The sequence below is a fragment of the Corvus kubaryi genome, unplaced genomic scaffold (assembly GCF_017639235.1).
Source record: "Corvus kubaryi isolate FWS band 111438036 unplaced genomic scaffold, C.kubaryi_AGA036_p1.0 65455, whole genome shotgun sequence".
In the NCBI taxonomy this organism is placed as follows: Eukaryota; Metazoa; Chordata; class Aves; order Passeriformes; family Corvidae; genus Corvus; species Corvus kubaryi.
Genome location: NW_024582013.1, coordinates 1 through 70789, shown reverse-complemented (window position 1 = coordinate 70789; position 70789 = coordinate 1). Strand labels below are relative to the sequence as shown.

General features: G+C 42.3%; 4 protein-coding genes across 10 annotated transcripts in view; 1 reads left to right on the top strand and 3 right to left on the bottom strand.

Annotated features, from left to right (window-relative positions):
* LOC121673484 (glucose-fructose oxidoreductase domain-containing protein 1) overlaps positions 1–11207 on the bottom strand; it is a 68281-nt gene extending 57074 nt beyond the window's left edge. The window contains exon 1 of one of the 2 annotated variants that reach the window (XM_042046814.1): positions 10635–11207. In XM_042046814.1, coding sequence (XP_041902748.1) covers positions 10635–10887 — 253 coding nt within the window. In that variant the 5' untranslated portion in view covers positions 10888–11207. Of the gene's footprint in view, positions 34–10634 lie in introns of those variants that run through there. The other variant, XM_042046815.1, reaches the window with a different exon arrangement.
* A 26672-nt stretch (positions 11208–37879) lies between these two features.
* Positions 37880–43426, bottom strand: LOC121673483 (transmembrane protein 14C-like). The gene is made up of 5 exons (XM_042046813.1): positions 43319–43426; positions 43032–43115; positions 40511–40612; positions 38648–38735; positions 37880–38457 (listed from the first exon to the last, which is right to left on the bottom strand). The coding sequence occupies exons 2-5, from the start codon at positions 43105–43107 to the stop codon at positions 38400–38402; spliced, it is 324 nt and encodes a 107-aa protein (XP_041902747.1). The 5' UTR covers positions 43108–43115; positions 43319–43426; the 3' UTR covers positions 37880–38399.
* A 3002-nt stretch (positions 43427–46428) lies between these two features.
* On the bottom strand, positions 46429–55726 carry LOC121673481 (p21-activated protein kinase-interacting protein 1-like). Its single transcript, XM_042046805.1, has 10 exons — positions 55605–55726; positions 54087–54249; positions 51374–51494; positions 51209–51283; positions 50481–50533; positions 49906–50051; positions 49717–49814; positions 48898–48997; positions 47575–47701; positions 46429–46955 (listed from the first exon to the last, which is right to left on the bottom strand). Exons 1-10 carry the CDS (start codon positions 55665–55667, stop codon positions 46795–46797), a joined length of 1107 nt encoding a protein of 368 aa, XP_041902739.1. The 5' UTR covers positions 55668–55726; the 3' UTR covers positions 46429–46794.
* LOC121673482 (tRNA selenocysteine 1-associated protein 1-like) lies at positions 55236–68771 on the top strand. Of its 6 annotated transcripts, XM_042046808.1 has the most exons (11): positions 55268–55391; positions 56781–56933; positions 58341–58421; positions 59437–59513; positions 59613–59746; positions 60323–60454; positions 61386–61505; positions 63643–63838; positions 64522–64567; positions 65130–65298; positions 68465–68771. In XM_042046808.1, exons 4-10 carry the CDS (start codon positions 59484–59486, stop codon positions 65264–65266), a joined length of 795 nt encoding a protein of 264 aa, XP_041902742.1. In that variant the 5' UTR covers positions 55268–55391; positions 56781–56933; positions 58341–58421; positions 59437–59483; the 3' UTR covers positions 65267–65298; positions 68465–68771. The 6 variants fall into 6 exon arrangements, with proteins under 6 accessions (XP_041902746.1, XP_041902742.1, XP_041902741.1 ...); XM_042046807.1 differs by having other exon boundaries at positions 55269–55391; positions 65130–68771; XM_042046809.1 differs by lacking the exon at positions 55268–55391 and adding an exon at positions 55870–55936 and having other exon boundaries at positions 65130–68771.
* Positions 68772–70789: the final 2018 nt, after the last annotated feature.

Below are 70789 nucleotides of genomic sequence, written 5' to 3'. Positions count from 1 at the left end.
TGTGAAGGATCACCTTCGCCTATGTGAACAAATCTGTAATTTCAAACAACGACAACCACAGTACCATCACAATTAAATTTATATGACAAGCTGTGAGATAGCACTATAATCAAAGGCATAAATAACTCTGCTAGACAGCATCACATCTCACAAGCAAACAGAACAGCATTCATGAGACAGAAGCAAGATGGCTTGTGAACACAATTTCCTCATTTTAGGCATCCAATGCATCACAGTATTTTTTCCTAATGGCTATGTGGTGGAGTGAAAATTATATTCAGAATTACATTTCAGGTCCATGGTTTTCTCAAGCTATGCTAATAGTCACAGGCCATGTCCACACATACTTTGGCTAGTTTAACAAAGATGTCACCCCTGCAAACCAAACATCTCATGACACAGATCTTTAAACAGAATTCTTCAGCAACATGAATTTAAAATTCAGGACACCATCTCATGCATTTGGATAACGCTACAGCCACAAACTAGTCTCAGGGAGTGCTGCTTAGCACTCTGCCTGAGAAGAAAGTCTTTATCAAAGCATCTCATACTGTTTAACCACAAAGCGTCTTTCCCAGCACTAAACTGTCAAGTTCCTTCAAGGCAAGCAGCAAGTCACAAGAGTTCTGCAAGCTCTGTTATTTAGTGATAGATTTTTGCAGGCTATGGCTAAGGTATCTATGCACCTCTGCTCCAAATATTTTCCCTCTTATTTTTCATTCCTGCAGACATGCTGCCATAACATGTTATAGAAACACTACTGTATTGAGCTATGGAATTGTACAGATGTAGCTACATCTTCAGATTTTTGATGAACTAGTACAAAAGCCATTTGCAAGCAAATTCCTACTTACATGAATTACTGTGCTTTACAAATATTCTCTATAAGGAATCAGTGATTTTTGTCTTCAAGGAGACTACTTGTAAGCAAAGGTTTGCAGAACTGTGTCCCAAGACTCCCACCAATCATTTCCTGAATTGACAGAAATGCCTTTGCTGAGAGGACACAGATCTGCGAGTCCAGGCCCCTCTCCCTGAGGCACAGTTAGTTTTTCTTTTGGGCCACAATCCATTCTCAGTAACATCATCACAGATTTCAACTATTTCCTTTGATCCAGTAGAGCTTTAATTGCATTTACAGTGTAACAAGCAGGATCAGAATCAAAGCTTTTACATACAACTTTCAGGCACATTTCTGGATTTTATTTTGATGCACACAAACTTAGCTGCAATTGTTTCAGATGTTCTCCCAGCTATTTTCTCTCCCCTTTCCTACCCCCACATGAAACACTAACAGTTGCATTGTCTTTTATGGGCTGAGGAAGTGAAGGAAGGGAAGGAATTTCCAGGAATTTTTAATTTATCTATTTTTCACCCTGGTGGTTTTTTTAGATTTTTATACATATATGAAACTATATGTCCAGACACCAAGAGAAAGAATTGGGAGTGCTCAGTCTAGCCCTTGGTTTCACATTTTTAAGCAACATCACTCCAGCATAGCAAGGATAATTACTATTTTATAGTTCTCTCTCCTTGCTTGACTCCATTTGGATTTTGAAAAGCTCTCTATATTAAGGCTTCTCATTAGCCATGTGAAGCCCAGTACCCTAGAAACAGTATTTAATTCAACCATAACCTCCCTTCTGGGCATTTCCTGGCAAAAAAAATTTCCAGATGGAATAGCTGAAGACAGCCAAACATTCACTGCAAAGAAGTGCCAAAACAAGGGTCTTTATTGCTGATAAAAGCCATGGAAACATCAGAATGCAAAACAAAGGTGCTGCCTTTTTTTCACTTCCATCTGCTTCACTAAAGTTGTGATTGCTGCTGTGATGGAATTGAAGGCACCAGTTTTCACCCTGAGATAAACTCTAGCACAGTATCAAATGACAAAAGCAATTTTACTCCCTGTGTTAAATCACTATGTTTACTCTTACATTACTACCAAGCAAGTTCCTCACACCATGTTCTCATTTTCCATGCTCTTCACCATGCTCATAGTTAGGAGTTAGGCCCAATAAAAAAAAAACCTTTCATCATTAGCCCTGGCTACGCTAAAACAAAGGATGCTGTGGTCTCTTTCTAAAGGGCAAGAGAGGGTAAACTCTCAGCCTCCGTAACTCCCGTTACTCTGCCAGTCAAACCTGTGTATTCATAAGATCTGGTGTTTATGTTCCTGGATGCCAGTTCCACCATCTGGAGGTGCAGCTATCCCAGGCATCCACAGTGCTCAAGGATAATTATGCTTACACTTGCCAGGTGGATGAGTCTTGTCTGACACGGGTGGTCGGTGGCAGCTGTGCAGGGCAGCAAGGTTCATCCTCCTCTGCTCTTCACCACATTTTTAGCATAACCAACTCCTGAACAAGCACGGAAGTTTGGAGACCTTTTGGAGACTTTTGTTCAAAGGTCACCAAACTGACAGTGACTCAATAGCCAAACCAAATTCCTCACAGTGTCCACAACCATGAACCACTGGAATGAATAAATGGACCATCTTTGTGCAGAGCACAGCTATACCAATACACCTAGAGCTGGACTGTAACACAGATACATCTGTGCCAGCTGAATGCTCCAAAGATGTATGCAACTGACCACTCATGTCTGCACAGGAGCAGGAATAACCTGTACCACATACAGGTGCCATTGTGCTGGCAGAAAAATGTTCATGCCAAGTCACACCAGCTGGACTTCCAATGACCACAGAGCAATTATTGCATTACAGAAATCACACCCCTTGCAGTCATAATTATACTGGTACAAAAATCTATGTGCAAGCCAGGCCTTAAATCAATTTAGGAAACCTACACAAGAGATTGTCCCTCTTTAATTACATAGCCATTTAAATAAATTTGTTTATATCAAGACTTAAGACCCAAAATAACTTTTTTTAAGGAGTGTGGTTTTGTTACTGGCATGCATGCTGACCTTGCAAATGAAGTCACTGACTTTGACAGCTTACTCTTAGGAGCTCAGAGTTTGCTACATGGATAATAAAAAGCAGTAGGGTAAACATTTCTGCTTCAGTGGTTTGAAGCAACCAGAACAATTCATAGCCACTTGAAAAAGTACTGTGGCAAACAGATATTAACAGTGAAGGGGGCTGTTGCATTGCAGTGGCCTGTGAAAAATGCCCATCTTGGCTATCCTGAAAATTTAACTCCATTTTCATCCTTGGTGCTCTGCCATCACTATTGCACAATGGGCAAAATCTGCTACACATACAAAGAAAAGGACAGTAAGCTGCAATATGCTTCAACACAGTTTACCTGGTTTTCAAACAAAAGCAGATAGAACAACGTATTTAGGGTTTTGCAGAGCTTTCACCCTGCCTCCATCAGGGGTTGTGCTCAACTACCCATGTCAGGAGCATACAGCAAACCTCTGTCATGTACTGTCAATCTCAGGCATGAGAGGGCTTTAAGAAAAAAAACAAAAAAACAAAAAAGGGAAAAAAAAAAGAGAGAAAAGAGGTAACTATGGGAAGCTTGGAAATCTAGTCTTTTTATTTGCTCAACATATTTTCCCTTCTCCACATTTACCTACATATTCTCCCTGAATTTATTATTTAATATTCTTTCAAAATCTGGAACAGAAGTAGCTTGCAAGTCCTTCCTTTACCTATACCACTGATCACTTGGCAACTCAAGTCCCTAAAACCAAGCAACAAGACAAAGTCACAGAGGGAAGGTCTACTGAAGATGGTTCAGACAGCTCAGGCATCACAGTGTCAAGAATGAAGGCACAAAGCTACGCAAGAAATAATAATAACAACAATAACAAAAATAAAATATCTGTCTTCTGATGTTTCCCATGTTACAGGAGCACAATATTCTATTCTAGAAGTTAAATAATTACAATACATAGCCTGGGCACAGCTCTAACACTATAAACACACCTTTTATCAATACCTTCTCTCATCTTCTCATAGAATCAAGCTATGCTGCACATTTTCTGTTTGTGCAACAGCACAGCTGTGCCATTTTAACAAAAAAAAAAAATAGCCACACAAGATGTTGTCTGTGTGGTACTCACTGTACGAACTGTGCCATCAAGTGAAACACAGAAGGAGATCCTCACTAGCACAGCCACAAGGCTAGACATGCATGCCTGCATCTTTAGCACCAATGCCTCCTTTGCTCATGGGAGATATTTTACTACTTCCAGCTCTATTTTAGTTAACTCACACTAGTCAAATCTTCCTCAGCCACACCAGAAGCCATGCCTCAGAGAGCTGCTTACCTCTTCCATCCATTTGCAATGCCAAATCAAGGTATTACTGCACTGCTAATGCTGGTTTGTCTCTGTTTGCACTGACAAGGGTGCCCTGGGAGGACCTGTGCTGGAAACAGCCCTGGCGTGCACCAGTCTTGGAACAGATGAGTTTTTCCAGCACCACAGACAGTAAAAAAAAATAGCTGTATTTGCCACCATTGCTAACATGATGTAAGAGCAGAATAGCGCAACAATAGTGTTCAAAGCACAGTGAAATGATAAATGTCGTAAGGACTTGCATATGGACTTTACCAAAACAAACAAACAAACAAAAAAAAAAAGACAACAACAGCACCCCAACACATATATTAATAGGAAGACTTCTCTTCAAAGTATCACCCCTGACTATGGGCTCTGACTAACAAAGCATGACAGATCAAATGAAACACTGGCAGAGGTCAGCAACGCTCTCGTTTTCTTCACCATGCCAAAGGTCCAACCCCCAGCAGTCAAGCAGATGGAAGGAGGGTGTCTGTGCTCCGGCACGTTTTGCCATTTAAATCACAGGGAGAATTGGGGCTGCTGCGGGCTTGGGCTGCCATATGTTTCAACCAACTCACCTACAGAGCACAGTAAAATCTGATAGCGGACAGTAACCTACCAAACTTGAGAGATGCTGCTTTCCACATCTCCCCTCCTCCAGCTGAGTAGGCCTAGGCTACTCCTGCAGCCAACCTGAGGAGAGTCAGCCCAACCCACTTCAGTTGCCCACAATGGTCTGGAGACAGCATTTTGGGATCACCAAGGCCAAGCACTCTGTTTAAAAACAGTAGGGAAGAAACTGCAGCAACACAAACTGATCTGACTGGACACAGGATCACGGTAAGATCTTCATGTCTAACACTGTTTAAAACAACCACTTCCATCACAATTGGCTGTTTCTTAGGCTAGGAAAATTTGGGTGTGTCATCACAGCATGAGCTCAGTGTCACAGTATTCCAAGTCTGGTCCATACTGGGCTCCCAACCCACCTACCACTGCAACAACAGAACTGGTGACTACTTTTACACAGAAGAGAGCAATTGGGAAAAATGAAAACACACCTTTGATTTGAAGGTCAGAAAGGAAACAAGAGGTGGGGGGGGGTTCTGTTGGTTTTTTATTATTATTTTTATTAGTTTGAGTTTTAAACCTGATCAGTGGTCTTTACCTGAACTGTCTCGGAGGCCAAATATCTCTGTAGGAATTTTACAGGAATAATACTGGCATTAAAGGTCTGCCGTACTGAGAGAAAAAGGTCAATGGAAGAGTTAGATGCCATTTCCTGTGGTATACCTTCATCACTCAAGTAGAAAGACGACATGCAGCCGATTGCCAGCAGGCTCTCTGGACTGCCTTTCCAATAAATGTAAAAAAAAAAAAAGGCATCACAGCCTTTGCTAGCTCTGCTGATTAAAGATAGACAGCACTTCATCTGACTTCTTTCACAATAAGATGACCATAATTCACATTTAATATGCCGCAAAGTCATCTGCCTTCCAAGTATAGGAGCGTGTTCTGCTGAAAGCCACTGCTGTTAGGTCAAATTTAAACTCAGTATTACAGGACAGGAATTACATTGCTATTAATAATATACAGTCATGATAATGTTTTCCCTTAATAGGGCATCTCTTCCCCAAGAATCCTAATGCTTTATAAACTATGGACTGAGTTTTATCCCCTGCTACAACCTAACTTCTGCCTGATTTGCATGGGTGCAGAGGAATGTAGAAATTAATTAGAGATTGCATCAGATCTGTAAATTATGTCATTGCAGCTGGATGTTCCTCCCACCTCAGAGATAGATCCAGCAATAATATTGTCAGTGCTTTAACACAGAGTTCTCACAAACACATTTTGGACAGCAGGCCTATATTGCACACCTGTGTGGAGCCAGTGCTTCCTATGAAGTGATGGGAAGGTAAGGATCTGGGCAGTACTATTTATGTTCCTCTCTAAATAAAGATGCTCCCTCATGACCACAATCAAGCATAGAAGAACCACCAATCAGCAAAAAACTTTAAGTGCTCCTTAAGAGGAGCAGCTTCTGGAGTCCTGGTAAAGTCGTACTTCATGTAGTCCCCAGGCAGAATGGACTCCTATCATGCACTTCTACAACATAAACATTTCAAAAACTCATACTACGTAGACATGGCTGTGAACACGTGCAGTAAATATTCAACACACAGCTCAGTGTTCCTGTCCTCAACTTGGGATGAAAGAGTAAGCAAAACAACTGTAAATAGAATCAAGGATAACATCTCCAGAGATATGCTAAACATCTGGTACTTGAGTCTTCTCAAAAACAGAACATTTGCTCCCCAGAAACACTTATGTGGAACTCAGGAATAAGCTCTCTTTAGCAAAGTCGACTTTACGCAAACACCAACAGGACCAGGCACATAGAAACATCTGTGCCTTCAAGATGAAATGTCACCAAGGTCTTCTCAGAACCATACACAGTAAATCATTTCACCTGATATGGCAGCTACTCAGTCACACAAAGCAAGTGTTTCAGTCAAGATCTGAAGAATGTCATATCTAATTGACTGAGGAGTGATTACACTGGCAAGAGTCATGTGCTGACAGTTTTGAACTAGGTGGAGGGTCATATCATGTTGTCTGTACTAGCAGCTCTTCTGATGCTGGGCACAAATAGGCACTCAATAGGTGACATATTTCATCCCTGTAAGCAAACACACCACCCCTGCCTGATCAGGCCTGGGATACAACTGCACTGCTGAAGCATGCAGGCAGAGGAAAAGAGGACAATTTCTAGCAAACACACTGAATGTTTCAGTTCAGTGAGAATGGAAACCGCCCCTATTCAACAGCAGGACTGTTCTCAGTGCTTACCTAAATATTCATCCATTGATCTTTCTTGACCACCAAGCAACAAGTCAGTCAGGACATTAGTTTTATATTATGCTCCAGGGAGAGAATTCAAAGCAATAACAAAAAGAGCTCCTAAATTTAAATTCTGAGCAGGACAGACCAGCAGCAAGAAAGGGAAAGAGTCAATCAGGTCCATTTTATAGAAGCAAACAAGGAATTTGATTCCTTTTATCCAGAAGTGACAGAGGCCATCAGCATATTTCACATGAAACACCATGTGTTCTATTTGTGCTTCTGGTCACTGTTCAAACCAGCCTGGTTTCCAATTCTCTCTTGATTTCAGTCTGTTCCAAAGACTTGCCCAACATTGATCCTACTCCTAAGAATACCACCATAGAGTCAGATGCAGCTCAGGAACCTATTTCTAACAGAGACAGGCAGTAGAGGTTTAGAGGAAAAGCTAACAGGGCGAGTTTGAAGCTTTTTTCTCCCATTTTCTCCCTTCAAAAGCTGCCAGAAAGCCACAGTTTGGGGACTTCCTCAGCTGGGGCATACATTCATTTCAGTTTCAACAGCAGTTGATAGGCCACTAAGCCAAAAACACATTTCAAGCAGCAACACATCTACATGTCAGGTGCATCAGTGAAAACAAAACAACTGAGTCCTTCCCACTGAGTGGCCAGAGTTAAACACAGCTGCAGGGACACCTGTTTCACCCCACCTTCACCTCTGGAGTCTGCATCAGAAACAGCCCAGAGTGGACTTAACGTGCTGCAAATCCACAGTGTAAACTCAGCTCTAGATGGGTGACGGAAACACCTGCAACTGCTTCCTTGGGCTTCTACTTCTTAATAATGAAACTTTTAACAAATGAGAACACAGCTTTGGGAAACAAGACCATTTAAAATAAAACACAGGTATCAAAGAAAAGTTGGTCCCTGCCTCCTCCCAGGCCAGATACACATCCTGTAATAGAGAAGCCAGACGTATGTGTTATTAAGAAGTAACTCATGTCTTCTTCAGCCTCTTCTACTGCAATGCAGGACGCCATGTTTAGACATCCTGAAGTCTCCACCTGTAAAACTTCTGGTACCCCCATCTATGTCCTATCACTAGCTGCTACATAGTATTTCTTGTGTGAAATTTCAAGAGTAAGGAATGTTTTTCCATCTTTTGCTTTCCTCAGCCTATATAACATTGCCCCTGTTTACCAGAGCCTTCTGAACCTCCCACTTGAATTGCACTCTCTCCAACAAACCAGAAAATGCATTGATTAAAGCAAAATAATCACTCCAGGGCACAGCAGTTCCCAAGTCATGAAGGACAAGCAGAACTAGGAGATGGAGCTGCCAGAAGAGAGATAATCCTCTCAGCAGTTTGGAAACTGCTGCTCTAGCTCCCTGTTTGAACCTATAAGAACATGCAAGAACTTTCACTGTTATAGACCCAATGTCCATATTAAAAAAAAAAAAAATTAGGAAAATTTACCTCTGAAGTAACTGTGAGAAGAATTATTTGTAGTCCAAGATACATTTCTGTAATAATCTTTTATATAAAACCCCCCAAAAAAATTATCAGATGTTGCACATTATCACCTTGTAACCTGTTTAATCCCTGTTTAATGACCATTCCATGCACTTTTACACAAACATCGTTACCCCTACAACATATAAATAATGACCACTGGGGAAAGGGAGGAAACCCTTTAACTAGAGGTGAAAGGGAACCAAGAATAGTGCTGTTCTAATAAACAGAGAGAAAACACCTTTTTTTCCTGCTCTGGTCTGTTGCTAGCAGATTGCATCAGCAAGTTACCATGAACATCTCAGCTACATCAATTCATAGAACCATTCATAAATTCAGCTCATGTCTGAGAACAGACTTTTTTTTTTCTTTATCTGCAAATATTCAGAGAAGGACAAAACATTATTACTTTATTATGCTCGACATGTGTCCGGCCCTCTGAGAAAAAGCACACCAATTTTGTTTCTTTATTATTTCAGAATTTTTATTCTTCTACCAGCTGCCTTGTGTCCGCCTGAAACCTCATGGGACTCTACCTCTAAGATCCCAGGCAAGCTGGGACACTTCCATGAGCAACACCTGCAGGAAGATAGTGTCACAGGAAAACTGACATAATTGTCGCCAAATGAATGCGTGTCAAACGTGAAACCTTGTTACCTTATACTGTCCTTTATATACGTTTTCTGGGATATATACTTCTACATTACAAATTTATTCACGCATCATTCTGGCAAGCAAGTCAGGCTTCTGGTGCAAGTGTAGCATCTTCAGGAAAAAGTCAAAAGTGTATTATAAAAGAAAAGCAAATGTTCTGACTAAAAGAACAAGCATTTCCGAGTACAGAAAGTAACACTGAGCAAAGATTCCAGACAAATGCCTACACTGTACTTGAGGCAGGATTTGTTCTTTAGGTACTGACTTAATTTCCTTAATTGCTTAATTTTAAATGTTGAAAACACTAGCTGGCTGCGATATTAGCAGCATTTGAATGGTGACTAATGAGTGTGCTAGTAGCAATGTAACACTACGACATGCCACACACATTTATGAGGCCGAGAGTGATAGCAATCAGCCTACTTAGCCAAAGCCCGAGAGCCGGACCAGCCATGCCGGCTCATAAACCTCCACACTCTCTGCGACGACACCTCGTTTTCCTCTCATTTTCACCTTTTGTCACCTATATTTGCGGGGACAAATTAAGACTTCCTTACTGCAGAAAGTGCTTCCACTAAAATCCATCGGAAAGCCAGTGTCCGAGGACCAGTGATCACGAAGCTGAAAGAGTAAAGCCCAGACTTGCGCTCACACAGGAGAAAGCGAGATGCGGCCCGCTTCTGCACGCCTGAAACCAGAGCAGCTCACCACAGTGCATGCCTACTTTTTCAGTCCCTCCTTCCCTTTGTACGTGAGCTTCGCTAAGCCTCGGCAGTAACAGCGTTTCCTCTGCTGTCACCGCTTCCTGCCTCCCACTCTGGCTCGCAGCTGGGGTCCGGGGGCCGGGGCAGTGCGGACACCCGCACCCCCCGAGCAGCGCGGGTGCCCCAGGGCGGGCGCGACGCTCGGATCCTCGCTCCCTTGCCAGCCACGGACGGGAACCGGCGGGCGGGATGATTATTTCCTCCCTTCTACCGCGACTTTCTCCTTTTTACCACGACACGGATGACACCTGCTCCCTCCTCCCGCACCCTTGGGTGTCAGGCCCGGCCCTGCCCAGGCTTGCCCGAGCATCCCGGAGGGGCGGGTCCCCGGTGCCGAGGGACCACGCCGGCGGGGACCGGGGATACGGGATGTCACACCGAGCTGCCGCAGCGCCATCCCCCGCGCCCCGCCGGTCCTCGGCCTGCACCCGCGGCTCGGCCAGCCCCTCTCTGGGGACACGGGGAATAGGGAAGCGGGGTGAAGAGTAAAGCAAACGGAAAACTCCGCGCTGAGCGGGAGGGGGGGCTCAATTCCATTCAGCCCGGGGCGAGCGCGAATCCCGAGCCCGAGGCGGGGTCGCCCCCCTGGCCGCCCGCACTCACCCAGGGTCTTGACGGCGACCTGCCGGGTGAGCGGCGGCGGCAGGTTGACACAGACCAGGTCGACGTCCTGGTGCAGCAGCACCTCGTCGATGCGGCTGGTGTAGAAGGGGACGCTCATCTCCTTGGCCAGCTCCTCCGCCTCCTCGGGCGTGCGGCCCCACAGCGCCTTCACGGCGAAGCCCTCCGCCTTCAGCAGCGGCACGATCACCCGCGCCGTCAGCCCAGTGCCGAACACCCCCACCCCGGGCAGCATGGCGGCGGCGAGGCGAGTGGCACGGCGAAGCCAGGCGCTCCCTCCTTCTCTCAGCGGGGAGAGGGAGGCAGCCTCCGCTCGATACCGCTGCTGCTGCTGCCGGGGCCGGGACCAGCCGCCCCCCGCCTCAGCAGCGCCGCGGCCGCCGGCTGCCCCGCCATGCCCGCACCATCACACACAGCCCCGAGGAGGAGCCGGCGCTGCGCTCCCTCCGCTGGGCGCGCAGGGGCAACCGCCCTTCCCCGGGCGGCGGCGCGGGCTCAACGCCGCTCCTCTGCCATGTTCGCCGGCGCCCGCTCGCCGCCGGGAGGGCGGCGCGTCGCTGTCACCTCCCGGGTGTTCCTGCACCGCCCGCACCGCCCCCGCCGCACCATTGGCGGCCGCCCGCCCCGGCACCGCCCCGCCGCCGGCACCGGCGCCGCAGGGCGCCCCTGGGAGCACCCGCCCGGCCGCGCGGCGCGTCCCGGGATGCGGGGGCACGGTGCAGGCATCGCCTGCAGGTGCGCTCCGCGGCACCGCGAGGGTTTGCCGTCCGCCTGGCGGGTCGGTATCGGGGCATCCCCGGGGACTTGCCTCGCTCTCCCGCCTCTTCCCCAACGGGAGGACCTCTGAGGGGTCGTGGTGATGGGGAGTCGTCGGAGTCACGCCCCAGTGAAGGCACAGGAGAGCTGGGAGAGCCACAGCGGCCGACTGGCGTGAGCTGGTCGTGTCCATCGCCCTGCGGTCCGTCTCGCCCTAGGACTGTCCTCCAGAACAGAGATGTCCCAGAGCACGAGGGGAGCTGCCCTGAACCCCGACCGCTGCCGTGCGCGGGGTCGCATTCCAGCTCCACCACCTGCGCTTCCTACCACATCCACTCGCCTGCCGTGCCCAGTACCCACCCATCCCACACCGGACTGTTGTTCATTCACTCCCCTTACAAATATCAAGACTCTTCAGCTTTACTGGGACATTGGTTCTCCCTTTTTTTCCCAGCAAAGCATCAATATGACAATCCCTTTCTCCATGGGTCTACTTACATAGTTCAAAAACCACAGATTTGCTAAGGCGGCTTATGAAGCTTTAGCTACTGTTGCTCAGTCCATGGAATTTGTCCAGGGTCTCTGGAGGCCTGGAAGAAGCCCAGGCAGGGCAGTAAACAGCCAAGGCACAGAAAGTTAAATTTCTTGTGGGCAGGAATCTTGCCTCCTCTGCAGACCCAGTACCTGGTGCTGTGCTCTAGGTCTGTCTCAGGAGTGGCTGGTTTGCTGAAGGCACGTCAGGGATTTCATAAGCAGGTGCGTAGCATGCAACACATCAAATAATAGAATCATAAAATCATAGAATGGCTTCGGTTGGAAAGGACCTTAAAGAGCATCTTGTTCCAGCCCCCCCGCCATGGGCAGGGACACCTTCCATTACATCAGGTTGCTCAAACCCCCATCCAACCCGTCCTTGAACACCTTCAGAGATGGGACAGCCACAACCTCTCTGGGCAACCTGTTTCAGTGTCTCACCACTCTCATAGTGAAGAATTTCTTCCTAATGTCTGATCTAAACCCACCTTTGCCCCTTGTCCTATGACTACATGCCCTTGTAAAAACTCCCTTTCCAGGAGACGAAACCTTCCAGCACCACTGCAGTGCCCCGTGCCCGCTCCTGCTCATCCCACCTTTGCCCCTGTCTGGGCCAAACGCTGGGCCCCCAGAGCCACTCTCCTGCCGACCTGGAGGCCGCTAGGTGGGAGCAGGAGAGGAGAGCACTGCAGTGCCCATTGGCCTCACACAGGTCCGTGCAGACCTCGTTCCCACAGGTGAATCTCTGCCCTGGCTCTGCGCACAGATCAGCTGGTGTGAGAGCAGAGTAGTTCCTGTGAGTGCCCACAGTTACCTCACTGCCTATCTGACTCTTTAAAAGAAAAATTACAAAACATCCTGCTTCCAATTGGAATATAAGATGTTTTGCCACATATTGTCTTCTTTACTAGTTCCTAGGAGAAAGGAAGAGAAAGGTAAGGAAGGAAAGGGAGGAAGGAATTAGAAGAAAGTAAAGGGAAAAGGAAAGTATAAGAAAATACAAAAGAAATTAAAAACCTTTCCTATATAAGACTCCTGGAAGTGTGCCAGGGACAATGTTGGAAACATAATCCACCAGTGTTCAAAAAAATAAGGCTTGGAAGCCAGTACTCTTCTCTCATACTCTGTAAAGAGGTGGGGTGGGGTTTTTTTTCTGCCACCATCTCACAGCAAACACTTCTTTTTTACAAAAAGCAGAGACACTGAAAGGCTTGATGCAAGTTAAACATGTTTTGCTTTCCATGCACTATTAGCACTGCAGTGAAGGAGATGGACAGTCTTTGGCTTCTGACAATTGAAATACAATCCAGATCTATTTGTCAGAGAACCACAGGGATATTACCTTTCTTTAAAATACAAAGATTGCTTTTGGGCTCTCCATCAGACATTCAAACCTGCTGACAGGGGTTGTTCCCATGATGAGAATTTAGAATATCTGTCTTGTCTTAATTGCTTGTCTGTGCATAATAAAAAAACCTGGAAAAGTAGCCAGGTTACAGGAACAGGCTAAATACATGAAGGTTGAAGAGAAGTAGATGCTATGTGCCTATTCAATCAATATATAGCTTTTATTATTTTAGTAGGCACAAGCCACTTTATGAAGTTCTATGTAAGGTCCCTGTTTTAGGAAATACTCAGTAAAGCATTCAAACTGGGAATTGAGCACTAGGCAATGAAATTATTACATTCTGCTCTGTTCACTGTTTCCTAAAAAGAATTTTTCCTTGCTTTACTTTTTAATTTCTTTTCTCCAGTTAGGTTAACATAACTTTACGAAGTTAAATTGGGCAGATGGCACCTAGCCCTCAGCACTCCAGCAGCCAACTCAACTTCTGAGCAACCTGAATTATCACACTGCAGCAGCCCTGTGTTCCCTCTCATTTGTTGCAGGGACTTCTGGGGACACACTGCAGACTGTTTGTATTGGAGCAGGGTCAAATCTTTCTCAATTAATTGTGTGAAATAGGACCACCTATTGCTATGCCTGCCTGTCCTCATGAGCACCCAGAAGGACTGAAGGAAGCCAGTGAAGGATAATTGGCCTTTCAGGAATACAGACCATGTCCTCACTACGCTGTAGGCAACTGCAAACGTGAGTGAACGCAGAATCTTTGCTCAAGTCCACATCACTAATGCTGCCAGTTACCTCTGACTTGAAATCAGAAATCTAGGGAAGATTTTTTTTGTGCAAAACAATGGAGATTAGGACAACAACTAAGTGCCTCACATTGAAGGATGTGTCTGACGAGGACCAAGGTTCCCTGGGTTGAGTGTATTGAACTACAAAGCCTCTTGTACTCTGTATATTATACCTTTACACTTCTAAACATGTCAGTCTTGTCAAGACAGCCAGCATTTTGTTCTTAAAGTTGCTAAAGTTTCCTTCAAGGAAGACATGCACCCAGAGATTTCTCTCACAGAGACAGTGATTTTGTTCTTTCTTGACTTTTTTTCTGAAAACAGAACTAAGTTATTAGAATAAAGTTGCACATAGAAAAAACAAACAAAACCATAAACGTCTCATACATCCTTTTTCTGTTTCTATACTAAGTTCTGTAATGAATTCTGCGGGAAACTGATGAAAGTGTTGCAGTCACAGTTCTACTCCTTTTACTTACTTCAGCCGAGTTTTGTGGCTCCAAGTCATTATACTGGGCAATGGATATAACAGGTATATTACCAACTTTTTGTGAGAAATCCCAGCTCAGTAGCAGTTCTACGTAATTCTCATACAATTGTTTGCAAAAATTTGAAACTCCCTTACTTAACTACCAAAAAATGTTTTATTTAGCTTTTGTATTTAGTTTTATTATTATTAAAGTAGCTATTAGGTTGAAAGTACTAAATATAAGAGGATAAATAAAATCAATCAAGCATACATGACATGGAAATAAGCATTATCTGTTAGCATAAGTAAAATGCAGAAAGTTGGTGGTCTCCCACATACAGATAGCACTTAGTCAATACACATCCCCAATTTACTTTCCAAATGTGTGAAGGCATCTTCCCACGTATTGCAGAACTTTCAGTTCTAGAGCCTGCTCAACTCAACACAAAGATAAGATCCACCTGATGGAGTACCAGGATCCCACACTGCTTCTTTTTTACTTCTCTGTACTTAAAAGAAAATCTGCTCTTTCTCAGATTTTAAACATTTATCCAGTCAGACTCTTCAGCTGTATTTCTCAAACCTCTCATACATCCTTCTGAAAAAGAAGGGAAAGAGCTGAGTAAGACATAGCTTCAGAGAAACCCTGAAATGGAGCTTGCTCTCTCTCCAGATTCTTCTCAATTTCCAGGATTTTAAGATTAATTAGCTCATTTCCTTTTACATAGATCAGTGTCTTTAAACATGAAACAGCTGACAATTTTCATTAACCAGTCAATTCCTTCTGGGGTATGAGGTTAGTGTTCACCACTATTGGGCTTCTTTTATAACTCTGAGGTTGAAATTATTTGCATGGAAATAGTGTTGCTTCAGAGATGGGGAAAAAGTGGTGATTCAAACCTGTCTGGTTCTCCTACTCAGCTGTACTGACTCATCCACAGCTTTAAAGTGCAGCACAAGAAAGGATGTCTGAAATGAGTTGCTCAAGTCTTTTTTTACGTCTAATGCCACACAACTGGCAGTTTCCCAAGCTGACAGGAATTTGTTCTTGTGAAGAGCAAGTTTGTTTTAGTGTCTCTTTGAATGCATTTCCACTGAGACAATCCACAGAAGTTCTTGCTCTGAGTTCTGAAGGCAGAAATTGCTTTAACATTTGTAGTATTAAATGGTCCAACGTGCATCAGAGAAAACTAGAGTAGACCACGTTGCTAGCAAAGGGTTCATAATACATTCAGCCCTCTTCTGTTCTGATCAATGGGAATTGTGACCATGCCTGGGGTCTCTGAGCCTGTTCAGTACAATTTCTATGTTTATTCCTTCCCACTTCCAGAACCTTTCTTTAGAAGAATGCCCAGTGTACGCCCAGTGTGGTTGGACTGTGAGAAAGCTACCAAAGCTTCAAGAAACGAAATCACTAACAAGATAGTTGTGAATGCATTGCTGCTCTGTTCACTAAGGCACAGAGGAGCACCTAAACAAGTACAATTTCCACTCTCTGATAATCTGTGACATCCTATGAAGACAAGTGCGTGTATTCTCACTGTACATGTGGAGAAACTAAGGCTCAGAGAAAATGAGCACAATGTTCTCTGTTGTTCTCTGTTGGGTCTTTTTGGGACAACTAGGACAACTAGGCACCCAAAGTAGGACACTCAGATGGCATACACTTACAATTCTGGTCTGGCTGGCTTTCCTAAGCTCCTGTTGATCACAGTTCAATAACATGAGAAAGCAAGTGGAGAACTTGTTAGTAGAGATGTACCTGTGTTATAAACATATATTATAATATTGGCTTCTCGCAAAGTATAAAGGTAGATATTATATAATGTTAGAAATGCTTTTTGCTGTGTGGATGTAGTTTTCTCTCGTTTTAGCAAGAATGTTAGCAAGTGTGAGCAAGTAAGATAACCTCCAAGCGAGCAGAGGATGAGGCCCAAGGAGCTGCTAATCAACACTTTGTCCGGGGAACAAAAGGGCCCAAAGGCTGCTCCGCTGGAGAACGGGCGGCCAGGAGGGTCCGAGAGCCGCTATCACCACTCTGCCCGGGGGCAAAGAGGCCAAAGCTGCAATCAGCCCTGACTGCCTGGAGAATTAAGAGATCCACCCTACCATCGACCCTTACCTAGCGGGCCCAACCCCAAGAATCAAAAGAAATAAAACCACAAGGCCGAAGACTACGCATGCTCTGAAAAGGCGGAACCAAGGAGTGGCCATGCAGAACAGCTCCAGGAAAAGTTTTAATATGAATAGAGAACAGACAGTAAAAATGGTATAAAAAGGACTCACCTCGGGCATCAGGTGTGCTCTTGGCAGAGCGCCAAGGCACCCGGCCGTTATCCCTTTGCTTTATTTTATGTGTCTCTTATTGTCTTTATATTAAACTCTTTAAATTCTAACAGGAGAGTGAACCTCGTTTTTCACACCTGGGATCACCTAATGAAAGCAGGGAATAGCCACACAGCTACATGGGTGCAACCACGACCCATGATGGTGTAATATGTGCTTAAAGCTCACGTCAGGCATTCCCTCCTGACAGGAACATGGGCATATGCAGCAGGCAGCAAACATGCAAGCACTGCATCATCAGATGTGTTGCATGCACCTGCTTATGAAATCCCTGACGTGCCTTCAGCAAACCAGCCACTCCTGAGACAGACCTAGAGCACAGCACCAGGTACTGGGTCTGCAGAGGAGGCAGGATTCCTGCCCACAAGAAATTTAACTTTCTGTGCCTTGGCTGTTTACTGCCCTGCCTGGGCTTCTTCCAGGCCTCCAGAGACCCTGGACAAATTCCATGGACTGGGCAGCAGTAGCTAAAGCTTCGTAAGCCGCCTTAGCAAATCTGTGGTTTTTGAACTATGTAAGTAGACCCATGGAGAAGGGAATTGTCATATTAGTACTTCACTGGGAGAAAAAAAACAACAGTGGGAATGAGTCATATAGAAATTCTTAATTCTGAAAAACGGTTTTGAGCCTAAGCAGTAGTTTGTGTCATATCACACTTGTTAAGTGCTGTGCAAATAGCTGTAATATGCAGCTGAAGTGGTTATTATTTTAGCAATATTGCATTGCACGTTGCTTGCAGGGCATCCAAGATGTTACTTTGGAATGAAAATAGCAGAGAATCATCACTTTTTAAGTCATGCAGGAGTGGATGAAAGTGAGCATGTGTTGTGATTTCTAGACTTCTAAGCCTGGCCATGCAGGGTGGGATTTGAAAGGGTTCAGTTTCTCAGAAAGCCCCCTTTTATTGTAAAGTCATAGAATTATAAAATGGTTTGGGTTGGAAGGCACCTTAAAGGTCATCTAATTCCAACCCCCCTGCCATGGGCAGGGACACCTTCCACTAGATCAGGTTGCTCAAACCCCTATCTAGCCCAGCCTCAAACACTTCCAGGAATGGGGCAGCCACAGCTTCTCTGGGCAACCTCTTCCAGTGCTTCACCATCCTAATAGTAAAGAATGTCTTCCTGATATCTAATCTAAACCTGCTCTCTTTAAATTTAAAACCATTGTCCCTTGTGCTGTCACTGTCTTCCCATACAAAAAGTCCCTCTCCCTCCCTTTTATAAACCCCCATAGCGCAACAGAAGGCTGCAAAGAGGTCTCACTGAAGCCTTCTCTTCTCCAGGCTGAACAACCCCAGCTCTCTCAGTCTGTCTTCACAGGAGAGGTGCTCTCATCATCTTTATGGCCTCCTCTGGACCCACACCACATGCCTTAATCTATCTTCCAGGAGAATCCACTCCTTGGTCTTCCAATGCACAGGGGTGAGGGTTACCACTCTGTCATTTACTAGCTCTTCCTTTCTCACTTTTTTAAAAATGGGAGTGATGTTTCCCTTTTCCAGTTACCAGGAACTTCTTCTGACTGCTGTGACCTTTCAGATATGATGGAGAGTGACAGCAGTCAGTTCCCTCAGGACCCTGGGATGCATTTCATCCAATACCATAAACTTGTGATTATTCAGCTTCATCAAGTGATCCTGAATCTGCTCTTTGCTTATAGTGGAAGGGACTTCACTTCCCCCACACCCACCCAGAGGATCAGGGACTTGAGAGAAGAGGGAAGTGTGACTGCCAGTGAAGGCTGAGGTAAAGAATTCATGGAGTACCTCAGCCTTCTCCATATCACTTGCTACCAGTTCACCCCTCTTGCTTCTAAGGGAGAGGTACCCTCTCTTCAGCTTTTATTTTCTGACCTAAGTACTTATAGAATTGCGTCTTGTTATTCTTCACATCCCTTGCCAACTCCTGTTCTAGCTTTGCCTTGGTTTTCCTGACTCCATCCCTACTCATTCAAACCATATCCCTGTACTCTTCTGCCAGGTCACCTGTCACTGCTTCCACTGCCTGTGCATTTCTTTTGTACTCCTGTTTGAGGAGCAGATCTGTGCTCAGCCATGCCATTTTACAGCCTGCCTTGCTCAATTTCCTACACACCAGGATAAAGAGCTCTTGCACTCTAAGAAAAGTGGTCAAGGAGTGTAACTCAAGACTGTTCCATGCTGGAATCAGTCACCTCCCTCCTCAAATGTCCTCTCTCAGAAAGCAGTTGGGATTTCAATGTGACTTGCAAGAAACCTTAATGGAGATAGGTATGGAACAGGTTTTAAAGAAAAATATGTCTATTGCATGAATAATTTTAAATTGTCGGATATGCTAAATACCGCAGACTTTGACAGCCTTCCGCGATACTGCAAATCAGTTCCATTTCACAGTGGAAAAGCTGCTGCTGTTTAACAAAGGCTCAGTGATTCAGGCAGAGAAGGAAGGAATGTCTGTCTACCTGTTGAAACAAGCCCATATCCTGTGCACACTAGAAAGATACTGAATCCCAGGTGCATCTCTTTCTTGGAAATAGATGAACCCAGCTAATTGTCTCTGGAGGGTGCTCTCATCTCATGCAGGCTTGTGTCCTGCTGCTGGTCTTTACATATATGTATTTTAATGATATTCAGTACAGAAACTTGCACTTTTCCTCTAATCTGTCCAAAGGTCTGGATTTGTTAGCTTCCTGGACACAATGAAATGCCAGCCTTCTCTTTCCCTGCTAGGAAGGGAAATGTTCTGACGCAGTGGTATTTACTGCATTATCTACTGAGCTCCCTGCCAGCCTAAAGTATGATCCTATGATCATAGTCAGCCTTCCTCCTTTGCTTCCATTTCAATTTTGAATTTATGGCACAAACAATTGGAGCTGTGGATTGGTACTGTGATTATTTTTAATCTGAAAAAAATAGATGCAAGTTAATGAGTCTTTCTTTTTTATGCGTTGGGGAAAAAAAATAGAGAAAAACCATTAGCTAGGTTCATGCTAGCGCTGTAGCACAAGCAAGGTTAGTGCAGTTTGCTTTCAGACATTACAGCTATTGCTCCCTTAAAATCATGCTCTTTAAGACTGTAACCCTGTTAAATCTCAGGCCTTAGATTTGCCAGCTGTACTGATGTGATTGTGTTGAAGTCTGGCCTGCGTTACCTGCTCTGTGACCTTGTTTCATTAAATCAATAATAGTCAATCATGTCTTGTTTAATTACACAGAGGGTAAATTCAGTCCAGTCCAGTTTCTAGGCTTCTGGCTCCTTATGATTTCGCCTTTATCTGCAATAGTAAATCCATTATTTTTGGTTGTTTCTGGAGGTTCTTTCTTCAATCCAGGCAAATACTGAACCTTTGCAATGTCTGCAGTGAAGAAGTTGAGTGTTGCTATCCTCAGGAATGCAGCAATGTCTGCTGGTCAGAGGAGGAAAGCCTGTCCATTCCTAGGGTCCCTCAGGTCCCCATCCACAACGGGGTGAGGAGAGTGTGCTGTTAAGTGTTTCAGGGGATCAGAAACTTGGAGCACCGGTTTCCTGATAACAAAGAAACCATCAGATTTTTTTAAAATTCTCTCCCTCCTAAGAGCCAAAGGTATTTCTTGGCTTTTTCGAAGCTGGAGACTTCCTTCTTGAAATCAGGCTTAATTGCTTCCCCTTCCTCTTTCTGCCTTGCCCTGTGTCAGCAATTATTCAGAACAGGTCCTGCCCTGGTATGCCCAAACAAACACAGTAAAATGATTTCTGATACCCAGGCCTGAATCATCACCATCAAAATGAATAGGAGAGAGTGACTCCCATGAAATCTGCAAACTGAGGCAGGCAACCAGGCACCAATTTTAATGAGGTTATACTTTTGAGGTGGTCTTTGAAATCATAACTGCTAGAGACTGACTCCAACTCAAGATAAACAGATAAAATTTCCACACCAGAATTCCCTGTTAATATTTAAGCAAGGCTTAATCTTCTTGAAATTAAAAGACATCCTTCAAAGGAACTTTATTTAAGAGAAGAATGTTTCTTCAAAAGTATTTTAATACCTCAGATAACTATATATATCATCATCAGGCTTCAGGCATTAATCATTAGGAATAAAATGGATACTTAGCATTTTAGAAACTGGTGCAGCAACTGTGGTTTATTAAATAAACCCTCATGAAAGGACTTCATAATTTCTCATCCAAGAGAAGGCTATGACAGGGAACTTCCAGTTGACCCATTCCTCACCTATAATGCAAAGGATAGTGTTCCAGCTGTGTACACGCCTTTCTAGTGCTTAAGGACGCACCACCTTTCAGTGTAGGACAAATGACCAAAAGTGGATGAATGAGGATCACCCAGTAATAGGAGAATATTTTTTTTAATATTAATAAGGCTACGTGATCGCACTCAGCACTTCTAATATTAGAAAAGCATAGCAACAAGGAAAGTAGGGCAGCTTTATTAAGGACAGTATGGAATCACGAATCTAATGCAGTACACATTGGGCTGTGTCCCACATATGCCCTATGTGGGACACTGTCAAATGTATGACTGTGCTCCTGTTGTTCTAACAAAAGAGAAAGGAGGGTGCTGAATACAGCAATGCAATCACTGGCAGTGCTCAGGTTAATATCTCTGTCAGATGCATCATTTTCATAATTCACCATGAAAAGCTAGGCTGGTTTTAATCCCATTTGCAAATCATTTTACAAATCCAGATAGAACATTTACCCTCAGACTTCAGGCTTAACCAGATTTGATTGCACAGAGAAATAGTTTCCAGTGTAGTGAACTTTGTGATTGGGCAAGGCTCAAAGGCAAGTCAAAAATATGCATGAAGCACTTGCCATGAAATCATGCGCATCTCAAAAGGAGAGATGTTCACGTTTTCTTTCATTAATTTCACACTTGAAAAAATGCAGACATTTCAGATACCAACTGAGGGAAGGAGAATCTCTGATTTGAGCACTGAAATTTGATGTTCTCATCCTTGCATTGTTTTTATCATTTCAGGTATCTGAACAAAGAATCACTGTGCTGTTCTCATCTGGCATAGAAAATGGTCCAGCATTAAGTTGTGACTCATTTTCATGACAATTAAGGAAGAGGAAATATCAACTCTTTTCTCACAGAAAATGCCCTAAGCCTGGATTCAAAGCAGTTTCACGTGGGTGCAAATCCTGCTCTTCTCTGCATTAAACTCCCAAAATATGCACAGTCACAAGGCTTTACAATCAGGCAGTTATGCCTTTCAGTCAAGGCAGACAAACCTGCCTTGAGCCAGTTCTCTGCCTTCAGACTTGCAGTGGAGCTAAGCAGTAGATAAGTTTTAACAGCACCCAATGTCATCTCCTGTCTCTCTTTATCCCCTGGGCAGTGCATCACACAGTGATCTTTGATCTGAATATTGATGGCTGCCAGCATGCTACACTCAGCATGCTTATTTTGAAAAAAAACCAAAGCCAACACAAAACCAAACCAAAACAGCAGAACAAAAAAGCAATGGCAAACAGTCTTGGAATAATTCAGAGGCAACAGCTGGCATCAGGGAATTTGGTAACCTGCATGCACAGCAACATACCAGCAGAAGGACGTGGCTGCCCTTGGAAATGCCCCAGAGCCCACGTCCTATTCCTGGAAGGAGGTATGATTGCAGTGAGAGGTTTGGTGGGATTTTGAAACTCTCCCAACAGGTATCCAGGGGAGTTATGCTGCATTTGGGCTGGGCTGGTTTAGTACAAAATGTGGGCAGGATGTGCAATGATGGAGTGACTCTGAGTCAGGCAGAAAGGAGGGAAGAAGTGGATAAGTCCCAGGTAAGAAGCAGCATAGTAAACAGCCTCTCTTTTCCTGGGGAGAACCAATGCATCAAGGCTGCTTTGCTTTTCATCTTCTGACTTCCCAGGATGCCCATCTCTCTGCTTTTCTCCCTTCAGAGGAGAAAAGGTAGGTCTGAGTTTCCTGCATGTCCTAGAAGTCTGACCTGTTGCGACTTGCCACTCCATGGAAATCTTCAAGCATTTCTAGTCAGATCTATCTGATCGTTTCAGAGGTACCTCTCCATCACCAGACGTCTGTGGGGAACATAAGTGGGACAAGGGCAGAGAGATGTATGTTTGGAAGGTGAAAGGCCAGGCAGAAAACACAGGTGCCTTGCTCCTGGGAAAGGCAATAGAGAGCAAGGTGAGAGAAGTGCATTTGCTGGAAGCTGTTTGCAAGGGAGGGCCGGGAGTGAGCGGAGGTGAAGCGAAACAGCAGCCAGCAGTGACAGGGTTAGCAGCCTGCCTCCTTCCTCCTCCCTTTCAACCGCAGAGGCACAAAAACTCGCTACCTCCTGTTGTGAAAAATGAGCTTGGGTGGAGTGATTCATATGTGTGGGATTTAAACAATCTATTTTAACTGTCACTTAAAGGAGAAAGCAAGTGACCTTGGCTAATGTTATCAGATTTTATTCCTGTTTTGAATTTGTATTTAATCATTTTTCCAAAGAGCAGTTGATGCTTAGTAGTTGGTAACCACTGAGATTTCTTCCATAGCGACTGAAGACTTTTGCCGTATTTCATACTTTCTTGTTTTGCTAACTCAGAATGTGATATATATATGTTCAAATACTGAAACAACAGACATTTTTATTCAAATGCTTATGCTTTTACCTTTTAAGTGTTTAATATTTACCTTTTATTATATTAGAAAAGGGCAAATTATATTTTGTACTTACTAGGTAATTCAGGTTTTTTTCTTAGTAGCTATGCTGAATTGCCTTTGGGTAGAAATTGGGCTATAATAACATACCAAAAGGCAGCATTGCTTTCCATTATCAAATAAAGTCATATGAAATGATTTGGATATGAAAGAAGAAGATGTCAAAACACGTTTTGTATTTAAAATTGACTGTATTATTATACAAAGAAAACCGACGCTCATTAAATAACTGCTAACTAGTGCTTGAACAGCCTGGAATGAGTAGATCCTAATCCTGATGTCTCAGTTGATTCATAGACTGGTGGGTAGGAGAAGGAAATTTACAGATCTTTTAAGCTGTCATTACTTTCTCAGTTCTAATGAACAAGTGGTTGACCAAGCTAAAATGAAGAAACTGAAATGCAGGAAATATACTTTCTTCACTTGCAATAGAGGCTCCAAGTGAAAAATGCTTGTTTATGACTTCAATAAGTGTTTGTCCCAGCTCACTTCATGCCTTGGCTCCCCATTTCAGTGCTCTGTTTTTCTTTAGAGCCTTGTTAGCAAACATGTTACTAAAATGCTGAGCTTTTAATTTGAGCAAACACTGAACCTGACCTGTCCCCACCTCTTCACAAGCAAGGGCCTTCTCTTGTGAGCTGCAAGGTCACAGCTGTCTTAGGAAGGATGGAAATACTCCATAGGAAGTGGGAGGGAGAGGCTGAGAACTGCTGGGAGCCTGAATGCAAGAACAACCTTCCAAAAGGTCAGAGATGGGTTTTCACATTCCCTCAGGGAAGGTGGTGAGTTTGAATTTGATTCTTCTACATCTTGAACTAATGCCTTAACTACAGAGTTCATGCATAAAACGGAATATACTGTCACTTTCAGATTTGCTGTTGGGGGAGGTGAGATGAACTTTGACTCCAAATGCAGAACAGGCTGAGAAACACCAGTTTGGGCACCATGGTGACAGAGCCATGCATTGAAAGCAATGGTCCTATCCAGAGTAACTTACATCTTTTAGGAAACAAATCAAAGTGTCTGCACAGAACAGACTTATCACAGCAGCTTTTCTTTGCAGCCAAGTACAATTAGGCATGTTCAGTATCTGTGTTTTCCCCATTCCGACTGTTCATGATGCCTTTGGCAATAATTAATTTTGTTTTTAAATTATGGCACTTCCCACAAATCACCTGGTGATCTCTTGCAGACTGTTAGTAGCTTCCAGACTGGAGGGTAAAAAGCTTTGACCCTGGAGACTCAACAATTGGAAAACTAACTGCACAGAAAGGTTGGGAGCACAGAAGGATAAAACTGGATTTGTGACTGCCAAAAGTGTTAAACTTTCCTAAATCTAGCAAAAAGTATTTTTCCATGTCACAATCAGCACATCCCAAAACAGAAACCAGATCTTCTGAGTTTCAGCCTACAGCCTCTCCACTGGGTCATGGTTACTGCACCTGCATTAATTTTGCATTCCCACATCTGATAAAAAAGCAGTTTTAAAGTCTTTAATTTCCAGTGAAACCTTCATTAACGCCAAGAAACTTCCAAGGCATCCTTAACAATACTGACTGACTCCCAATTTACTGCTCTTGAGTTAGACTTGTCACACAAATGGCATATGTTGATCATTTTCAGGAAAGAGGTTTCTCTGGTTTTTTTGTAACACGTTGATTAGAACCATCCTGTTTCCACCAGGGAAAGCAGATGATTCATACCATGGGACCTTCTCTTCCACATCGTTCATATGCATTGGCTACCTTCCTACTGCTGGAGGGAACTAAGATTCATTCTGGCCAGGCAGCCTGACCTCCAGAGAGATCCCTCTCAAGGGAGGGCAAGGAGATTTCCAGAGATGTCAGTCAGGCCATGTTCAGTGCTTGACACTGTGGAGTGCTTCTAAATTAGACCTCAGCTCTGGATAAAGCAAGATACATGATTGCAGATTTGGACTATGCAAACCAAGATGCTGAGGACTATATTTCCAGAAACCACATTTTCTGGTCTGTTATCACATGAAGATTGAGCCCCACCTCCCCTGGAAGATTTTCAGTCTTTCTGCTGTGCTAGCTTGCTTGCTTTATTAAATACAGAAGTTGCTGCAGGCTCATAAACCTCCAGGGGAGGAGAAGTACTGCTGAGTTTTAAAGAGTTTTAAAAGCAAAAAATTTCCTGATTTTCTCTCATGACTCTCAAAACTCTCTTCTAATTTCTAGTCGAACAGCTGCCAAATTAATTAAATTTCAGCTTGCATGGCAAAACAGTGATCTTGCCAGTTTCTTGCCTATAACTGTTTAGTGTTCCTTCAACTGACTTCTGAAAGTCTGGTTCAAATGGATAATTGTTTTTACATTCATTTCGTGTTCATGACTGGAAGAACTTTGCCCTGCCCAATATATTGGTATAAAAAAATCTTCTTAGTAGAAAGAGATACAAGCCACATACAGGCATTACCTTTTAATCACACAAGATTGATGGATTGCCTGAGACAAAACAAAAATTACTGGTGCGGGAATGTCTGTTTATTATGTGGAAGAAATTTCTGTACTTTTCACAGAAGACGCAAGGGAAGGAGAGAGACAAAATAGAACAGAGAAGCAGAATTTGTTGCCTTACAAAAGGAATATGAAGATGTTCTAAAGAAATGTCAAGTTACACAGGGAAAGAAAAGGACTTGAAAAAACCCTCTGTTTAGAAGAGGTGCCCAAAAGCGGTGGCATAAAACAAGCACTGAACTGTACATTTACTTGGATGACTGGTTTGGCATTTTCTCACTTTTTGTTTGTAGGGAGCAAAACTTAGAACAGTTTGGTCAGGAACAAAATGTTTGGAGCATCTTGTCTCTCTCCAGGAATTTACTGTTGCTTCAGAATTTCACAAGTAGCTCTTCCAGTTACCCAAATAGTAATGGAAAAAATGCTAAAAGAATCTGCCTGCCCTTACCCCTTTTTAATTGCTCCCTGGAAACTTTTCACAGTATCCATCACATGAGTCCTGTCAAACCTCCCTTCCAAACAAAGCTGGACTCCCTGCAACTCCCCCAGGAAAGAGGTGAGTATAATGTTTGCTGTCAGTGAGTTGGACTGCAGAGTACTTGGTAAGCTCCCCTCCCTGATGTATCCCTCTTCTTTTGATCTGCAAGGAGCTCCCTGGAGCACTTACATGCCAAGGAACTGGAGATAACCTCACACTCGGTAATTGCTCTCCTTCCTTCCCTCCCCCTGAAATCAAAACCCAACTCTTTGCCATGACAGGGGCTCCTGAGAGGCAAAGAGGGGACCAGGGTTCATGCCTTCCATGAGCGGGTTGGGTGCTGGTGGCAATGTCCTGACAGTGGTGCCAAAGGGCTGTGTGAGATCTGGGTCACCTGCCTAGGGGCAACTGTGAGCCCACACAGCCATGGCCCTGCCTATAATGCTTTCTGCCTGCCCATCTGAGGAAAAGCTCGTGAAGAATAGAAGTCTCCCAAACTCCAGCAGAGGTTTAGCCATGCAGCTCTTCCCTTGACTGTGAAGCCCAAAACAGCATGTTTTTTTCAAGTGGGCAACTCATACACACATAACAAAACCTTCCTTGGGGAGAAGTAAGCCCAGAAGGTACCAACAACCAAGTAAGTGCAGGAGAAGTGGAGCCACAGATAAGGTGCCTGGATATCTCCCTGTTGCCTTTGCATGGACACTATGCCAAGCCAGCATTTGATTTTTAGGTCTTTACTTTTATCCAGGATCATCTTCTTGGTTGTCTGGCAGACCAGATGGTGTTTCTGCATGGGAACTATATCTGGAAATTTTGGGCTTCCCTGAAGGGAAAGAGCTGACCAGGCATCCACTGGATGCTCAGTAAGCACTGCCTCTCGCACGTGTGGGCACAGCATCACCACAGGTTTGAAATTTGTTGGTGCCCAGCACGCAAAACCATCTGTACAGCACATGCCCACGGCCTTCCAGAAACTGGGGGGCTGCTGAGGAGGCATTTTGTCACACATGTGGGCATCTTTGTACCCAGAATCTCCTAGGGAAAAACTTGACAGCCCTCAACATGGATCTTCTTTTATCTGCAGATATCAGCAGGCTTCTCTGTCCCTGTTGAAAGACCCCTCTGCACATCCCTGTATCCATAACCCATCTTGTGTGCAGGCTGTGCTCCAACAGGCTGCATGTGATGCCTCTTTTCAGCCAAGATAGTGGGAGCTCTGTGGTTCTTTACTTACTGCCTTTTCACCTACTTGTTACATATATATTAGTGCCTTTTCATCCCACAGAAATTATTTTTATGTGCCCATAGGGCACATGACGACAAATGATGCTTTTCATCAGCAGGTTCCAAAGCACTTTATAAAGGAGCCTGGCATTTTTATCTCTGGTTCCTGTATGGGGACACTGAGGCACAGGAAGGTGGAAGTCTAGAGTCAGTCTCAGCTCAGCAGTGAATCCAGGGATAGAAACAATTTCTATTCCATTCAAGTCCAATACGATATAAAAAGAGGCCCCTGGGTTTGGTTGGTGTTTTAAGCTCCTAATTACCACTTTCTTTTATGTAACACTTGTATCTCATACCTTTTCTCTCCTCAGCTGCAGAAGTCCCGTGTTGTGCACCTCACCCTTCCCTCCATGGCAAAACAGACGGGAGCCAGCTGACAGGAATCCACTGCTTCTTTCTGGAACACATGTGATAAAAAGCCAGCAGCTTGGTTGGCAGGAAAAGACTGAAAAATATCATTGCAATTAATGTGGAGAAACTTGAAGCTACAACAACATCAGCAATTCTGCAGAATGAAGCATAACAGTGCAAAAAGACTAAGTGATGCTTTGCAAGCCATATGGGTGGGGTTTTTTCAGGGAATGCTGGCTAACTTTTAATAGATCAGCTGGATGGGCAAATTCATGAGTTTTTATGGCGGGGAATGGAATGAAAGCAAGTCTGTTGGATGGGCATCTGGTATTTCAGAAGGTGGGTATGAGAACCTCTGAGGGTTTAATACTGCTGGTTTAATGCAGAAAAAACTCTTTAATGGCAACCTGCCTGAGCTGGGGTTACAGAATCTCAGTCAAATTCAGAAGCAGAAGAGCGAGATCAGTACAGAGCAGAGTACCAATTAACAGCCTTGGTTTTCAAGAGCATCCTTCATTTGTCCTCTGAAATTTCCTATGTCTCTGTCACAGCTCAGTAGACAGCATTGAAATTTCCCCTATAAGTTATGAAGCAGATTGCAGCAAGCTGGAGAAGTGACACCGTATACATTAGAAATCAGTGTTAATCATACATAGATAAACAGCTTCCAAGTTTAAATATGTATGGTTCCTTGCCTTAGATCAGAGACTTACTTGAGAAACAAACATGATTTGTTAGGTAAATGCTTTTTTAACCCTCCTCAGAGATATGTTTCCTTAAAATAGAGTGTATATCCTTGTATATATAATACAGTGACACTAGGGAAAATACAAACAAACTACATTGAATATGCTTAGATGAGTATTTTCCTCTAGAGCCAGACAGTGGCAGCTCCAGGATCTCTCTTTGTTCCCCTTCCCCCAAGCACCCCAGCAAACACTGAAAAAGCAACTCAGTGTGGACTTAGAATTTCACAATTTTGGTTGGCTGGGTTTTGCTGGTTCCTTTTTCAGGGCAGGTCTCTACAGAGAACTGACCAGCCAGGGTGGGTTTTATCCCTTGCTCCCTTATCTCCCCCTTCCTTCCATTTTTATGAAATTGAATTTTTGCTCCCTGAGGGGAAGACGGGCAAAACAATTCAAACCAACAAGTGGAGCTGGCAGTGTCCGGCCCACAGTCAGGGCAGGAAGCCCATCTGCACCACAAACAGGTGCCACACGCTTGCGGTCACTGAGGTCCACTTGCTGTTCCCTCGCGGGGCAAGTGTCCCATAGCAGCCACATTCACCAGCCTGGAGAGTGTGACACAGCCAGCCCCAGCCTGGGGCGAGCCAGCAGCCCCTTCCTACCTGTGCACAGCTCTGCCCTGCCTCACCGGGGTGGCTGCCTTGAACTGCACAAGTGATGCACATTCACACTGATAGCAAAAGTAATGAGGGGTAACACCCAGGAGCATTTAACAACCTGTTAGCTGCCAGAAGCACTGCAGGAAGTTCACTGTGCACCGGGACTGGATGTTTTAGAGTTCTTTAGGTAGCCTACCAGAGTGATTTCACCTAAGCACTGGCCTCCTCGAAATAATCCCCTTCCTCTCACCTAATAAGCACATCAGTTCAGGTCACTGGCAGGGGAAATGCATTCCCAGGCACTATTTTCCCAAGGGAAGTGGAGAGCATCCCAGCCATGGACAGGTCACACAACAGCCGGCTTCAGGAAGATGGTAATGCTAATTGATCTGTATTCATTTATTTAATTTTAGTCAATTACCCTGGAAAGAACAGGCTGCTGTCAGCTCTACCACCTCCCTGTGGGGGGCTAAACCCACAGCGTTTGCTCTGAGCAGGGACCGAAAAAATCCATTGTCTTGAGCAGGGGGTGGCTGAGGTGGCTGGGGTGACAGCAGGGCTAGTGGTGCACCCCAGGAAGCTGCATGATAAAGGTGGCCAGGGGTACCCATCCAGCCAGCCCCCATCTACTGCTGCCCTGGGAAGGTTTTAGGGCTGACGTTTTCTCTGGAGTAGCAATTGCCCACAATTGAGGGTTTTCAGTCCCAGTGTGCAGGAATCAATGGGTGGCCCATGAGACTTGCATTTGGGGACTGAGCTTTGCCTCTGCAGCTCCTCCTCTCCATCACTTGGTGCCCTTCTTCACACCGAGGCTTTTGACTGCAAGCTGACATTTCCATGAGAGGGGGGGTCCTTTACCTGGCTTTTTACTTGGCAGGACTCCAGATGGGCACAACCTTACACAAATGTGCAGTCCTAGTTATGTGTCTGGGCAGCCAAAGTCACCAAACTACCGATGTAAGAAACTACATAAGGAAAACATAACTGTTTGGAGAGCATGAGAGTTTTCTGCAAGCTATCAGGTTGCTGCTTCTTTGGGAAAGAGGCCCATCTACATAAACAAGGACAACAATAAGTTAAGGGAGGGGTAGCAGGAACGGGGGAAGAAATTAGGGTTCATGAAGAACTGCAGTCCCTGGGAAGGACTCACCTTGCAGAAGTTCATAGAGGTCCATCTCCTGTGGGAGAGACCCCAGGCTGGAGCAGGGAATGAGTGTGAGGAGTCCTCTTCCTGAGGAGGAGGGAGCAGTAGAGGCAATGTGTGATGAACTGACCTCAAACCCCATTCCACATCAGCCAGGGCCACTGCAGGGAGGAGGTGGAAAAAATCAGGAGTGAAGTTGAAAGGTGTTTTTAGGATTTAATTTCACTTCTCACTGTTCTACTCTGATTTGATTGGTAATAAATCAAATTAATTTTCCCTGTGTTGAATCTGTTCTGCTCATGACGGTAATTGGTGAGTGATCTATCCTTAAACCCTTTCGTCTCATTTTCTCTCCCCTGTGCAGCTGAGAAGGGAGCGATAAGAGTGGCTTCAGTGGGCATCTGACATCCAGCCAGGGTCAGCCCAACACAGATTTGAATGAGATCAACTGCAGTGACCCAGCTAAACAAGATGCAATTAACAGTAGGCTGACCCCTCTTACCCTTCCTTCCCCAAACCTCCTCTTCTCCTGTGTACACTTACTGCTCCCGGCGCAAAAAAAAAAACAAAAAAAAAAAGAGAGAGAAAAAAATTGAGATTAGCAGTAATTAGGTCTCACTTAACATGTTTTTTTTAAACAGTTAACTCTTTCCTGCTGCTGCGTTTTTAGCATATGCGCCACACCCTGTTTGTAGTTGATCAGGGAGCATTTGAATGCATTTACCATCATCTTTTAGCACGTCTTTTGGTGCATTGTTACGGAGAGCCCTGACTAAAGCAAGCAGAGTGTCTGTAGGTGACACCATACAGTTGATACCCTTGGTGAAAGGGAATACTCTAGAGGAAAGTCCTGATCCTGGAGGGCACCCCGTGGGATATATTCTATAAATCAAATATGTCGTAACAAAATCTGTGGATCTTTTCTCCCTCCATGCAACACAACATTCCCTAAAGAAGCGTAGTGTAATGGTTGACAGCTAAGAGGAACAGGAATAATTGCAGGCTGCTGCCACCTCTGTCTCAGAAAGTCACAATGCCTTTTAATATTGGAAATATTTGCTTGCTTGACAGCATGGGAAGAGGATATACAGAAGAAAATGTTATTTGTCTTTTGGTTTTTATCACTGTTATGTGGTACTTACCACTGATAAATACCAAAACCATAGATAAACAAACAAAATGCTTTAAAAAGGTGGAAATAAAACTCCTGTGCAATCATGGTACTGTCTGTTGCTGTGCAGAAGCATGAATGTGTGTGTTAATTGCACACCTGGCCATGAGGAGGATGTAGCTGAAGTTGGGTCTGTGTTGATCAGGGACTCTCTGTGCTGCCTGAGAAACTGACTGCTAAACAACCTACTGTCCTTTACATAAATAAATGGATTTATATAAAAATAAATTCATATAGATGATATTTATAGGCGTAGGTTAAACACAGTGTCCTTATTTTTTGGCAGGGATGAGACAGTAGTGGCACATGAAGGAGAAAATCTGGCGACAGGCCCTAAACTGATGTAAATGCTGCAGGGTTGCCAGGTGAGGTAGCGTCTGGGAACTGAAGATATTGCTGGATATAGGACAAACAATGCAGAGTGAAACATCTAGCACACTGCTAAACACCAGGGATATGTAACCACACAGAGAACCAGACTGATCATTTTCACAACAGCTTTACGGATTAGAATACTTTCAGAAGATTTTAGGATTGCCATTCTGTGTCCATTGTCATGATTTTTGGGCTACTACCCCCATCATAATAAATTTTCCCTGCTTCCCAGTCTAGGCTTCATTTTTTAACAGAAGCAGAATCTGAGTAAGAGGACCAACCCTCCTCTCACCTCAGAATATTTTATGTCTTGTCGTGACACCACAGACCTGCAGGAATCTCAGTGAAGGGAAATTTCTGTCCAGAATTTAAAAGCGTTTACTTTGTTCCTACTGCTTTTCATCTATTTTCTCTCCTCCTGGTGTGTATTTTTCCGCCCTGCTGACTGTGGTGCTGCATACTAATGGGGCAATACTTGGCCCATCCCCAGAGAAGTTGCGTGCAGGTTTATTGAGGAACAGAGAGGTCAGAAGGAATTTCAGCGCATCCATTAATTCTCCTACTGGTGGGATGCCTTCAGGTAACAGCACATAATGTGATCCCAATCATTTTCTGTGGTTATAACACTGCTGAAAGAGCATGTATCCAAAGAAACTTAGCCAATGCCCTCTCCCTCATTATATATATAATTATTCCAACATCTTACAAAACGATAATGTTTATGTTTTTTCTAAAAGCGTTTAGAGGAGGCCTGTCCTGCTAAATCCCCTCTGCTTGTGAGTCAGGCTGAGAACTTGCAGATTTTCTTTTTTGCTGTAAATAGGTGAGAAAGACTGGGATGACCTTCCAATACAGAAAAGCTTTCCTTCAGGGGGTGTAAGAAGAGTGGCAAAAGGGTTATTTTCATTTTTCGCGCGATCATTATTAGCTCCTTAGCAGCACCATTGGATTGCATAGTATGCTTGGTGAGAAAAGCCTTTTGCCCCAGGATCATTTCCTTTCATTCCTCAGGCCAGCGCAAAGGTAATAAAGAAGCTAAAGACCTATTCAGCTGAGAGAGCCAAGCATTTGTGTTCCAGCATTTGGAGTTCCAGGTCAGATAGCGACAAGTGGGCAAACCCTAACTTGGAAACAAGTTGATTGTTGTTTATCCTTGTCTCCAAGTCTCGGGGTGGGTGGGGTGTCCTTCTCCCCCGGCTGACAGCGGCCGCATCGGAGCCGCGCTGCCGCCCTCTCCCGGCTCGGCGCGCTGGAAAGCCTTCCAAAGCCCCTGCATTCCCAGCACAGGCAGCCACCGACTAACAAACAAACAAGGGGAAAAAATGGAAGGAGAAAACCAGGAAAAAGAAAAACCGAAACAAACACCAAGGAGAAAAGGGAAAAATTACAGAAAGGGGGGAAAAAAGGGTAAAAAAAAGAAGGGAAAAAAGGGTAAAAAAAGAAGAAGGAAAAAAATAAAAAGGAAAAGAAGGGAAACAAGGGGGGAAAGAAAAAAAAGGGAAAAGATAAAAGAGAACAAAAAAAAAGAGAAATAAGGAAAAAAGTAAAAATGAAAAGGAAAGGAGATGAAAAGATAAGAGATTAAAAAAATAGACGAAAAATGGAGGGAAGGGAGGGAAGGGGAGGGCAGGGGAGGGGAGAAGAGGGGAGGAGTGAGGGATTGTTCTTCACGGAGGGGGTGACCAAGCAGTGGAACAAGATCTGAGGGAAGCAGTGATGGTCCCAAACTTGTTGCTGTTCAATAAGCACTTGTACAGTGATCTTAGATACATAGTTCCATTTCTAGGTTGTTCTGCGTGGCGTCAGGAGTTGTACCCAATGATCCTATGGGTCCCCCCCAATTGAGAATATTCTGGGATTCTACGTATTAGTACTAAAGCTCAATCCCACTTAGTTACTGTGCTTGCAGGACAGGATCTCAAAATACATTAGCAATATATTAGCAAATGCTAACATCTCATGAAATAAGGGGAATAGACTTTTGTTGTACCATATTTTTTTCTCATTAGGGTTTTTCTCAAGGAGTTTCAAAACACTGTATGAACTACCAGCAATAAAACAGTATCAATTCCAGCTACCAATTCTTGCTCCTGGGGCAGGGAACATTTTAAGCCATACACTGTGTAAGACAGCAATGTAAAAGACAGACAGGGAAGGGATACAGAAAACATTATCTCCATTTCACAGTTCAGAAGAGAAGCACAAAAAGACTAAAGGGAACACCCAAAGTCACTTGTGCACTGGACTGAGCTGGGAATATTGCATAAAAGCATCAGCACTTTGATCTGTTCCATCATGGAATTTCAAGGAAGCAGGAGGGAAGATGAGGGCAGATGCCTCTGTGCTATTACTGACACAACATTTTTCCATTTTTACTTGTAGGGATTCTGGAGAAACAAAGACTTTCCTCCTCCTGTCATAACTGCCTGGAGGTTCTCCTGGCATTTTTTTCCCCTCCCATTTTTCCAGGTGATTAAGCTGTGCAGTCAGAAAGCATGACTGTAATGCCAAGAAGCCAGCAATTTTAACACCACAAAAGGATAATTGTGTAATACTTCAGGCCATATTAGTTTCAGCACAGACTGACCCTCAGCTGGTGATGACAAGAGTGCCAACAGCTCCCAGCACAATGACTGACAGAACTGGGACATGGCAAATTGCACTTTCAAAGCCTGCAGCAGAACAAGAGTTAGGGGACTCGCTTTGCATTAAAACAGCCTTGTACCATATTCTTAGAACAAGGGATAAAGTAGGACAGCACATGACTACTTCCCTTTTAAACCATTCCACTTGGAACATCTTTCATCCTCCTCTCATTCTCCTTTGCTGGTTTGTGAAAGACAGTTACCTGTACTGCTAGTGTAACATTACCAGAATTCTTATTCTATACCACACATTTGCAGTAAATCAAAGAGATTTTTGCTACCTGCAAATGTCACATTAATTGGAAGAACAGCTTAGAGTTTGACATCTATCAATGTGTGAGTAACCTCAACACAATGGTGCAATTGAGCCTAAGTATATTATTGCTGTACTAGAGGTCTGAGTGTTGTACCTGTAAAGACTAAGCCATCATGGATGCACTCAACTGTCCAATATTTTTACTCTCCCCCCAAAATATTTGCTCACATTTTCACTAATTAGGTGTTCTATAACATTCCAAACCTGTATGTACGTGATGCTGCCTTAGTATCAGCAATTGAGGCACCACAGGTAAGATCCATAATTGGAGATCCTAGAGTTAGCCTGAAGTAAACACATAGGTAAAATCTAGGTGGTCCCATGGATTTTCCACGCTGGGCAGAGAGGAATCTGGGTTCCATTGCACAGCTTCAGAATGTTTCTGCATTTTTGCCAGTTACTATTTAGCTTTTAAAGAAGACTTTAAAAATAGTTGATCCTTTTCCCACAGATCCCAGGAACTTTGCAATCTCTTCTCAGCTGTGGTGTGTCTTCCCCTGGCAAAATTCTCCCTGCAGGATATCCCACGGCCTGAGGCAAGGAGCCTCAGGGAACTTGAACCCATCCATAGCAGGAACTGAAGGGAGCCCAACATCTCTCACTTTCCAGGACTTAAGGTCAGCAACTGCTATTACAAAAATAGGCTTAAACGCCCCCCTTAAAAAATTTAGGGCAAACTCCTACTTTCAAGAGATCATCTACCTACCAAAGTGAATAGGAAATTCCCTCCTCTGGTCCTGAGCAAGCCACTCAACAGAGAGGTAAAATACCTGACATCTCCTCTTGCCACCCAGCTTCTTTCAGGCAAGTAGATGAGGAATGGAGGACCTGGGCCTTCACTCTATGAAACGAGGATTTGACAACTCAAATTCTTTTCTTCTCTCAATTCTGTAATGTTCTGGATGCATGATTAAACTCTGAGTTGTTGAATCCTGGTGACTCAATATGTGTATAGTAAAACTAGTTTCCTGTTCAGTATTCATTTCAGCTTGTGCTGACAGCTGAAACTGTAAGAAATATTAAACTAATATTTTTATTTTCAGAGTGTGTTTTGAACAGAACAGCCTTACTTTACGAGTTATTTTAGCAGTTCATTTCCCAAAAATAACTAAATCACTCTTTCCAAAATCCATGTACAAGCTGACTCATAACATGAAGTTCCACTCAAGTCATGGCATAGCCACAGTGGATTTAATGCAAAAGTAATTATCTCAGTTTACATAGAGACCACTCACAGTGGAAAAAACCCCCAGAAAGAAATCTTTTAGAATTAGCTAACAATCAAACTAAAAGCAGGAACAATCTGGAGAAAGGATGTTCATGTCTTTAATTCTTGAACGGCTCTAGAAAATTCTGTATCAGTGATGGGATTTTCTATTCAATGACACAGGGTGATTTAAAAATATAAAAAGGTAATTACAAAACTTCTGTTAGATTTTGCTTCAAGTATGGCCAAAAGAGACTATGATTTAACTGAGACTAGAATTTCAGATGTGCTTTAACATGTTGCTCCCTGCACATTCATCCTGTACAGATGAGGCTATTTACAGATTAAGTCCCTGGAAACAAGATAGGTTACAATATGCAATATATTCAAAAACCTGGAATTAATTTGATAACTTTTGCTAAAAGAATTGGTAACAGACAGCATGACTGGCCCAACATCTAAAGATCTGCTTGTAATTACTACTTTCTACTACAGCAGCCTCCAGTCTACTACCATATGGGTGGCCATTGATCCACAACAGTAGAAAAGTCACTTTGACTCAATACTACTAAATGCCATTTTCAGAAAAGGAAATACAGGTGTTGAAGTGACCAACAAAATGGAGCAATTATGTAGTTTGGTATTTGCTTTATGCAGTTTGAGGCAATTTTTACAAATTCCTGTAAACACTACAAAATGGAAAGTGTGTAAGATGGAAGTTAATTTAAACCTGCTTTGCCATGATCATGTTAAGCAGTTGACAAGGTTCTGATATCATCAGTGCTATAAAGGTCCCAAAGTAAAATCTTAAATAGTCAATACATAAAATATCACTTTAAAATAAAGGTACACACTGTAAGAATCTTAATTTATCAATAATAATGTATCACTAAAGAATAAGCTGATAAAGGATTTTCTTTCACACATTTCTTGCCTCTCCCTTCCATCACAGTGCTAAGCCCACGTTAGCTGTGCCTGCACCAATAGAGCTGCAAGAGCCAGTGCAGGAGAAGCAGTCAAGGTTGGAGTGACAACAAAAGCACCAGATGGCACTGATGCCTCTTCCACACTTCAGTCCTCAGGCATCCCAGCAGAACAAGGAACCCTCCTGACTCCAGGGTTTCCTAATAATGACAGATTTGAAGAGGCACAGCCACTCTCCTAAGAGATAAAAATAAGATGCTGATACATTCTATTGTCAAATAAGCCTGTAAGATCAGAATTACATAGTGTTAGGGTATTTTATTCCAGTTATACAGTCTAGATCACATTCAACTGTTCAATTAGCTTAATTAATCGCTTAATTCATCCACGGGGTAAGTCCCTTTCAACCAACTTTTTTAATGCAGTGTTAATGAAGGCCCCTAATTTAATCTTCTGTCCCTCCATGTATAAAGTGATTTTTACATATCATTGAAAGACAGCCCTTGGATACTAACAGTCCACTCCAAAGACCTCCACTGAGAAAACAAGGTGAAAAAAAGTACCCCTGTCTCCAAACACAGAAATTATACAAAAAACCCATGCCGAATAAAGGTTTGTAACAGATTTTACTTATAGAAAAGCATCATTTTAGCATCATTTAACAATAAAAAGGCAAGATCTGTTTGACATTATAAAGACATGGTATATCAATTCAGAATGCAACGGGTAAAGCACGCTGTAATACTCAGTATAAAAGGTCTGAGATACACTATTGTATTTAGCCACTTACTCCTGGTGCCTCTTTGTAGATATTTTCTTAATTACAGGTTCTCTCTGCTTCATACATGTCAGCAGTATATTTTGGAATATACAAACATGGAAGCGTTAAAATACATTGAAACATGTCTGGAAAAATCAGAGCCAGGACCCATTTCTCTCTATACACATACAGCTCTATCTGATCACTGGAACAAATGGCACCTTGTATATAAACTGTCTGTTCCCCTTACATAAAAATGAGAAAAAAAAGTCTTGATACAGAAAATTTTTCCATCTTCTCACTTCTTCATTCATGCAACTTCATTATCAGGTTTCGTTTTCCAAATATTAAGATGTAAAATTAACAGTTACTTATCCTGGGGCTTTTCCAGCATCTTCAGTGCTAATCTTCCAACCATTAGCAAACTGTAAAAGGGGAAAAATAATATAATTAAACAATAATAACAACAATTTGTCAATTCATTTTCAAATATTTCACGTAAGGGGTGCACTGGAAGAAAAATGATACACAAAATATGGTTCACTCTGTCTCAGCTTAATTAAGCAAATAAGAAATCACACACATGAGGTTAAAAAAAAGTATACTGTATTGTACCTGACACCAGCAATTAGCCCTGCAGGCATGAATTTTCTGGAGTTGTAAAATCTTGTTCCCATGACGGCAGTCAGTGCTCCAGAGGTAACTTAAAGGAGAGATTGCACAGTTCAGTCAGCAGAGATGTGTGTATGGGAGAAACACAACAGAATTCAAAAGTAACAGAACAGAGAGAAGCAACAGCATCAAGTAAAAAGAGAAACAGGGTTACTTCACTTGACGGACTAAGAGAGTCAATAAAATTGTGTAAATTTTAAAATGCCTTAGTTTGTAAAGAGTAAGTATTCTACATCAAGCTCTAGCAGACAGTGTACTCCACATGCTTCTGCACATACTCCTCAAATTTGTTTTTCCAAATGTGCTCTTTTTGAGACTGGAAATAATTTATGATACACTGCTCTGGAACTCAGTCCTTCCCCACACAGGGAAATCATGAAAGTTGTCCACATAATTCCCCCACTTCTCAAAAAAGGGAGGGAGCATTTTCATGTCTAACTTGTAGCAATGTTCTAAGAATGAGCTAATTTATGTTTTCAAAAGACTTCAAAACGAAGTGTGCCAACCATCAGAGTTAAAGCTACTGTCCCTGACCACTTGACATACAGATAGGAGCCAGGTAGTTTCACTCAGTAAAATAGAAAGGACAGTCCCTGGAACATGGTATCTCAAATAAAGACTGAATGCTAAAAAAAAAGTAAGGAAAACATACACTGATGAAATCCTTAGCCTTAATATGCATCTGCTACCCAGTGGTAACAGCTACACACAACATGTTGTTCCAACAACTCTTTTATCCTCTACTGTTGCTTCTATGTGATGACTGGTCCTGCAGGATCCAGTTCATCTTCAGTCCTAACCATGGCATCCTTCCTCCTTAACACCAGCCTAAATATTGTAATTGATGTCTTCTAATCCCACGTAAGGAGATATGTAGGAGACTGGGACTGTAGTCTAATACGCAATGGAATTTTGTTTCAAACAGCACTAGAACACATCTTTTCCAAAAACTTTAAAGCATGAGAAGGACGAAAAGACTCCATACACGACTGAGTTACAGAAATGTATCTGTCTCTCCTATTTGGGAAAACATTTGACCTCACACTTCTTAGGCTCACTGTATTTGCAGAGTATTCCAGTTATTAAGGCTTGACCACACACAGCTTTTGGCCTGTCCAGTAGGTGTGGAAGTGGACTGCCTGTAAACAAAGCTGAAGTGGAGGAAATGCTGGGCCTTCCCCTTTCACTTCTGATTTTCACATGTCAAAGATGCTATGTCACTGCTTCAGTAAAAAATGCTATAGTCAGTGGTGGCTCTTTAAATACTGACCAAGCAGTAACTCTCCACAGTTACCTTCTCAAATCAGGGGGAAGGGAAGCTCCAATTCTGAGAAGGAAGAAACAGCATTACTGAAGCTTGCTTCTCTCTCAAACCTCCCCAGGCATCAACACCTTTGTAATTCCACATATTTGTCATATATAAAAATAAGCCAGTCACAGTCTCTGCCATTTTCTTTGATAATAAAATAGTCTGCTAGGGGTATGGTCAGTCTGAAGGGGAATCTCACTTCCCAGAATTTTCCAGCCTCCTGCAGGATGCTCAAGGTAGGAGGATCCAGCCAAAAAGAGGGTACACAGGGGTCAGAAATCCACTTATTAGCACTTCCCTTGCACTATGATCCTTCATACACATCAGTATGAGACAGATGCATGCTGGCAGCCACCAGTTCAGCAAAGTTTAGACAGAACTGAAATTAGATTTGTAACACTATCCCTGTTTAACTCTTCTGCAAAGACTTTTAGGTACTCATTCAAAATATATAGGCTAAATATAATCTTTTCTAAAAAAAATTTTAAATTACTTACTCAGAGAAACCCAAACGTTATTTGGATTCTGTGAGACCTGATAAGCACCCAGTCCAGCCAAACTCCCAAAGAAAAGACCAGCAGCTAGTGATGGAACACTACCTGAATAAGTAGAAGATAATGCATTTATTAGAAACTTTAAAATTAACTTGGTGAGCAGCTTCTTTTCGTAAAACACCAACAATAATAAAAAAAAAAAAAATGGGCATTCATCATTCATCGTTATAAAGAAGATTAGAGAAGGGTTTTTGTAAGATATTGAGACCATGCTGATCAGCACCAAGAAACAATCCAATTACTCTTGCATAAGATACATACTGCATTAGTATTTAGTTCTCTAACAGCAAAGACATTAATACACTTATGATTGAAAGAATAGTGAGAAATACAAAATAATTGGTGTTTTCCTTGCACAAACTGAAGCATGCTGTTTCAAAACAGTCTTATGAAAATTTCTTGAGGGGCAGTAAAGTAGATGGATTAAATTGTAAGGATTTAAGATCAGAAAAAAAGGACATGTGGGTGGAATTGGGCAGGAAGGCATTCAAAGAGTTGCCAAGGAACAGGGCAGAGTTGAACAAGAGGTCATATCTCCTAAGTACAGCTGAGATTTGATCCAAAGGTAACTACAGACTTTGGAAGAAGGTTCCCTGGACCCATCTAAACTTTGAATCAAGTCCTCAGTATAAATGATAATCTCAAACTACCAGAAAATAAAGAATACCACCTCTAAATTGGTGATTTATAGAATATACCAAGTAATGAAGTGGCATGATCACTGTGAGTGGTGAAAGCCTTCTATAAGGCTAATGGTACTGAAGCTGGTTCTTTACATATTCCATTCTGAGGTCACCTTTCAAAGACTTGAGATTGAAAAGCTAATCTGATAAAGATCTCCTCTCAATGTTACAGGAGGACTGCATATTGCTTCCAGAAAGTAATCATTCTTTAGTCATCAACAAGGTTGCTGTAGTATTGCTTTATATCCTGCTTCTGGTATAAAAAGAAGGGACAAAAATGATAGAAAGCACCTGATATACTTGTACATGTGCAAGGAAAAGATGCACTCTCTAGTAGGTGGCTGCTTTACACAGAGTATGGGTTACCAAATTTGCGGGAGCTACAATGCTTTCCACAAGCCTGTGAAGCAAGAAACATCTATCATATCCCTTGAATTTTACCTCAAGGCACTGTTTAAGGAGCTATGACACATACACTTCCTAGAACACATTACCTCCAGCTCAAGAAATTCCTATGTCTCAAAACACAGGGACCCAGAGAACTTGCTAAATGAAGACAGAAAAATTTATCAATCAATCAATAAATCATTCACTCACTCACTCTTTGATTGCCATGTTCTCATATTCTTCCAAATGCACCTACTACTGCCCCCTGTCTGTGTGGGTAAATAGACCTGGTTGTAAAAGAACAGATCACCACTTAGCTCTAGGCATGAAAGTTCCATTTTCTTTTGGTTTCTCCAAGAAATTAGTAAGGATACAATAGCTCCTTTGTATGGTTTTTTTTTTCTCTCTAGCAGTCACCATATGAGTTTCTCATTCAAATGGTTCCCCATTCAAAAATCCTGTGACCTGGATTCCCTCGCCTGAGCATAACCACATCCACCCAATCAGGTTCCAGAGGCTTGAAAGACACCTATCCTTTCATAATGGCCTCGGAAAAATACAGATGCAATTAGTTACTTAAGTCCTCAGTATTGTCCCTTCTGTCCTAAACTCCACTCACAACCCAAAGGATAAATCAAGCCAATGGAAAACAAACTGGAATAGGCACTAGCATCTATGTAGTCAAATGCACTGGTAAGAATCTTACTGACTTCAGCAGTGCCTCTTCCTATCATAAAAACTAAGACGGCTTAGGGATTTTCAAAGCTGGAAGAGAGAGTGTTGCAGCAGGAATGAATCCCCAGTTCTGTCTGGAGGAGGGCTAACTCAGAAAAAGGCCAGGAAATGAAAGCAGTAGGTCAGAGGGTAAGCTTATGATGCAGAGCCCAGAAGAGGAACAAGTTTAAGGACTGATTTGCACTGTTTAGCTCTACTTGGAGAAAAGATAGTTCTGCAAGCCCTCTGCAGCTTGCAGTATACTGTTATCATCGAAGATTAAAATGGGAATAAATCTCTTAAGGGGGAAAAGGGTGATTTATGTCATTTGTAGATACAGAACACTTACAGAATGCTTGTATTTTTAACAGCAGGGAAAAAGCCTTTCTGAAGCAAACTTATGACAGTTCATCTAAAGAGCACAGTGCAGATATCAGCATCCACCAGAAAGCAGATTATAGCCTTATCAACCCAAAGCACCAGCTCAACTCAAAATCCACCACACCCCAACAGCAGCAAGTTACTAGCACATGGCACAAACCGATAACATTTACATCTGGGTCAACTTCGAGATAGGAGGCTTTCGTAAAAAGCTGCCCAGCTCCCACCAAATTACTGGGGAGAGGGAGAAGCAGGTGGGAGGAAAGGGGGAGGGATAGAAGCACCTTTCGGCGCCCTACCTGCTTTTGCGTAGCCAATGAGCCCTCCTGATGCCACCAGGGCGGCGTAGCCAAAGCCGAGCCAGTCCACTGCCATGCCGAAAACTGGAAGAGAAAATTGGGGTGAGGATCAGCACCTCTTAACCTTTTTCAGGGGAGGAAAAAAACAAAGCAAAGCATTTTGCCGTGGCGGGCTTTTCCACGAGCAAGGCCTGCCTAAAGGCTAAGCTCTGAAGCGAGCCCAGGAGATGAAACCGGCTTTGTTAGGAAGGCAGCCCCGGGGGCACATGGACACTGCGGGGTCTCACCTGCGCGGCGGCCCCGCTCCGCAGCACCCGGGGCGGAGCAGGCGGCGGAAGGGGAGGCGAGAGAGACACGCACCGCCCAACGCTTCCCTTTTCCGGCTGTTCTGAGAAAAGGGAGCAAAAAGCCAAGCACAAAACCCAACCGAAAACCCACCCAAGAGGCAGGGCAGGGTGCGCCCCGCAGCCCGGGATTGCGGAGGAGGAGGAGGTGCTGGTGCCTTCCCACCTACTTGCAGAGCTCCCGGGAATCCCCCGGCACGGCGGGAGGCGGGGGTCGAGGATGCTCGAGCGAGCCCTGGTGCCTACAAATGACTCAGTACAGACCAAGTTTTGTGCTCATGTTCAGTGAGGGGCAAAGCTCCCGCAGAACTGCAGTAGTGTGCACCCAATCCATCCTAGTCCTGATCCAAAAGTGAGGTTACGTGGTACAGCTGAGAATTTGGGGTTGGGTTTTGGTGTAGCATGAGCTACAACTCTGGGCAGCCTACAGGCTGCTTCTAGCTTTGATCAGTAATTTCAGTATAGCTCTTGTATGGAAGATGTAGAGGATTTCCAGGACCTCCGAATTACAGGCTAATGCAACAGAAAAAGGAGTCTTCTGCTGTAGAAGTTATGCAACAGTGGGAGATGGGAAAGCATCTTGTAAAGAAAATGTTTGCCTTTTTTTTTTTTTTAATCTGGAAAAATGTAGAGATGTTTCTAACTACCTAAAAAGCTAAACTTTCTCTTTTCCGAGCTCCGAAATGGACTTCGTTAATGTAAATGATCCTCCATGATTTTACTCCAGTTGTCCATGCACTTATCTCCCATGGATGTTTCACCATATAAAAAGGAAAAGTACTCCTGTAGCCAGATCCCTGAACTGAGGGGCTTAAATTCCTCTTCATAATAGAAGGCATAAAACATGAGAGGCCTGTACTTTCTGCAAAACACAATTTCCCGTAGCTGCATTTCAAAGTTTCCCATCTTTATGAATTAGCCTAATGGTCAGAAAGTGGGGAGCAGTTTAATTCCTTTGTTGGCCTAAGTGCTTTAAATAGGAATCTCCTCCCTCCGTGCAAAGTGCCACAACCAACACATATCTAAGCTATACTGGATGGGGGTTTCCTTTTCCATTCGAGCTGTGTAATAGCTATGAAGTTCAAGCTTCCCTGGGCTCTGCTTTGTGATCCAGCACAGGAATTCCCCAAGAGGGGAAACAGGAAAACTGGAAGAAATCCACAGCTACTGGAGCTATTGAACTCACCTGGGGCTCAGCTGAGATGCTGCTCACTGAGCTGTTGTTTCTTGCAGCTATGGCTCCATCTACTCTCCCAGTGTCATGTACACCCATCCCTTCTGACAGGGACAGCTTTCTCACTGCTGACATCTCCTCTCTCTGCACTGCTGCCTCACCTCTACCATTCTAAACAGTTCCCTGAAAACCAGAATGGAAAATGTGCTGAAAAGGAAGATGTACACAAAGATACAACAAAAAAAAAACAAACTGCCAGGTATTCATTAGTAGTAGAATATTCACTCAAGGTATAAAAAATATGGGTTTTCCCCTAAGGACTGTTCTTCTCTGTCTCCAGGTCATAAATCGTTCTGAGTCTCATGAGATGCATAATTCTTTGTTACTACACAGGGAGTTTGGATTTTTACAAATGTCTAATATTTACTTCTAAGTCCAAACTTTAGAACCCAATTTATGTGGAACTTTTGCTTTTTAATTCTTAAAATTATGTGCTGAGTGGATTTTTCCTGGTGCTTCTGCAAGCCTGCTTCTGCAATTGTGATGACTGTGTCCATGAGCTCATGTATTTAAAAATTCAAATGATAAAAACTGGTTTAGTAGTGGCAGACATTTTGTCAAGGACATAAGCACTATCAAATAGACATAACACTTTACAAATGAAAACACTGTACACAATTCCCTTATTTAGGCTTATACTTTTAAAGTCTTATATTTACTGTAGAAGCCTTATGAATTAAAAATCTGTTTTGGCACCTTTCTGTCAAGTCAACAAACCATTTGAAGTTGTATATTATTTGCATGTATTTGTCAACACAAGCATTTAGGATATCATTAAAATTAGAAGCTGTGTAAGCTCAAACTTAATCCCTTTAATGTTGAATTAAACTGAGCTTGCATAAATCAACTATATGGAATATCCAAACAAGGGGCTCTGATCATTTATCTAAAGTAGGAAAACAGTTACATAAGGTAAATATGGACATCCAAGAGAATACTGCTACTGCCACATGAACCATTCTGTATAAGCACTGAGGATGCTCACTTTGTTTCCGTGTCAGAGCATACAGCTGAACTGGAGTTACATCCTATTTTATATCCCTAAACCAGCCTGCATGCCTGTCTTCAGATTTGGCTCAATCTTTTTTCTGGTTTTCTCTACTTTTTCTCTTGCTACACAAATAAGGAGGAACAGATGAAGTGAATCAGAATAAAACAGAATTCCAACTACTCTTTGAAAACAGAAATAGTAATGACTACTCCAGTAGTGCAGAAAACAACATTAACATGCCTTACACCTTAAAATAAAGAAAGGAAACATTTAGTACAGCTCTTTGACCTTGTTCTCACCAGCTCAACTTTGTTTTTCCCACTGCATATTTGTAATAAGGCTTAGGATAAACTCCTGTTCCCACTGACTGAGAAGGTCAGGAATTCACTTTTTGTTTAAGTGCAAACAAACAGATAGGTGACATTTATCAGTGTGGCAAACATTTCAAATGTTATATAATTCTTTTTTAACAACATGGCTCAGATCAAGGACTTGGAAAAAATACAATGGAAAGGGGGAAGAAAAGGTAAAACCTTATCGATATAAACTCTTTCACCTAAAATTATGTATCATATTCCGAACAAAATGTTTCAGTCATGTGAACAGTGGTGCAAAGACTTTTAAAAAACTTAAATATATTTGAGTATGAACACAGTAAAAAAGCCAAACACTGTGCTTTTAAAGTCCATATATAAGTCCACATCAAGAACTAGAAATTACAGTTTTCCCTGAGTGTATGAATGGAATGTGATCATTTTAAGTAATTTTAACATGTTCTTTCTTACAGTAGGAAAAGAAATGCAGAACAAAGACAGATCATACCTTGAGTCAAATGAACAGTGACATTTTCAACACTGAGAAAATGTACGTTTTTAATATGCATTTAAGTGAGACAAAAATGTAACTGAGATGCAGCTGTTTTTATTATTTTAGCTGTCTTTTTCAGAGCCAGTTAAAAAGTGTATGGTATTGTAAGTATAAAAATATAAACATTACATATTATGAATTTATTTTTGCTTTGTTCACTTACAGAAAGTTCCCAGAATGATCAGTCAATTTATTAGGGTAAAAACACTAGTTGCTTTTAAACAACACATCAGGTCAGAGGTATATGTCCTGTTAGGGTTTACATTCTTATAAAAACTAGGGCAACACCAGCATTTACTTTTTATACAGGAGAGAAAGTAGCTGCCTTCATGCCGAGCTATTCTGTTTCTTTTTCTTCTTTTGCACTGGAGCTTCCAACTTTTGTTTCCTTGGAATAATTTTTCTCTTTCTTTTTGCTGCTTTAACCCGTCCACTAGTCCAAAAATCTTTGTTTCTCCTGGCTGTTGATGATTTTTCATCTTCTGTTTCTGAAAAAAAGCAAGGAATTATTCACATTGAACTTTATGTCTGGTCTTTGTAGTCTAAATGACACAGAGACTTATTTGTAGCTCATTTAAAAAAAGGTTATAAACAGCTTTTTATTTTACAGTGGAAAGTGCCATTTATGCTAGTTTTGCCTGTGAAATTAAGATCTATAAAGATCAAGTATGTAAACAGATTACAATGCAGGAAAAACAACAGCAGAAAACCCAAACAGATCTGAGCTAGACTTTGTAAGTTTGCTCAGCTACAATAGCCTCAGACCTAATTTCGTTTATAGGAAGACAAGACATGCAGTTCTATCAACTGTTTATTTTCTTATCTGTCTCAAAAGCTTTGCAGTGGCTTCCTCAGTATGTTACTCCAGTAAACAGAAAGAAAACTTTAATAAAAGTGAAAAGAGGCTTATGTTCTCTTCTGTCCCACAAACATACGGGCTTGAGACACTATCAGATCGGTAAGTGTACCTGTATCACTTGCCAGTGTCATATCCCCATTTCTTCAAAATACCAGAACGTTTTCCAATGGATATAGTAGAAACCTCCCACTTGGTGTATTCCACTTCACAGTCACATTAACAATTCAAAACACGAACACTTTTGTTACCTTGAGATGATGTTGCAGTTTTATCAGAATTTTCTTTCATTTCTGAAGCTCGGTCAAGCCATACTGCAAGACATGTCAGCCTAGCTTTGGTATTGACTTCGCACAGTAAAGATGGCCCATCTTTAATCTGAAGAAAACATAAAAGAGTATTATTTAAACCTTATTTTATTTCTGTTTAAATTTACTGTATTTGAAGTCAGAAAGCATCTTACTGCCCACCTTCACTTCATTGATAGGCAACTGTATCACTCAGCTCTTGGAATACAAATATTCTATTACAGATATCATGGGAAAAAGTGTCACAAACACATGTGCAATGTTAACAGCATCAACCCACTGGAAACTACTGTATTAGAATATTCCACCCCTCAGAGCTGCACAGAGCAGCCCACACAGTGATACAAAACTTTGCCTGCAAGGAAAGGAAATCACATATTTGTCAAAATAAATACAATGTTACACAGAAAGGTAAAGAGTTCCCCGATCACTCTGTCAATTCTGTACAAGGAGAACAGAAATGTAAGGTGTAGGGAAAAGAGGGAGATCACTCCTGCACTTACAAGTATAAAAATAATCAGAGTGGATGACATTAAAAACATGCAAATTCAGATATGAAGAGTATATAAGTTGAGAAATAATTATTTGAACTATCCAAGATGCTTATCATAAAATATAGTAGATCCTTTGTAACTAGGCAATAAATTATAAAAATCTATTTCTGATTTTAAGAGGAAACATTAAACAAAAGAAACTTTAAAGATAAGACATGATTCCTTGTTGAACTGTGTTACTCAGAACTGTTTGAAAATACAGGAAATACAAGTACCCAGTACATTAATGTATTTGAATTTTTCCAAAGGATAAGTTCCTCCCCTTACATGAACAACCATCTTCCCCCACCCAAACCACAGACTTCGTATTTTTAAGAGTAGCAACAGTCATCCACATTACAAAACCTCACAGCAGTCCTGAACTAATTAGATAGTCATAACATACCTAACTGATTAGATAGTCATAAGCCTGGCTAGGTCTGATGGGAAGCATGACTTTACATAAAATGGAGATGAGATCTCATAATATCATCATACTTTATAGTTTGTTTAAAAAAAGAAAAGTACAAAGATAAAAAAATATACAAGTGCATAAATATATGTGCTTACACATAAATCTCTACTGAATGTAACATGGAAGAAGATCAAGACATCCACATTTCAAGTAAAATTTCCTCAGTCATTTATAATTAACTCTTACAACAGAACTGTCTGCAAATTTTGGTTCTCTGATACTTTTCTTAAATGTAGGAAAGCAGTTTAATACACCAACCTTATCAAGATCCAGATTCCACATTTTAATGTAACCGTCACTGGATCCAGTAACAATAACATGCTGTCCTTCTCTTTCAAAACTATAAATATCTTTTATTCTGTAAAAAGTAATACATTTTTATATTACACTTCAGAACAGTAAGCTGAGAGAAATTAAAGATGAATAGGCAACAGTCTAAAAAATGAGTTTGAACAGAAAACCCCGAAGTGACAAGCAGGACCTTGGAACAGTGATCAGCTTTGAGTGCTGTCACTTATATTAGAAACATTTGCTACAATGTTTTATATTGGAAACATTTGTTCTTTACAAGGACAGCAGTAATACACTGAAACATTTGCTCAGAACTCTTCAATACTTTAAAGCATATACTATTAGACACATCAGTGACATTACTGCTAATGCTTTTGTGTTTTGATGAATTCAAAGCAACATTCGGACAAATATTTGGTATTCAAAAACAGAGAATACGTGATTACACTCCTATTGTTTGAACTGAAAACTGGTTTGTTTTTTTGAAGCATTCTAAAGAGTCAGAGTCAAAAAAGACTGGTTAGACACACACACACAAACACACACACAGATTTAGAACAGTAATAGTCTTAATTCTGTACCCTGTTGTTTTTGTAACATGCATGGACAGCACAGTACTTGTGCTCATACTAAAAGCAAACAAGTCTGTTTGGAATTTAGCACATAAATAAATTCACTTTCTATACTAAAACAAAAGCAAAACATGCTGAACATTACAAGCCATTGAACTTCAGAGAGGACTCAGCATTGCCATAAATATTTAAATAGTAAACAAATATAGAATACCTGTTTTCATGAGCTTTGAATTCACACAGGCATTTTTGAGAGTCACAGCTGTAGAACCTAATCATTTCATCATCTCCAGCTATGGCAAGGATAGAATCCTTGGAATGGGGAAAAAAGAAATGCAAGTGTGATTAATTTCATGTGTTTCAAACCAGTTAATTTCCCAATACCTCTCATTTTTGTACTTACTGTAATAAATCTAAGTGAAGAAATCCTCTTCTCTGTTGTAATGGTGCCAGTGATTGAAGCTGTGTCAAGTCTGTAGATATCCACTTTGTTTGTTATCACAGTCACATACTTCTCTCCATCAGGGGACCATTTAATTATGTGTGCATCTGTATACATTGATACAGAGAATCTAAAAGTAAGAATCTTTAGAAGCTGCTAGACACTGTTTTCTACCTAGATTTACGAAAATATTCAGTGAAAAATCAAATAAACTAGAATAAACAGCTATACTCTTAAATGTTTATTTCTGATTATCAGAATCGTGTAAAGAAAAACAAACTAAAACACATTTATTTAAATGTCCTGATCTCAAATTTCAAGGGGGAAAAGTATTTACTTTAGTGGTTCTATGTTTTCCTTTTGCTAAGTGATTATTATTAAGGACATAAGCTTACAGATGCTTGCCTGCATGTGTAAAAAAGACATTATATAAGTTTGCAATTAACGGACTCGATTAATTAAGTCAACTTTTCTTTACACGAAAAATAAAACTATCAAATTCCACTTAATTAGTGGATTTAAATTGATAAACTCACTTTGCTTCAGGTTTTTGATAAAGGCTGATCGTCCTTCAACAAGATTCCAAGTTCTGAAAGACAACAACAGGTAATGTGCATTCTGGTTAAAAACAGCACAGCAAAACTGAAGTACAATCTGCTGACATGAGGCACCCAAAGGAAGCTTTTAAGCCTCTCTATGCATTTTTCTGCTTTCTTAATGTAAGAGAAAATGATGAGTTCATATATATTGCTTGCACGCTATAATGTTGAACTTGTGTTATTTATTTTCTAAACCACCATTTGCAATACTGAGCCCAAAGGAGCCAAATAGCAATTTGTGCTGTTGAAAAAGAATTTCATATGTCTAAAACATGTATCTACAGCAACATGGAAACCCTCCAAGTGAAAAATCACACTAAACAAAACCTGGCATTTTTCAAAAGTTTAAGCAAATTGTGTTCCAAAATGCAAACATATTTATACATTTACAAGCGATTTGTGAAGAGTCAGAGTTCACAAGAAGAAGGTATGAACAGCAGAAACTGCTCTTAAGAGACTTTAAAATATTGCTGGCACTTAGAACTTCAAAAGACAACCAATGGATCTTTGAACCATTTGATAACAAATATATTTTATCAGTGTTGCATGGCCTAGTCCCAACACAGAATTGTTGCTTATAACACTGATTAACAGTTACTGACTTAAGATTCTCAGCATTCCTTCATCAGTTTTGACTCACCTTAATGTTTTATCTGTTCACTCACCTTAATGTTTTATCTGTTCCGACTGACAAAGCTAATTTCCCAGAAGGATGAATAGAAAGAGATGCCACATGTCCTCTGATAAAAACAAAACATTAGTCACATCTATTATTTACAAGGAAAACAGACATGAAAACGTACATGAATATGAAGATTTAAGCAACTCACTTATGTGCCTTAATGGATTTCAGGCATTCCCATCTCTTTGTGTTCCAGATACAAATGAGTCCATCTTCCGCCCCACTCAGTAGATGTGCAGTACCATAGAACTCCAAACAAGTTATTGTGCCTAGAAATACAATTAACAATGTTGTACACACCGAACAGTTATCGCACAAATTAACAGAGAATGTACAACTTAACAGAAAAACTTCTTCCATCATGGCATGCCAGCTACTACCCTAACCTTGGGAAAATCTAAACTATTTCCTAAGTATTTCTTAAAAAAACCCTCAAACTTTCTTGCTGTATTCAATAGTCTGATGTGCTCTATCAGCCACCCTTTACCCACACATCTGAACTCCATCTGGTCTGTTTTCTGACACAGCAGTACTCAAACACTGTGGCAGAGATGACAGAGAGCTCTTATCAGTGATAGGAATGCTCCCACATCACAGTCCTGCTCCTGACACACAGCTGAATTTACTGCACATGCTACTTTCCCATAATCACCAGATTTATCATATGTCAGTTAAATGCAGCTACCATGCTCAGTCTAACTCCTGGATCTTTTTGGTTAATCAATGCTAAGCTACAAACAGATTTATTTGGACAGCCATTAACTGATGACTGTACCAATGATATAGAAAAAGGGTGCACCCTTAGCAAGTTTGCAGATGACGCCAACCTCTGTAAGTGGTGAGGGACGGGATGCCATCCAAAGGGACTTGGACAAGTTCAAGTAGTGGGCCATGGGAACCTTGAAGTTCCACAAAGCACAGTGCAAACTGGTATCAGCACAGGCTGGGGGATGGACAGATTGAGGGCAGCTCTGCCAAGAGGGACTTAGGCTTGCTGATGGATGAGAGGCTGGACATGACCCAGCAATGTGCACTTCCAGCCTAGAAAGCCAAATGTGTCCTGGGCTGCATCAAAGGCAGCGTGGGCAGCAGGGCAAGGGAGGGGAATCTGCCCCTCTACTCTGCTCTGGTGAGACCCCACCTGGAACACTGCATCCAGCTCCAACAGGTCCCCAACATAAGAATGACGTGGACCTGTTGAAGCATGAACAAAGAAGGGCCATAAAGATGACCAGAGAGATGGAACACCTCTCCTATGAGGAAAGGCTGAAAGAATTGGGATTGTTCAGCTGGGAGAAGGCCACAGGAAGACCTTAGTGTGGCCTTCCAGTACTTGAAGGGGGATTGTAAGAAAGATAGGGACAAGCTTTTTAGCAGGGTCTGTTGTGATAGGACAAGGGGTAATGGTTTTAGATTGTCGCTGTTGCACCAAGAAACTGCCAGAATCATGATATAAGTCCAAGGAGAAAATAGAATTATTTTATTAAATACAAGCTAGGTTTTATATCTTTGTACATAAGAGAGCATGATATGATTGGTCGCTTGACCAGCCACCCACTAGGGGGATTGGCTGAGGTTCTCTAACACCCATTCAAAATATTTTCTCTAGTGAACCGTAACAAAATCATGCAGGTGCAAGATAGAGTGTAGATACAAAAATGCTGCTCGCAAGGATTTTCTTGCTATTTTCTAAGTCCGTGAGAGACTTTTCTCTCTCACAGAAGAGGTAGCAGAGTTATGTAAACAACGAAACACCTGCAGCCTTGAAAAGTCTTGCTTATAGTATAGTAGAAAAATATTTTGACAATGGATGTTTTAGGATTTTAGCCAATCACCCCAAGGGGTGGCTGATCCTTTGTCCAATTAGACTATGAAGAAAAAAGTCTATAAAAGAGTTTGTAAAATAATTAAATAAATCAATCTTGCTGCACAATTCCTGCCTGCTGGATCTTCTCTCCTCCTCCTCCCTACGGCTGCGGGACACAGTGATGTACCCTAGGACTGCGGTAATAATAGAGAGTTAGTTTACAAAACCATCAGCAGCTGTTTCTCAGCTAGCAGTATGAGAAAGAAAACCTTCCCAAAATGCAAAGACAGCTGGAAAATTCCTCTGCTCCTGCTTTTTATCATCCACATTAGATTAAAGAGGGTCAGTTAAGATTAGATGTAAGGAAGAAGTGTTTTTACAAGGACAGCAGTGATACACTGAAACAGTTGCCCAGAAAGGTGGTTGATACTCTGTCCTTGGAAACATTCAGGGCCAGATTGGATGGGGCTTTATGTAACCTGATCTGATTGAAGATGTCCGTGCTCACTCAGTGGGGTTGGACAAGATGACCTTTACAAAGTGCTTTCCAACCCAAACTATTTTGTGACTTTAACATGTACTTTGCAGTTGTAATTCAGGCAGCACATACAGGGGGAAATGTACCAGGTTAACTCATCTGGCAGCAGCAGCCTGCTCTCACATGCAAACTCTCTCTTTTGTGTGGCTCATGTACACTTGTGACAGGACAAGGACAATGGGAAAGAAAGTAGCTGGGAGTAGGCATGGTCTTGATAAACTGTCCTGATAGAAGAAAAATGGCACAAAAGCCATTTGTGGGTCATAACTTCTTAACCAGATAAAACTATAAATAATTGAAATCAGCAGCGATATTTTTTGGCTAATACCAAAATAATTTCTTTTATGCTCAAAAGCTTACCTTGTTTGTATCATCACACCATCCTGGCTGCAACAGCACCACTATTACAGTCTTATTAGAAAAAAAAAAAAATCAGTTTTCTTCTTCCGGCAAGGACCGGTTTTTCAGCTACAATTTTTTGTCATTAATGTTTTTTACAAAGAAAAGCTCCCTTACCATTGTGCTGTAGCAGCGCCCCATGTTCTATCTTCTTTTTCATGTCATAGATTTGGATTGTCTCATCTCTGCTCCCAGTGACCACATATCTGTTATTCACTGCTACTGCTGACAATGAGGCAGAGTGGGCATGATGTGTAAAATCAGGGACGACTGTCCAGGACTGTAAATGAAACGCAAAACAAACAGGTCTTTCTCAAGCTTACCATAGTAAGCTTCCACTTCATTGTCCTGTAATTTTTTTTTAAAAAGCAAAACCTGAAAAAGTATATGTGTAAAAATCAGAATCACAGAATCAATTAGGTTGGAAAAGACCTCTGAGATCATCATGTCCAACCTACAACTGAACACCACCTTGTCAACCAGACCATGGCACTGAGTGCCACATCAAGTCTTTCCTTAAACACCTCCAGGCACAGTGACTTCACCACCTCCCTGGGCAGCCCATTTCAATGTGTAATCATCCTTTCTGTGAAGAAATTCTTCCTAATGTCCAACCTAAACCTCCCCTGGCACAGCGTGAGACCATGTCATCTTGCCCTGTTGCTTGCTGACTGGGAGAAGAGGCCAACCCTCACCTGGCTTCACCCTCTTTTCAGGCAGCTGTAGAGAGTGGTAAGGTCCACCCTAAGCCTCCTTTTCTCCAGACTAAACACCCCCAGCTCCCTCAGTCACTCCTCACAGGACTTCCGTTCCAGACCCTTCAGCAGTTGCATTGCCTTTCTCTGGACCTGCTCCAGCATCTCAATGTCTTTTTTGAATTGAGGGGCCCAGAACTGAACACAGCACTCGAGGTGTGGCCTCCTCAGTGCTGAGTACAGGGGGAGGAATTATATCTAGATATAAGCATAATGGGATCTTATTAAGTTAATGTGTTGTTAGGAGATTAGTCAAAAGGATTTAAGCGTGCAAACCTCCCCTTGTAATCAGTGCTGTGCTTAGACGAAGCTGTCTGTGAAAAAGTGTCTGCACAGAGATAAATCCCAAGGGCAAGAGAGGAGGATTCTCTCGTTTTCCATCACGGCAGGAGACACGCCTTCCACCTGGCCCCAGCCCCCCGACCACGTTCTATCCATCCCCCGCGCAGCTCTCCATCCTCAGCGCCGCGTCGGGAGGAGCGACCTCGCACCGCAGCCCCGCACGCCCTCGTGGCTGCCCAGAGGCTCCGCAGCTCCCGGGAGCCCTTCGGGACAGCGAGGGGGCCGAGCCTGGCGGCAGAAGCTGCGGGAGAGGCCGCCCCGCCCCCGCAACGCGCTTTAAGAGCCCCGGCGGCGCCCGGAACCGCGGCTACGGGCGGGCGAGACGGTGAGTGCCGGGGCGCGCCGGGCATTTCCCTCACACGCTTCCATGGAGGTGTTCAAGGCCGGGCTGGATGGGGCTCTGAACACGCTGGTCTCGTGGAAGGTGTCCCTGCCCATGGAAGGGGGTTGGAACTATATGGCCTCTAAGCTCCCTTCCAACCCAAACCGTTCTGTGATTCTATGCTTCTCCGCTCCCTACTCCCCCCATTCCCGTTACCTGGCCGGGCCGCGTGGCGAACCCCAGCAGCACCTGTTCGTAGCACCCCGCCACCAGCTCCATCCGCCACCGCACGGCGCCGCCCCGGGGCTCCTGCCGGCTCTTCCGCCCGTCCGCCGCGCTGCCTGCGCCGCTCCGCGCTGGCCCCGCGTGTGGCGCCCGGCAGCGCCCGTTCCCTGCGGATGAGGAGAATCCTGTGGGAGCCGCCGCGGAGCGGGAAGCGCCGGACGGAGCGGCGAGGGCTCAGGCTGCGCGCAGGGCAGCCCGCGCAGGGGGGGCCTCGTGGGGCGGAAGCGGCGCTGGCGGTGATGGCGGCGGGGCGGCCGAGAGGCGTTAGTGCCGGGATCGCGAGGGAGGGGGGGAAGCGGTGGCCGGGATCGGGGCCTGCCAGCGCGGGAAAGGGGCGCGAACCTATATATTGGGAGCGGGGTGGGGTGGGATAGGCTGGGGTGTTCGGGCCGTTCCCTTCCCGCGGGGCCCCCGCCTCCCTCAGGGCACGCGGGCCGGGGAGGCCCCGGCGGCGCTTGGGCCGAGGCCCTAGGGAACCAGCCCCGGGCCCCGCCGACTTTTATTGCTATTTCGTCGGGTCCTTTTATATTTTTTTATTACTTAATTTTTTTCTCGCGTAGTACAATAAGCGGGAAGCGCGGCCCCGGCGCCAGTGTGGCTGCTTGCGGAGGGCCGCGGCCGGGCGGGGCGCACTTGTGGTCGGGCTCGTCCGTCGTGCCGAGTGGCTCGGTTAAAGAAATGCGTCACGGCTCGGGCCTGGGCTCGGCCAGGGTCACCGCGCCGGCCCCAAGAGCTCTGGGCGACTCCCTCATCCCGGTGCCCTGACCCAGCGCCTCGTGTGAGCGAAATTAGTGCTGAAGGGGAAGGGGGGTTGCTCGCTGCCTGGGTGAGCGGTGTTTGCACGGCCGATTCAGGCCGTGAACAGCTTTGCCCACCTTTTTGCCCGTGTAAACGAAATAATGCAAAAAACGTGGAATAAAATTAAAAGGTGCTATGATGTGTGTGTAATCCAATTAAGGATGTGTTTGAATTCTGGAGGTTGAAGCTGCCTCATTGCTTTAAATGAAAGCTAGCTGTGACTGTAGATACAGCTAACGCAAATGTAAAAAAATGTATTATCTTAATACATGCTGTTTTAATTGTTTTTAAAATGTTTTTGTTTTGTAGTGAAAAGGTCAAGATCGGACAGGGAGGCATACGAAACCAGTTTTGCATAAAAGTCGGTGATAACTGACCGAGAAGCAGTTGCATCACTTGCCTCCTGACAGCCTATTGCAACAAGAGTGCCATCTTCCCTTGGGTCTGCACGAGGGAGAAGTGGTAAGTTTAAAAGAAGTTACTGTGAATTCAAAAATCAGTATTGCAGTGTTGAAAGCATGGAAGAGTTTATGGTTCCTTTTGTTAAAAACGAATGTTAGAGGAGTGTTGTTACATGGATGTTTGCATTATTATTGACAACTTTTAACAGGAAAAAGTTGCTGCTGATAATTTTTATAATGAATACAATTTTTTTCAGTAAGCTCATTCTCAGTTTAGCATATGCTAACCTTACAAGTATATGCCTGTATTTTAAGGGCTTGTTTGTACTTGGCTCTTTTCTTGGCTTCAGAATGGCTGTGGGGATGAAGTCCATAGCTACTCTGAATAGCACCATGCATGGATGCTGTAATTATGGTTTATGGCTATCCTGTGTCAAGTTAGTGTAATCCATTTCAGAAGTAGTGCTCTGAACTGCTCTGTTCTGCAGCCGAGCCTTTAAGGTGGTGTAGATGCTCTGTGTTTATTGCATTATGTGGCTGTGGATTTGATCAGCCAAGATGTAAAACATTACATAAATTCTTGCATAGAAATGGGAATTAGAACTTCAGCAATCAAGTATCTGCATAGAAGGAGTAACACCAGATATAAAAAAATCAGTAGTGGTGAAGGAACACTTGTGTGTGAAAGTAAATGCAGAATATTTTGCAAATCAAACTGGTTTTTGCACTGATTTATATTTGTTGGATGACTAGGGGAAAAAGCCTAAAGAAAGGATATCAGAATCAACAAAGATATGTACCTCTTTAGGAAAGTGTGTCCACTGGTTTAGTGATGGCAGTAAAAGGTTATTTGCTGTTGCTAACTTGATGGTAATGAGTGAAACATATATGTGGAAAAGGCAAGAGAGGGAGGAGAAAAGGTGCAGAGAAAGATCAAGATTGCTTGTATTGTGCCTTCATTCTGCTTTTATTTCTCCTATTTTTTAGCACATAGGAAGTACCACTGCTTGTTTTCAGCTGCATAGTTTGTGGTACAAGTAAATTTAAATTTGGCTAAAAGGGGAAGAAGCCAGGGGGATTGTACAAAACATACTGAAGCATGTATCTTTTGCCTTGTTTTTAACTATTTTAGAATCTTCTGAATTACTGGATTATTATATGTAGGTATTTCAGAATTAAGGGTAAAGTATAGGAGACTTAAAAGATCTCTAAAATTTTCTAGTGCTTTGAATGGTGGGAAGACTTCGTTCTCTGTTAGTTTAGGACAGTGAAGATGACATCTAATCATAATCCCATTGGCCATATATCCTTTTTATTTCCATTGTTTTAGCAGTGACAAGTCAGAACTTAATTTCTAAAGCTCTGAATTAATAACATTAGAGCATATGGTGGGGTGAACATATTTGGAAGTGATTAATCTTGAGGATAAAATCCTTCATCTTCTTTTTCTCCCCCACATTTTTTTCAGCTGAAGGAGTGCAATAAACTGAACCTGTGCAGTCATACTGTTTGAGAAAGAGAGAAGACAGTTTGAACCATGGCAAGCCAGGTAAGATGATTTAGTCAGAAATACAGGCTTGCAGTGCCTAAATGGATTCCAGAACCATACTCCGAATTCCTAATAAATGTGAAGCTGAAATAGCTAGCTTGCTCTGAGTTCGGTGTTCTTTTAGTCCTATGATTGTTCCAGCAATGCAATTGCTGGCTGTCCTCAGGACACTTAATTGTGTCAACTCAAGCAGGTTGGGAGTTATTACATTAAGCTTTGCAGTTTGCATTATTTGAGCGTGAGTTCTTCTGAAGGACCTTGCGCATAACATTCTGTATAAGGTACATGTGGAGATCTTATAGAGGAAGAACATTAAAGCCTGCGTAAGTAAATGCTGTGGAACATCATTCTTATTTTTGGAAGACCTTGTTCTTCAGAATCTTAAGTGAAGGAGGCAACCTGTGTTAATATGGCTGTTTCCCCATCTCTTTTGTGTAGTTGCCCCACTCACTTCCTTTTTGAACTGTGGTTTTTGGGGTTTTAGGGGGTTTTTAGGTTTTCTTCTTTTTTTTTTTTTTTTTTATTTTTTGTTCCCAAGAGGCACTTTTTATGCCTCTTTCTTCCTGGCCTTGCGTCTGGGTTCGAGTTTTCCCTCAGCCAAGCTAGTGCCTGTTTCTGGTCTGCTTTCTCCTTACGTTCCATTAATCGGCCTCTTGTCATTGTTCCTGGCCTGGGAGAGTGACTCACTGCTGGGTATTGAGGAGAGGTATCTCACAGAAGAAGAATTCCTAGGAGAGGGGAGATAGGGACAGTGGACATCCCCTCTAGGCAAGAGTGACAGTTTTCCTGCCTCTTCATCACTCAGATTGTGCTGTGGCAGGGCTTTTTGCATCCTGGAGCTCAAGTGGAACACAGTCCAGTCCTGAAGCTAATTAACATTTAGGATTGGCCAGCATCAAAGGGCTATCTGGTTTTTCCCTAATTCCCAGAGGAAGCTGTCAATCCTTTAGCCAGCTTGACAAGTCAGGGGAATATGGCTGTTCATACAATCCTTTGGCTCTGTTATTTTTGCCAGGCGTTTTCCCCAGAGGCTGCTTTCCCTCATGGGAGGCGGAGGGAGAAATGGGACCCCAGGCTTCTTTCAAGGGCAAGGTGAATATGGGGAAATCACCTGTGGTGATGGGGAGTGGGAGGGAGGAATGTAAATGAGGCTAAATACTATAAAGGCGATTTTTTTTTTTCTCCCTACAGGACTTGATGGCGAAAAAAAGAGAATGTCTCCAGGCCTACAGCTGGTGGAGAACACCACAGAAGAAACGGAAGAAAAAGAACAAAATAAAACCAGGAAGAATAGAGTTTGTCCCTAGTAGTACTAATACAACCAGGTAAAGACCTTTAGAAAGGAGAAGCTCTGACCCCTTACCTGTTCAAATTGCTAATGACTAGTGAGTGCCATCAATTATTTTAAAAATCCTGGAATGGCACAACTGGTGCCTATACACTAAGTATTGCTTATGGAATTTTATTGCCATTTGAACAATGAAGATTTTTTCCTAGTTTCTGTCTCATAATTGCTTGAGATGTGGTGTCAAAATAGTCTTAGCTCTTTTGAATTATGGCTGTAACTTAATATTTTTTCTTGGTATTTTTGAGTGCCCTGCCCTTCAGACAACAAATGAGACCTTTTAAAACCAACTTTTAAAAAGATTCTTTAATAAATTTGGGTCTTTGTTCAAATGCTTGCAAAAGTGGTAGAATGGACTCAGAAACTGAGAACTTACTGGAGTGGTGGCACTGTGGTGCTGTACGCTGCTCAGCAGAGTTTTGCAGTTAATGCTCTCTTCATATTTAGTCTCCTTATTTGTCCAGTAATAACTACTTGCTTGTATGTTAGGTACTTTAATACTGAAATGAACTGTGTTATTCTTGAACTTAATGATGGTTCTCTTACCTTTTTATAGACCGGATTATTCGATATTTGTTGGGGAGCTGACTCCAGAAGTAGATGATTTTCAGCTCTATGACTATTTCCTAAAGAGGTACCCCTCATGTATTGACTGCAAAATAGCAACAGACCTGCTGGGATATTCCAGGTAATGCCTGTGAAAATGTGTTTATGCTGACAGTATGTTTGTTGCTCTGAGTAATACATAGGAACTAGCATTTGAACTAGTTTTGAATTCTCTTCAGAGGCAGGAAGAGAGATTAGTCTCTGGCATTTTTTAACAGCATAGATCCTTGTGGTTCTAGAACTTTATGGTTACTTCTAGCAGTTAATGTGATTTAAGTTAATGTGTTAAGCTTCAATTTAGCTGAATGCATATCTGCATGAAAGGAGTTAGATGGTGGGAGAAGGGAGAGCTCTGTGTGGACATCTGTGCTGCTGTGCTTACCTACAGCAGTGTATCCTCTTAGTCATCTGCAGTACTGAGGACAAAATAATTCCCTTTTTACATGTGGAAGAAAAGTGTAAGGCCTAGCAAATCTTATGGGGTTGGGAGATGGAACTTCTAATATTAGTAAATAAAGCTTAGTAGAAGTTGCACTGGCCAGGCAGTGAGTGAAGCAGGGATGAGTGAGTTTGCTGTTCAGAAAACACTGTCTGTAATGGACTAGTTCCAGAAACTTTAAAAAAAAAAAAAAAAGGAAATCTGAGACAGCAAATTTAAAAAGAATGCTAGAGCTGTAGAGCAGTAGGAATGGGTTAATACTGATACATTAACTGCTGTAAGTGCAGAAATATGGAATCTGGTTACTTACACAGATAGCAGTTAACATGTATTGTTTTGCTGGCTTTCAGCAAGTTGTGTTTTAATGCTGTGAACAAAGCTCTTTGCTTCTGGCCCAAGTCTTTAATTTTGTGAAAGCATCTTCTGTGCATGTGCACATGCCAGAGGGGTTGCTTAGGTAGTAGAAGCTATAGTAGCTACTATTTTCTGTTTTTGTGAAGACAGAAGTTGAATTCATTAGCTTTATAACTGTTATGAATACTAGAATTTGTTTTCTCCCTTTTGAAAATTGTAGAGGGTATGCCTTTGTCAGATTTGGTGAGCAAGGTGATCAGATGAGGGCACTGCAAGACTGCCAGAATGCACCAGGTCTGGGGGGAAAACGAATCCGGCTGAGCATAGGAATTTCTAAAAGGTAACAAATGAGTTGTGCATTGATACATTCTAAATTATCACATTGGTAATTCTAAATAATTGGGTTCTTTTAGCTCTGCCTTTCTAAAGACTGTGGCCCTTGCTATAATGGCTGTACACTATGCAAAACCAAAATCAAGGAAGCATATGTTTTGACTGCCTGGATTCATCAACCTCTTTAAAGATTGCTGAGGAAATACAACTCTTAAGTCTAGCCAGACTGTATAAGTTAGGCTTAGCTGCTGTTGTGACCAGCCTTAATGCTCACAGTAGTGAAGCTGAATGCATTTTTAAGTATTTCATGTTTGAGCCTGAAGAAGGTAGAAGGGACAACAAGTGTTTGTTTTTATGCTAGGAAGCTTTTCTTCTAGGCCTTTCCCCTTGGCTTAGACAAGGTAGCACAGTGTTGGTTTTAAAGTAGGCTGGCAGAAGAAGGGTATCTTTAGTGGAAAAACACAAGAGTCTGGAGGGGAAGAATCCAAAGGAGATGTTGCTTGAACGGTTTGTTTAGAATACTACTCTTTGCTTCTCAAGTGATTGAGGCAGCAGGAAATTTAAAATTGATTGGGTTTGAGAGGGGTTTTTTTCTGCCAGCTCAGTTCTCTCAGTCAGTTATTGAAGACAATCTAGTTAGAGACTTGATACCAAATTTGATAAACTTTGATCCAGAATACAGACAAAAATAGAACTTTTTATAAAACAATTTCAGTATATATTCATGAGGTTAGCTTGTGTGTTCTGTTAAAAGGCTAAAAATAACAGCTCCTGCCTCTCTTTCCTGGATAATTTTGCCAATGTTGCCACACTGCTTTGGAACAGGAATGCTCTTACCCAAGAGAGCACTGTCCAGATTTGCTTTGACTAACTTGCTTTGAAAATGAGGTTTCAAATAAAGTTTTCCTCACTTCTGCCATCCAGAAGAATGTCAGCAGTATTTTTAGATTTTTCTTTCTACAGAGATGGATATAGGAGAGAAGTTGGAAGCAGAAGACTGAGACATTATGAAATAATTTGTTTACTACAGTAGTAAGACAATAAAATACCTATTTATTAGAATGTATGTGTAGCTTCACAGTAATGAAGCAAAAATATAATGTGGGCATTGAAATACACACCACTAATCTGTACCTGTTTCTGAATGGCTGAGTACTGTGCTCTCACAGGATCCAAATATCCAGCCATCAGAGTAGTTTGTCATTAAGTCACTTACACTGGAAACAATTTCTGAGCTCTTTCAGTTTGTGTTCTTGGCAAAAAGCCCCAATCTGAATTTTCTGTAGCAAAGCGGAGATAGAGACCTTGGACACTACAAACACAGGAGGTCTGCTTGTATGTATGTAATCAGTGAGGAAATTCCTAAGCATAGGAGATTTCTTGGAATGTGCAGCTGATTTATCCCAATCTTTTTCATGTAGTATATCTCTGTTTTAGTATAGGTTATTCTTGTTCAGTGATACTTGTCATTAGCCACCTTGAAGTTGTCCCTGGGAGAAATCTGCTCAGGAGAGGGAAAGCAGTGAAAACTAATCACGTGGCCCTTTGGTCTTAAGAACTAATGAGTTTTGTAATTTTTCTGCTGCTTTGGCTTTGTTCTGGATAGTGACTTCACCTGACAGCTATGCTTTGGCAACTGTTCATGGACCAAAAATTGAGAAAGTGAAGGTAGACATGGTAAATTGACAGGCAGTGTCAGATGCTCCTCTGAAACAGATAATCAGCCTTTACCCCTTGTTTCTGAAAATAACAAGATTTAATATTAACAAAACATTAAAAAAGATGGAAGGGCTAATTAAATGTTTAAAGCATCTTTTAAAACACCTGTGCTTGGTAAAGGTCTCTGATCTTGATAAATCATTTTTATCAGCAGCTTGCTTATACAGATACCAAAAGTACTCAAACTGAATATAGATACATTTCTCTTGAGTTCGTTCACAGAAATAATTACTCCTGGCATTGGTGAAGGTGAGAGCATTTGCTTCTGTATAAACATGAGGTATTGTGCTGTGATTTAAAACTTAGGCAACTATTGAGAAAAGCTTCCTTGTATATTTGGAAGTGTAAAGTTGTTTAACTTCAACATGGGGTTTACAGTTTTTTGTTCTCAAACTCTTAACTGTGTATAACTTCTCACGTTTCAGACTGAAAGCAGAATTCCAGCGGTACCAGTCATACAACTATAATGATTATTATCAAGATTATCAGAACTACTATTCACAGTGGAATTATGATCCTTATGCTGACTACAACTACAGCTCCTATACTCCCTATGATAGCATGCAAGCTGTTGGAGACTGTTCTTTAGGAGATGCTGTTATGGCTCCAGCTGTTTTTGAGGTAAAAATAAAACAGTTAATGTAAAAAAAAAAACCAAATAGCAAGTTGTGTGGGTTGTGTAAATCAGAGCAGAGAAGTCCTAAAGGTGAAATCATGCAGTCGGATAAGTGTGAAGGTTATATTCAGCATTTTGGATTTAAGTGCTTTAGTGCATCTGTAGAATTAGATATGTATACAGTAATATTTGTTCATGTATATCAAATAACAGTTCTGACAGCAAAATTTTTTAGTCTCTCTCATCCTGTTCTTCTGATGTGCTTTGCTTTAAGCAAAATAAAGAATTGTTGTAAGATGATCATATCTAGGTCAGCAAGTTGATCAATTACAACTTCCGGAAGTGCCTTCCAAGCAGAACTATACTATGGTTTTCTTAAAAAAACCCCAACCAAACAACAAAAAAACCCACCAAAACAAAAAAAAGCCACACCCCAAAAAACCCCAAACAACAAAAAAACCCTACCTAAACAAACTAACAAACCAAACAAAAAGAAAACCCCTAAAACGAAACCATTAAAAAGCAACAAACATCCCACAAAAAACACTTCCCCAACAAAACATCACCTGCTCCTGCTTATTTTATAGTTGTGGGAGGAGGGGATGTTTTGGGAGCATAAAATTACTTTGGATTTGTGATGCTTTCTGAAACTGACTGTGATTAAACACTTTTTTTTTTTTTTTTTTAGGAAGCTTCAGCTATGACTGAAATCAATGATGACCTAATAACTGAAGGTAATGATAATTCTATCACTGCAGCTTGAATTTAGCTGTGCTTCTGCCCTTTAACAGTACAAGCCAGTGACTACTGGATAAAGAATGGGTTATAGCTAAGATGAGGTAGGATTTTAAAGCTAATAGTATACACCATGTCAAGTAGAATGGCACATTATCAACAACACTTTGCAGTAGGCTTCTTTCCTTTGCCTTCATTCTTCCAAAATGATCTACTGGAGAATTTACTGTATCTTTGTATTGATTCTGCCAAGATTGTTACATGTTAAACTCATTAGTAGAGGTATCTTGTAATAGTGTTCAGAAATTTTAATTATCCCTAAGTCTCTGCTTCATGTGGAAATACCAGTATAGTCCTAGCATTTGAATACACTAATTCCAAAAGAAACTGGACTTGTTAGCTTTGTTAAAATTGGCAAATAAACATCTTACTAGATGTATTATTAAGTCTGTTAAGTCATTACATTTACCTGAAGTACACTTTGTTAGGCATTTACTTCAGGTTTTTATGTGCAAACCTCCTGAGTTCTGACACTTGTACTTACCAGGCTTTTATTTTCAGATCCGCAGCTGTACTTGGATGTTGATGAAATGAACAGACAATTTATGGAGACAAGTGAAGAACTCTATGATGCCCTCATGAATTGTCACTGGCAACCTCTGGATACGGTCACTTCTGACATCCCCTCTGCTATTTAAGTGTCTTATATAGCATGACCGTTAAGACCAAGGTGCTAAAATTACATTTCTTCTACATCACTCTAGATCATAAGTTTTAAAGCACAATGATAGGTTGGGGTTTTTTTGCTATGCTTTTGGCAGTTTCTGTAATCTTTCTTTTTGTTTTATTCATCACTTGGAGCATCTTGAAATCATGTAAATATTCTAGAAATGTAAAGAGTTCAGTGGGGTCTAAAGATAGACTTGCCTGTGTAAATAAAATTTTGTTTCTGCAAACTGGCCAGCAAGGGATTTTACTTACAGATGCGAAACACCTTCTCTTCTGGCTTGTGGAATTTAGCAGGAGGCAGTAGGGGTATTTCACCTGTCTTTGGTATGGGCATCAGCACTAGCAAGAACTAGCTCTCACACACTTCCAAGATACCTAGGCAATCTTTTACAAGCTCCTAACATGCTTTATCTGTACAGTTTTAACATACAGAAGGGCAAACTTTGAGCTGCCATAGCTGCAAACATTCCAAAGACTAAGGATGATACCTACTGATAGTTTTATTTTTGCCCTTCTTGTTAGTCTTCTCAACTGATGCTTTACAGCAAAGAAAGTGTTGTAATATAATACATGTTCTTATACATAAAAATCCTTGGACAAAACCCTGTGATATAAAGGAGGAAGAAAAACCTATCTGGAATTAAAGTGTCCTGGTATACTCTTCAACTAACTTGCACCCTATCCTAAACATCTGTTATTTGTTCAGTCTCCATGCTCAGATGTTTCATAGTGATGAGGTTTATAACATTTTAGTAGGATGACAGTTTCCAGTATTCAAGTCAAAAGTGGTTAGGGGAGATGGCAATGAAGAAAGCTACACTTTGATAGCAACTTCTGAGTGGCTTTCCTCTAAACTGTTCTTATCTGAAAGCGTATAAAATATTTTCCAGTCATAGAGACAGCTTAAGCTCCTGTTACTATTTACTGTACACAATAAAATAAATTCAGGCTGGAAACAAAAGAATACTTTTTGAAGAGAAAAAGGTAGAAATTATCATATAGCTAATACATGTGAAAGCTACTAAAGCTACTTGAGGCACTTTGGTACTGCCATGTGTGTTTTGGGGGCAGTCTAAACCATAATTGCTAGGCTGGCAGATAGGAGTAAGTTCTTTTTTTTTTTCCTTTAATGACTTAATTACATTAAAGTGGTGGTCATAACCTATATGCTGTTCTTAAATGTGAAACTAATACCTGCATTGCAGAGTGATGACTTGGCAGAGCAGGTCCCTTCTGCCTGCTCACCAGAATCTCCTCTTTTCACAGTTTAATTTCAGCTAGGATTTTTTTTTTTGTGGAGTCCTGTCCATGAAATACAGATGCTCTGAACTAGAAAGGTCTTTTGGTGTGCTATAGGAACTTCATTTTCCTGGATTTTGTGCACTGCATATGTAGAAGGAGAGAACAAAACCCCCTCATTTAGGCACGGAATTTCTATCATAGTCTTAGCAACTGTTTCTCTGCTTTGGAGAGAACTAGTTGCAAAGTGGCTGAAAACTGAGATTTTGTAGGTGAATGTTTCCTTGGTGGGAACTGGTCAGTCTTCAGAAGGTGATAGAAGGGAGATTATTAATGGGAATGTGACAGAAAATGGACTAAATGAAGCAAAGAGAATCTGGATGGGAAAGGGAATTAGTTGTGTGCCTGTATAGAATTGTTTCAGGGGATTGCAGAAGGGAGGAAACTCAAGATAGTAGATGCAGGATGCTTGAATTTGGATGTGGGGGTGCTAAACTTTCAAAACCATGCTGGATTTGATTTCACTTCAGTTGTGGTGCACAGCTGTGATGCCTGAGCTTGGTAGTACAAATCAGTTGCTAGGCAAAGGATTTTGTATCTAGCAAGCACCATCATCACAAGATGCAAGATTATAACCCAGGCACAGACCTGGAAGCTTCCTGCTTTGAAGTGCATATCCTGCTTTGCATAGCATTACCTAACACCATACTTAAGCTGCAGCAAGTAATTTGTGGAAACCTTTTACTGTGTTATTAGATGCTAAGGGTGTGTTATTGGCTTGATAAAAATACTATGGAGTATCTGCTGATTTTTGCCTTTTGGGAGGTTGATCCATGTGTGAACTATGTAATGAGGAGCCCATGTAGCTGTGTGATTTCACTTAGATCAGCACTGTATTACCCAGCACATAAACCTCAGAGTCTGTAGTTGTCATATTTATGCAGATTTTACGTGTTAGCAAGGTCTCCACACTCTGCATTAGACACTGTTTTCAGACATGCATGCACCTTCTGTTCTGGCCTGTAAAGTACCTGTATAGTGAAAATACTGTTTATGTAATGCAGTTAAAGAGGTTGGTTGGGCCATTAGTTCTGCAAACCTGAGAAATGTTGGGGAATATATTTTCTTCCAGTCAGCATAGAAAAAAAGTGAGGTGAAGAAGGGAGTCTGCTGATTGCAGCCCGTGTGATACGGTTTTAAATAGCGCTCTGACTTTGTTTTCTGTCTCCTGAGCCTTTCTAGTCCATCCTGCTTTCCAGTTAGGAGTGCATATATGGGATCAAGATACTGTGTGCAGTGCACATTCTTTACTGTAAAGACACACTGAAAAAACTTTGGTGTAAGCACAAATTTGGGAAAAAGTGAGTGCATCAGAACTGCTGGCATTCATTGCTGAGACTTTTAACTGAGGAAACTTCCAGCGCTGGTCCAACTACCACCTGCATTAGCGAGCTTACACAAAGACCTGAACATGTACGTCATACAGATGCCTGCTCTCAGTTCTACAGAGAGCTGATTGCAGTAGAAACATGCAAAAAAAGTATTGGGAGCAATGTTTTCAACACCATGCTATTTCTCTTTGTCTGGTTGTGTTTTGTCTGTTTTACCCAGCTGAAATGTTGTGGGGTTTTTTAAAGTCTGATGAAGGGGTTTTTTTGAAGACTATCTAGTGTTGGTTTTAGAAACTCTTCATTGTACCTAGCTGTGATAGATAGTGCCTTTACCTAAAACCCACTAATTTCTTGAAGAAGAGTAATGTTTTTGTTTTCCACTTCTCTGAACAGAAAAGCTTTAGTACCATGGTTTGAGGGGCTAATGATCCTGCGGTCAGTGAACAGGGAGAAAGAAACAGGCTAAAAAATGGTGAAGACTGAAAAGGGTTCAAAAAGGTTGAATGGTACTTAAGCCATGAATGTTTCTTTTTGCAGGGATGCTCTTGGACCAACAGCTTCTTTCTAGCGCTACCTCAAAGTAACTTGCAGATATAACTCACAGGGAAGATTGATCAAATGGTGATGATCACTATCATTCTGCTGGAGATATATATATATTTGCCTTTTGTTTTGTCTCATTTTTAATGACATTTATTTAACTTCAGTGACTCATGTCAATAGATGTTGTTTGACTACATCAACAAGTATTTCTGAGTCATGAGTTTCATTAAAGGCATGTCCACCATATGGAAATTGTTCTAAATAAGTAAAATAAGTAAATAAAGCAGCACTTGAATTTACAGAGCAAGTGTAGTGTAGCTGCATTTGACACGTACGTGGAAGAAAAAATTTCGTTTACAGCTTACCTTAATATTCTTAGCATGCATAAAGAGGGAAGCTTGTTTTAAAATTGTCCAGCTCCTACATGACCAGCACAGGAGTGATTTTAGTCAGTTCCCCACACAGGTACCATTTTAGAAGCCAGCATTTTTACTAATGAGTGTCTGTTACCAACGGGCACAGTTTACATCCCTGTGTAAATCTAGCTCTTCCGATAATGGAAACACATTATGCTACCCTCCCTTTCCCTCCCCTAAGTTGAAAGCTAGCATGCTAATTGATTCCTGGACAAAATGAGTTACAAATCCAGGCTGAAATACTGGGGTTTGTGTTTTGATAATTACATTGACGTAGATCTTGATGTGCACAGTGTAGAAGCAGACCATCATCCTAAAACTAGTCAGCAGCTGTAGCCTACCAGCCATTTACACAAGATGAGGTTGTTCTTGCAGGTGAATTCAAACATACATGTTCCAGGATAGGGATCATCTATCACTGCAAATCATCCCACTGCATCTAAAATTGTATTTACAATTGTGGGGCAGGAGAGTAAGAGTGTAGTTTATGAGGAGAAATACCTGGAAAGTAATTCCACTCTGCTGGGAATTGGGTAATGGTTATCTAATGTAGATAATGAAAATGGGACAAAGGAATTGAGGTGTTACGTAGGAGAGCTAGGAAGACACCAATGAGGTTCAAAAAAAGCCAGTATGAAGCAGAGATAGAGCAGCACAAAATTCCCCAGTAGCATTTCTTCTAAAAGCTGTTCCTCCTCTGCAGCTGCTGCCTGTTCACATTTCTGCATACTTTAAGAATCACCCTTGTTTTTTGACTCCCCTGTAATTTGCCCCCCGCACCTCTCCCAGTTCCACACACTCTTAATTCAGGTGTGTGCTGGGATGAATGCTTTTATTTTTGGTGGAAGGGATGCATGGTGCATCACGGCTCTGTTCGGAGTAACACTTTTATTGACTTGTACATAGGGAAGGTGCTTGTGATTTTCTGCACTGCTCTGCTCTGTCGTTCCCGGAGCAAGTTGATGCTAAAAATAAAATGTGAAACCATAGATTTTCCTCAACTTTACTTTCAGTAGAATAAAAAACCATATTTTTATGCATTTTAACTTTGTTTAACTCTTCCTCATGATTTGAGGAGGTAAAAGCTGTGTTGAAGCTATTCCCCCCTACCTCTTTTCCATATGCCAACACTGAGCGATGAAAAACCTGCACCTTGCTGTTTCTCTTGGCTTACACAAACCCAGTTGCTAGTGGCATCCTGGGGAAACACCACCGACTTCCCGGTGCCGTTTTTCCTGCCGCGTTCTCCACGCTGCTCCTCATCAGGGACACGGGAACATTGCCGGCCCCCCCCCCCCGCTGTCCCCTAGGGGAGGTTCAGCGTAGGCAAGTTGTGTCCCTGGGGCAGAGTGTCAGAAGGACGGAGCCAGGCTCTGCTCGGTGGTGCCAAGCAGCAGGTCAAGAGGCAACGGGCAGAAACTGATGCACAGGAAATTGCTCCTAAATACGAGGGAAAATAAATCTTTACTGTGCGAGTGGAACAGGCTGCCCAGAGAGGTTGTGGAGTCTCCCTCACTTGAGAAATACAGGAACTGTGGATACAATCCTGTGCCATGTGCTCTGGGGCGACACTGCTTCAGCGGGAAGGTTGGACCAGATGACACTGTGGTCCCTTTCAACCTGACCCAGGCCGTGAAACGCCGCGGAAAGAGGAGAGAAAGCGGTGCAGTCACCCGCGACGGAAGCCCGGCACAAGCCTCTGCTCTTAGCCCTCAAGGCGTCCCTGAGCTGCGTGCGGGGGTGGCCATTTTCCCCTCCACGTCCCTTTGCGGGTCGCGGCAGATCCCAGCGAGCGCTTTTCCCGCGCAGGCCGCCCGGCCCGGCCCAGCCCCTCCCGCTTCCCTTGGCGCGGGGGCGGTGCGCGCGCAGGGGCTGCCGGGCCATCCGCCCGGCGCCGCTTGTG

Bases quoted from the DNA above. Each gene is read 5' to 3' on its own strand.
- LOC121673483 (XM_042046813.1), bottom strand. From the start codon at position 43,107: ATGGCAGTGGACTGGCTCGGCTTTGGCTACGCCGCCCTGGTGGCATCA. The intron at 40,613-43,031 runs GTAGGGCGCCGA...CTACTTATTCAG, and splicing joins CATTGGCTACGCAAAAGCAG to GTAGTGTTCCATCACTAGCT. The intron at 38,736-40,510 runs GTAAGTAATTTA...CTCTCCTTTAAG, and splicing joins TAACGTTTGGGTTTCTCTGA to TTACCTCTGGAGCACTGACT.
- LOC121673481 (XM_042046805.1), bottom strand. From the start codon at position 55,667: ATGGAGCTGGTGGCGGGGTGCTACGAACAGGTGCTGCTGGGGTTCGCC. The intron at 54,250-55,604 runs GTAACGGGAATG...TTTCATTTACAG, and splicing joins TCGCCACGCGGCCCGGCCAG to TCCTGGACAGTCGTCCCTGA. The intron at 50,052-50,480 runs GTGAGTTTATCA...CAATGTATACAG, and splicing joins TATCAAAAACCTGAAGCAAA to ATGCACACATAATTAAATGG.
- LOC121673482 (XM_042046808.1), top strand. From the start codon at position 59,484: ATGGGACCCCAGGCTTCTTTCAAGGGCAAG. The intron at 59,514-59,612 runs GTGAATATGGGG...TTCTCCCTACAG, and splicing joins AGGCTTCTTTCAAGGGCAAG to GACTTGATGGCGAAAAAAAG. The intron at 64,568-65,129 runs GTAATGATAATT...TTTTATTTTCAG, and splicing joins TGATGACCTAATAACTGAAG to ATCCGCAGCTGTACTTGGAT.